The sequence below is a fragment of the Patagioenas fasciata genome, chromosome 3 (assembly GCF_037038585.1).
Source record: "Patagioenas fasciata isolate bPatFas1 chromosome 3, bPatFas1.hap1, whole genome shotgun sequence".
Lineage (NCBI taxonomy): Eukaryota > Metazoa > Chordata > Aves > Columbiformes > Columbidae > Patagioenas > Patagioenas fasciata.
The window spans coordinates 47744880-47816968 of record NC_092522.1 but is presented as its reverse complement, the minus strand read 5'-3'; the positions used below and the strand labels follow the sequence as shown (position 1 = coordinate 47816968).

The 72089-nt window shown below is 40.8% G+C and overlaps 1 protein-coding gene and 2 long non-coding RNA genes across 6 annotated transcripts in view; 1 reads left to right on the top strand and 2 right to left on the bottom strand.

Moving 5' to 3' along the window:
• Positions 1-3893, bottom strand: part of LOC139827719 (uncharacterized) — a 6122-nt gene extending 2229 nt beyond the window's left edge. The window contains exons 1-3 of the long non-coding RNA XR_011738637.1: positions 3665-3893; positions 2414-2544; positions 1-1398 (exon numbers count right to left, since the gene is read on the bottom strand). The exon at positions 1-1398 is cut by the window's left edge and continues 2229 nt beyond it. This is a non-coding gene — a long non-coding RNA (uncharacterized lncRNA). The remainder of the gene's footprint in view (positions 1399-2413; positions 2545-3664) is intronic.
• A 20669-nt stretch (positions 3894-24562) lies between these two features.
• On the bottom strand, positions 24563-36745 carry LOC139827562 (uncharacterized). Of its 4 annotated transcripts, XR_011738315.1 has the most exons (7): positions 36658-36745; positions 32381-33731; positions 31423-31525; positions 30692-30739; positions 27436-27595; positions 25788-25906; positions 24563-25474 (listed from the first exon to the last, which is right to left on the bottom strand). It is a non-coding gene; the product is annotated as an uncharacterized lncRNA (long non-coding RNA). The 4 variants fall into 4 exon arrangements; XR_011738313.1 differs by having other exon boundaries at positions 31423-33731; XR_011738316.1 differs by having other exon boundaries at positions 31423-33731; positions 36649-36727.
• Positions 36447-70764, top strand: KCNK1 (potassium two pore domain channel subfamily K member 1). The gene is made up of 3 exons (XM_065834641.2): positions 36447-36913; positions 64471-64866; positions 67764-70764. The coding sequence occupies exons 1-3, from the start codon at positions 36559-36561 to the stop codon at positions 68021-68023; spliced, it is 1011 nt and encodes a 336-aa protein (XP_065690713.1). The 5' UTR covers positions 36447-36558; the 3' UTR covers positions 68024-70764.
• Positions 70765-72089: the final 1325 nt, after the last annotated feature.

Below are 72089 nucleotides of genomic sequence, written 5' to 3'. Positions count from 1 at the left end.
GGAAAAGGGTTTCAGACCCTCCCCAAGAGTCAGGCAAGTGCCCTTTCTTCCACAGACCTTAACTGTCCCACTTGACTGGCTGTGAAGGAGCTGAGAGCACCTTTTGCTGAGATTTCACTGTCAGCACTGGGCTTCATAGAGAGCGGTGATACACCTCAGTCCTCTTTTTGGAGGAAGAAAGTGGAAGAAACCGGTTCATGACAGCTGCTGTTCCCTTACCCTGGGCTTCATCACTGGCAAGCCAATACGCAGGAGGCAGTGGTGTGTGTGTTACCCTGAGCTCCTCCAGCAGCTACTCACAAGGGTTAAGATGTGATGTGGTCATCTATCCCACCAATCAAGAGCCAGGGCTCCACCTCATGACAGACAGAGGTTTGGTGGCACAGTCTATGTTTCATGACTCCTACTACACTCCTCTCAGCTGGACCCCTTTCACCTCTCACAAAAAAGGACTTTTATTTCTCATGCAACTTATTTAACTGCAACAAAGAGATTTAATATAGGATGAGCCATTGCAGGACTTAGAGCTATATCCAGAGCTCATTCAGCCTTTACTCTTGAATGTCCTTCAGTGCAAGGTGCCTCAATCATTTTAATCCTGGAGCTGCCTGTGCTCCTCAGAATTTTTTTTTCTGTTCATCTCTGCACTTCATGATTATTTAGATGTGAATAAAGATGAAAACTGCATGGATAGCAAGAGTCACCTACTGTAATCTGGTGATTCTCTTTGGTACAAGAAACTTTTTCCCTGCAAGATCTTTTCCGACAAAGGATCTATTGATTGTGACCTTGATATCTGACTTGTACTAGAGGAATGAACTTCTTTCTAGATCACATTCTCTGCATCATTTGGGACTTTTTTTCATACTGTCTACCATGCCATGCACCTTGGATTCCCTTTGAGAAGGGAGACCCTTTTCAGATCTTCAGAAGTTTCATTTCAGTTTGAAAACACACAATAATTTGCATTTAAAAAAGAAAATATGAAGTATTTATAGAGCTTCAAATATCTCAGGGGAACGCCTTCCTTTGATGCTGAGATTCAAAAAGAGGTCACTGCCATGTGTTCCCCCAAGCATATCAGTTCATAAAAGCTGATTTCTGATTTCGAAAGGGCTTGAGTTCCCAAATGTGTTTATGTGTATTCTAAAAACAGGATTTCAGACAGCAGATGCGAAAGTTTCAGAGGCAAGCAGGGATTATTACAGCTTCAAGACATAAGAAAGAGTGTACGGGGGGTAAAGATGGATAGGATGCCTTCAATTAAAATGAATGCAAATAATAAGTGCTGATTTTGTAGTGGGAGTTGAACATGTAGCACCAAGTGCTGTCACAAACCCAACAGGGAATGGGATAGAGCCATCCTGCTGTCTTCATCACTGTGTCCCTGGTCCACACCTGCATTCAGACAGGAGAGAGCAGTAAGGGATGTTACCGTGCGATAGTATGGGGCTGGGGAGAGGGACAAGTGTGTAACAAGAACTGTAGTATTGCTAAATCTGTCCTTTGAGCCTCCTAGGTGCCACCATAGGAACATTCCAGTGATCCACACTCCTACAACCACCACTCAACTTTTCATATGCTGGGAAACCCTGTCCAAGGCTTCAGAAGTCTTGTCTCCAGGGACAGGACACAAGACACAGCATGTCTGCTCTCCCATTTTGTAGCAAGAAAGATGATGAATTAATTCCAAAAGTAGGACTGAAGTTAGTATTCCTCCAGTCAGATTTTATTCTTCCAACTTTATTTGCCCTAGATCTCCATTCCCCAACAGGTATATGGAAATAAGGGGAAAAATATGCCATCTATGTGCCCATGGAATTATTTTCATCAAAGCACAGTTTCATTAGAAATTATTGGTTCATTGGTCTGCCCAGGCTTTGTTCAAAACAGGCTCATGATGACTCATGACCAGGGATGTTTAAATTTGCACTTCAAAGGCATGAGAAGCAGATCCAGTGTTCAGAGCAACCTTCAACCCATGCTGTGGCACTAGGACATCACTTTGCTGACTTGAAACACTTTTCACAAATACAACTGGGCAAATGCCATACAATTAAGTGGGGGTTGGGGTGGTGTTTGTTTGTTTGTTTTTTAATGGGCTAATGGCTAGGAAGGGACAGGGCACATATATTAAAAGAAAAGGGAAAGGTGAAGAGGACAAGTGATCAGGAGAGACTCTAGTTTCTCCTTTTCCCCCATTCATTTTCCCACCACCTGTGCCATGTGTGGCTCGATGGAGATGACCTGTGTTTACATCCTGATGATGCAAGGCCAATTAGACACACACTTCTGTGATTAGAAAAGTATCACAAAAAAGTAAAAAGAAAAAAGTCTTAGCCAAGCATGAACATGAGTTTAAAATGGCAGCGTCCCACTGCCTGCTTCTAATGTACTGGAGGTTCAAACAGACCTGCTCTCTCACTGGTCACTTGTTGCAGATGTCCTCGTGCAGGAAAACTCTTGATTTCAGCTCCCAGCTGGTTCCCAGCCAGGACATGTGCATGTTTGTAGGGCAGAGAGGCTCCAAAGGTCACCAGCTGCCTTTAAAAAATTTAGACATTAATTCAGTAAATCCCCACCAAAGCATACTTGAGAGATGTCTCTTGGCTTTACATTATTTTATTGTATTTAATATTCTGTTAATTTGACAGATGCTTTATTTAGAGTTTTAACAGGTCTTCTGCTGCAGTAAAAATCAACTCTGCTTCTGGATCTGATTGCCTGTTTTAGTGCTGTCTTGTGGAAAACTATCTCACGTCATTTAATGGTTTAATTTGCTGAAGACTTTCAAACAAATTAATTTAACAAGCACTCACTGGCACTGAATATACATATATATGTTTAAAAACTTTCCAGTAGAAATGTATGAGAGAAAGGCCAGGGAGATTGATGCAGTAAGATCTAGGAATGAATAAGCAATAAGGGACAATATTTAGGGTCTGGAAGTTGGAAAGATGGGTGTGATCTTAGTGGAGAAGAAAAAGAAGGTCAGGGAAAGAGAGAGAAGAAGGTACTGATGGGAAGCTGTAGCTTTCTCTCCTCCAAACCTAGACTGATGTCATTTAAGTCCCAGCTGACTTTTGTGGCTCCAAACCACAGGATTTCTTTCTTACTTGCTCGGGGCCCCAGCCATGGGCTGGTTTGACCAATATGTAATTCATAGTGCTGCCTGGATACCCTGCAGCCTTTTAATCTTATCTCCTTTTAGCTTCTCCGTATCCGTTTTGACATCAGCTACTTTTGTACAATTGCAACTGAACAGAAGCAGGAGCTCTTTAGACTACTGTGGAAATCCACAAGATCCATCAAAAAGTCTTATTCAAACATAAAGAGAACCAATTTCTGTTCAGTGAGATCTGACACTGGACTTCAATAATACTGTAATTGAGTCTGCGGCACCAGCTTCTGTCCTTCACTTCTTTCTGTTCCTTCATTTTTACTGTCCTTCATACATCCTTCAAGTATATTTTCTCTTTGATTTCCCAGACTCTTTATTTCTTTTCTTCCCTTTTCCACACATAAGAACCCTTCTTTTTGCTGTTTCTCTTATGCCTGACAGTCTTTCTCTTTCCTTTTTTCCCCCTATGTTCTTTCTAACTTTTATCATTTTTTGCCAACACCTTTGTGTTTCCTTCTCTCCCTCCCTCCTTCCTTTACTCACCACTCCTGAGGCTCAGCTGTGGCCATCGGTGGCTCTACAGTAGATGCCTGGGTGTCTTACAGCCTTGCAGGAAAGGGACCTGTTCTTGTGCTCCCCCCAGCCCAGCCTGGGTGCAGAAAACCCTCATGTTCCAATCTCTCCCCATTGCTTCTCCCTGGGGAAAGCTGAGCAGAGGCTGGGTCAGGTGCCCCTGGGAGCCCCTTCCAGCCTGAGCAACACTCGCGTAAAGAAACCCTCATTGCTTTGTCCTTGGATGCAGGGCACAGCAGCAATTTGCCGTAATGTGAAGCTGCAACTAGGGCATGTGGGCGACCAGAGCTCACACTGATACCGAGACTTTAGTGACTCGATTTCAGTGCTAAAGGCTGCTGTGGGATGTTGCGTCTGCTTGTGGATACCATTGTGCATTTGGGGAGGGGATCTGTATTGGAAGGGCTGATGTAAAACTTTTTTCTCCTGCAGTCAAGATCAAGTATCTCGGAACAAGGAACATTTCTTGCCTAAGGGCCTTGACTGTGTCCTGCTAATAACAATATTCCCTGCATAGATTTTAACATAATTTTTTTTCTTGTTCATTTAAAATTGGTATTTGAAAGTTTCCTTTAAATGCATTTAGACATTTCCCTGGATGATCAATTATCTCCATTCATGTAACATTCTCATGCATAAGCATTCCTTATGATAGCAATAAATGAAATTCAGTAATAAACTCTCATAAATTTATTAAGGTCCCACAGCCACAGATCACCATTGTCAGTTCATATAATGCTTCCCTAGTTACTTAAAAGCTATATGACATGCCATTACATTTATAATCCCACTTAATATTAGTCCGCTTAACAACCTCTCAAACATTTGGAACTGAATTTACAGTCTCTCATCAGTGCCTTTCTGAGGTTTATTGCAACACTTCCTCTCTAAATGTTTTTGTGGTCTGAGAAAGGATTATTCTCACTGAAGTGTCATAAGCTTCACTGAGCAACTGACTTATCTCCTCTTTATGTCTCTCTCTTTTTTCATCCCAGCTCACACCCTCCTAATTTCTTCTGTATTCCACTCTAAGCTAACTCGTCTCTATGCAGATGACAGCCTTAGTCCTGGTTATAAATCTTCAATGCAAATAGCCCTAGATCCTGCATGCAATAACTTCTGGGAATGTCATTTCTTTGGTAGTATTAGCTGCTGTTATCTTGTAGAATAAACTTTACATTCCTGCTTTCCAAAGAGTATTCCTAAAGGCACACAGCAGACTGAATCTATGCCATTCAATGTCTCCTCTTCTACAAGACTATTTCCTTCCATTTCTTCTCAGTATCTCTCCCTGACTTACACTCAGGTGGGTCAGGCATGTTGATGACTTTCCAGAGTAAAATATATGACTAGTTTTCACCTAGTGTTGCTGGCTAAGTAAAGTTCAGATAGGCTTTGCTATTAGAAAAGCCTCTGGAGCATACAACCTACAGTGAACTGAAACTACTGGTTTGTGCTGTCACCCTCTGATTTAGATCAGAGTGCTTCTGAACTTGCCAGGTGAGGCGTGACACAGGTTTTACCCTTTTGTCACGCTTTCTGTAGCCAGCTCATGCAGGAAATGTTTGACAAAGTTCCCCCTGTCTGAACGGTTTCCTAGGTAAGAACATTACTTCCCATGTTTCTGATGATTTTTCTCTTAGTAATGCAGTGTATCAGGATTATATTGTAACAGTAGCAATCCATTAACATTATAACAGTGTGCTTTTGGAAGAACTTCTGTCGAAAATCGTAAAGAACTTTGTATTTGCCAAGAGCCTGAATGCCAGGGGCCAAGAAAGATGAATTGAGGTAACTGCTGATCAGCTGATCGTGTATTCTTCTACTCATCCTGTCCCCAGCCTTTCCCCAGTGACACCACACTAGGCTGCAGGGGTACAGGCTTCCCACCTTCCCCGGACAGACCTCGCTGCTGGTTCAGCCCCACAGCCAGGGTTCAGTCCCACAGCCAGAGCTCAGCCTTTCTTGGACTGCTGCCATTTGAGACCTGACTTTTCCTGTTATGTAGCCAGCGCTGACTTTGTTATGAAATAAGGCTTTACTGATGAAACGCTCCAGCTTTCGTGGAAATGCAGGAGCACATTGTACATGATGTACAGGCTGGAAAACAACTCCTGCCCAGCAGGCTGGTGAGTGATCGATACCAGCCAGAGCTTTCTGCAGCTCTGCTTGGCAAGGGGCAGCCAGAAAGCCTCAAAAATCACCAGCATAAAGCCTTTTCCACTAACAGTATTAAGATCAAAACATGGCTTGCGATTCCTATAGCTGTGCAGAATTTTAATTAGGGCTTTGTGGCAGGGCCGGGGCTGGGGGAGAGGTTCTCTTTCACTTGATGCCGTAGACTCCAAGATATTTTTTTCATATTCCTTGACAAAATGAAATAGTGCCTCAACAAGTCAAAACAAAAGGGAAAGAACATCCTTTTCAGCAGAAGAAAACTAGCCTGATGATTAATCTCTGCCACTGGCGCAGTTACTCAGGTGCAGAGACAGACAGCTGCCTCCAGGTGCTGGTACATGGCCACCCAGCTGAGGGCTGCCAGGCTTTAAGCTGGTGTTGCCCCCCCAGCTGTTGACAGCTGCCCTTCTACCGAAGGTTACTGTCTGCTACAAGGGAACAGGCAAAGGGGAAATAAATGCCTCTCAGTTGGTTCAGTAAAAAATCTGTCTGTTCAGCTAAAAATGTCAATGAATGAGTGCTCGTCTGAGACTTCAAGCTCTGCACTCTGTCACAGAGGAGGTTTGGGGCTATGCCTTGCTCTCCCAGTCCTGCTGTGTGGGCGATGCTCTCTGGCAGAGAAGTCACGCATACAGCTGAGGTTGGGATCATGCCAAGTCTTCGCAACCTGGTCTGGAGAGCAGTCCTGCAACCTCACCTGTCGTGTTCACTCTTGTGAGATGCTTCTGTTCCTACCTGGCTTGGGCCAGCTGGAGCTTCTCCCAGTAAGCAAATGGCAGAAGGTGGGCAGAGGTAGCACAGCCTGGCTCTCTGATGTCTGGTTTTTTGAGGGAGGTGGGGGCTAATTTGAATTGCCACTCAAGAAGGTTGCACCATCTGCAACATATTTATTGATAGAATTACACTGAATTGAAAGGTAGACCTTTTCTGTACAGATAAGCTGTGGCATTAGTGATTTTGCAGTTTCCTGAAACCCCCTTGCACACTTTCCTCACATAGATTTATATACAATTGTGATCTTTTTGTTTTGTGTCTGTGGATGTTACAGGAGGGATTTTTTTTTTTTTTTTTGCCTTGGTATTATTATGCTGAGCCTTTGAACAGCTGAGTTGCTTGGAAATTCATATTTTCCCAGAAGAACCATTTGGCTTGTCTGCTGATGGCAGAGAGTGCAATTGGCACATTTACAAAAGAGGAAGCTTATTTTACCAGCAGCAACCATGTCTTTCATTCAACCTGGAACAGCAGACAGGAAACCAAGGGACTGTTCAAGAAGCAATTCCAGGCAAATTACGATCTAAAATGAGCTTTGAAAGAACTGTGATGGAAAGCAACTATATTATTTCTTTGAGTTTTTCTGTTGCCATTTTTACCCTTTTTGTTGTTGTTGGTTGGTTGGTTTCTTTGTTGTTGTTTTTAAAGAGAATACTAGATTGAAACCAGCTTTCATTCAGGAAGAAACTATATTGATTCAGTTCATGTCTTTCAGCCTTTTCTCTTCTCGGATTTGTCAGCACCTGAAAGGACACTTACTGTCACTTCAGTGAGGTGATGTGTCCCATATTTGAAGTTTGCACCATTTCAACTCCTCAGTGATTTCCATGGCTTAGAAGTATTCATTTTTTTTCTTAAAGTATTATATCTGAAATAGACTTTTATTTTGTCCAGAGAGATTCTTTTGTTCCCTTAATGAAACAAATTTTATTTTAATGTCAGATCATCTTCCTGATTCTCTCGCAACTTTATTTCTGCTGAATGGAAGGCTGTGCCCTGTGGGTTCAACTATTGGGAGCGAAAAAGTCTCAGGCAAGAGAAGGTACAAAGCAGTAACACTGTCTGAACTAGTAACTACTCCTACATTTATACAGTCCTAAAATTACATTCGACCTTTTGAAGGCAACTGCGAGGCTGATGTGTCCCCTGGTAAAAATGAGTTTGATAGCCCTGGTCTAAACAGTCCCTCCTTCTTCCCAGTTGCTGTTATTTGAGAAGAAAAGCAAATGTGTTACATATGCTGAATGCTGTGCCTTTGTGTATGTGCCTTTTCCAGTTTAAAATATGCCAAAAGTTGGAGAAGCAGAAAACTGTACAAGAGTTTGAAAAGTAAGGACTGAGATAGTGCCCCCAGTGTCTGGCGTTATTCTCCACCAAGAGATCAATTCTACAGTTTGTCTTTACAATCTTTTATTATAATAAAAGTCCTGAGGAAGCTGAGAGGGGATGTTCTTCTCCATGTGACAGTGCTGGATGAAGCCTCACAACCCATGCTGCTCATGTCAGGAAGATGCTGTTGTGGTGACCTTCCTGTTGCAGTGGCTTCTTGAACGCATGTCCTGGTGCAGTGGCTTTGCCGGGCAGAAGTAGGCCAGGCCCCAGATGGACTGTCCCAGGGCCATGGATTGGGCACCCTGGTACTCAGCTCAGGGTAGTTGCACTGCTGTGGGCATGGTGGACCCATATGGTTGCTCCTCAGAATCTCGGGGATCTCAGCACCTCTCACAGCTTTTCTGTTACTGTATCACTCATTATACCAATGCCTGAAATAATTCGATGGCAGCATAGTGAAGACCATCATTAAAATATGAAAGCAACTATACTGGATAAGCCCAAAGCATCCTGCTGCCTGCTGTGACCAGTAACAGGTCCTTATGGAAGAGCATAAAAGGCAGGACAAATGCAAAGTGGTACCTTCCCAGCTACTGATTTTTTTAGGGGTTTCCTGAGCCAGAGGTTGCATCCAGTCACGTTCCCTCAGCACTGGAACACATTCAGGGTTACATGAATTTGTCTGATCGCTCTTTTAATTCATTTGTATATTTGGCCTCTATAACTTCCATGAGTAGTTAGTTTCACAGTTTAGTTAGGTGATACGAGAAAAGGTATTTCTTTCTGTTTGTTTTAAACCTGCTGCCTGTTAATTGGGGTGCCTTCTAATTCTTGTAGTGGGTGGAAGATTGAGTAATTGTTCCCTGTTTACTTCAGTTATTATAATAAACCTCCATTATCTCTGTTCTCAGCTGTCTTTTCTTTTCAGCTGAAGAGTCCAAGTCTAATTAGTTTGTCCTCATTTCAGCAAGACTGAAATCCAGCTCAAAATAATTGCCAAGTGCAATCCTAGCACACTTGTCCAATCATACCTACAAATCTTTGGAGGGTATTGTGCTACTTATAAAACCAATGGACATCTTTATAAGACCTACTATGAATGCAGAAAACATGTACAGGGTACTCAGAGCATAAGGACAAAGCAATAAATATGTAATACCTTTTCACGTAATGTCACTTTTGATCAATCACTATGTGAAAATGAATATTCTGGTAAAAGATTGGGTGCTTTTGTGTATGTAGGAAACTCACATTTGGCACAGAAATGCCTGAGAAGGTGTCAAATAAAATATGCTTCAATTCTGATTTCTGCAGAAGGGGAAAAATTAAGAGAGACAGGCCTTTAATTGGCAAAGTTCAACAATGGAAATTCCATGGCGGTCTGTTGTTTTCTGACATGTTTAAATCCAGCTGCCAAGGAATGGATTGGGTCACCATACATCAAGAGCTAAGATGCTTTGGAAGGCATTTGTAAGTACCTGAATATAATTTGAAGCTGTCAAGATTACATAAAATCATATTAGTAAATGAACCATGGATAGTAGAATTAATGGTTTAGATATGCTTCATTTGAACTAGATGAATATCAAAATCCAACCTGGTTTTAGCTAAATTACAAGGAAGAGTGTTCCATCCTTTCATTATATTCTTTGCCATGTTACAGTATGTGTTCTGTGCACACTTTTAATGTTCACATCCACTACAGTATGTAAAAAAGAGGCAGGCATAACTTACTGTATATATGTATACGCACTTTGAAATCAATTTATAAGCAAAATTAAGAATGAGATTGTACTGTGCTAACTACAAAGGGGCTCTGCTGGCACGAAGCTACAAATCTGCTGAAATATTTATATAGATTTCAATTAAAGTGGGGTTATTTTACATTTCACATGTAACCGTGGCACTGCAAGGTACTATATATTCAAAATAATCTTAGCAGCCACAACACCTCTTTGATCAATATTATGTATAAAATTCTGTGCAAATACTGATTAGTGTCTGAACTTCTGTTCAGAAGCCACTTTTCCATCTGACAGGAGTTGTCTCCCACTTCCCATACACACAAACTGTGTTTTTGTTTGCCGGGTGGCTGTCGGGGAGCCAGGAGTTTTGGTTGCTCCGGGATCTCACAGGGTAGTTCCTCTTTGGCCTCCCAGGATCCCGGTCCACCCCAGTGGGGGCTGTTCCTTTCCGGTTTGTAGAATATTTGGAAATACTGGGGGACTGTTTGGAACTGGAAGAAAAGCAGATTTTGAAACACCTAAATCTTCTGTGAAATAAAATTTTCTCTATGCAGCTCTAATTACGAGGCAGATTTCAATGAGCATTTTATGACGTGCAGAAATGTAATAACCTTTATAAACCAGAGATTTAAATTTTGTGATGAGTCCCAGAGTTTCAGAAGACTTTTAGACTTAGAACATCAGTGTTGTCAGGGCTGTTTGAGGGGGATGGATGGAAGTTCCTGGATGGGTATGTGATATCTTTAAAAGAAAAACAAACAAATGAAAAACACACAACAAACTAAACAATCAGCTACATAAATAAAAACAAGAGGTGAAGACAGCCAAAATAAGCAAAAATGGAAGGGGTGCTGTGTATAAACCGTGATGACTAATGAACGCTTCAGATCTCGCAGCTTTATGTATGGTAGAGTAGGACATGAAAAAGCAGTCAGACACCCCAAGAATGATGTTGTGCTGGCTTTGTCCTTGCTTCTCATGGGCCTCCCATGCACAGGTAGCAACCAGGTAGCAGGGAGCAGGGTGGTCCACGTGTGAGTGCCCTGAGAGGTGCTTAGTCCTGACCACCTGGAGTAGGCAGACATCTTTCAGGCAGTTTCTCCACGCTAGAGACAACACTTGGTGGACTTAAACTTGGCACTTCTGGATTAAAAAACAAAACAAAACAATGGGTCATACTGCCGTGACTTATTTCCTCTTAATTGTCTTGCACAAATTAAGTGCAGATTCATTCAACTGAGTGTGAATTATCTACTAGCTATTCAGCAACACTCGGAAAAGTCTTGCTACAGCCAGCACCTTTTAAACTGCCTAGTATTTTCCACAGTATGAAGGTTATTTGTCCAGTGACTGCCACCTGCCGCCGCCTAATCCTTCTTTTAAACTAATTACAAACCAGCTATTAATACACTCAAGGAACCTGGTATAATTCTTTCCTAGATCTTTAACAGATGTTATGCTACTTAGTTATGGAAAATTGATTCTCAAACTCCTGAAACTGAAATAAAAATCGATAGTGCAGCAAAACCAATCATCCAAATGTTCATCCAGCAACAAACTGAAAACGAACTCAGACTTTGGGGTAGAGTCGCATATCACTGGCTTCTTATTTGCTTTTCTAAAAGCAGCGTAAAGTCCTCAGGTAGGAAGGTAGGAACCTTCTTGTTCTGGAATTGGGGTATATTTCAAGGCACACATTGGAGGAAATCTAAATCCTGTTTTCCGTCACCCCTAGGTTTCAGAAGGCTGGCGCAGAGGGCATTAGTTCTCCATGAGGCTAATCTCTTGAGTAACCCCCAGCTGAACACAAAAGCTGCCTCTTGCAGGTAGCTGAAAACAAAAATCCTGAATTTTCTGAAGCATGAGGCTACTGATGAATGACACATGAAGGCATATAGAAATGTGTTGGTCTTGAGCTTTCATCTGCTTGTCCCTTATGAGTGCAAAATGGAGATGCAGTGCAGCTCAGGAGAAACGAGTTTTACAGACGCTGGGCATGGGTATAAGTGATTACCTGGGCTGGGTGTTAGCAGGAAGCAGATACTGATGTGGAAGCAATTTCTTAACTCCTTTCCTTTCTACTCACCTGGGTATCAAGGAGCAAATTGGGATACATCAGTGGCCTACCCCAAGCCCTACGAAAATATCTTCCGTCTTGTACGTGCTGCATTATGGAGCTGGTGACCTGCTCCTTTTTTGTTTTGTTTTGTTTTTCATGTTCGGAACATCACAGGTTTGTTGCATGCTGTAACTACTGAGTAAAGCAATAATGGAGGAAAGAATCAAAGCCAAAGTGTAGAAGTAAGAAATGTATCTGTCAGGGAGTACAGCCTTAATCTCCAGCAGGTTGTGCTTGCATTGACATTTGTCAACACAAAGTTTATGTTCTTACGTGATTCCTGGTTGTTTTCATTTTATGTGTCTGTACTGAGACATTGTTTTCCCTGCAGCAGTGTGCCCTGGGTAGTCTGATCCTCTGATGAGGAGCAGAACCAGAGGTGGTGGGGCTTTGCCAATAGAGCAACAGAAGTGCTGGGGTAGCAGGATTGTTGTTAGCAGCTGCTCATAATGCAGCAGACCAGCTCTCAGAAATGCCTGCTGAGTGCCAGGCCCTGAGAAAGCCACTTCTAACATAACCTGAAGCAAGCAACAAGGTTTATTTTTTTACTCTGTGGCTCTTGTAATTGCAGATGATTCTGTAATCTTGGAATTCAGATATCCTCTTTATTAAAAAACACCATGACTATTCACCAAGTATACACAAAGGTGTAGAAATGGTGACGTGGAACACAAAGTGCCAGAAAACATAGCTTTTGTATAGTGACCCTCTTGTGTGTTAATGATCATGAACTTCCATGCATTGAAAAAGAGGTTTTCCTTGTTGTGCTTGAGGTAGATCTAGCTCAAGGAGAAAAATAACATCTATCGATTCACTTATCTGGTAAGTAATAGATTTTCTGGGTGATCTGCCCAAAGGCAAAAAGAAGAAATGAATGTCATTTATTGCATGCTAGAGATGCAACGCAGAGACAATAGATCCAGGAGACATTCTGTGTGTCTATTTCTCGTTTCTCACAGCTACACATGCATTAGTAGTTTAAAATTCAAGCTTTAATGAACTGCATTTGCAGTATATAACCTTTAATTCAATTATCCACTAATTAGACCTTCCATTAAAATATGATCACAATCTTAGGAACTCACACAAATTTTAAAAAAGCAAAATGTTTCACTTTATATTATTTGAAACAAGTGTCACAGGACAGAGTCAGTTGTATCTTAATATGAGATGCCAAAAACCCACTGTGATTTATCCACAGATGTGACGGGGAAGGCAGCGTCACATCCATTTTAAAGGATCAGTGTAAAGATTTCTCTGATCTGGTCCATGTCACAGTCACTGTACACCAGTGCTCCTCCACCGAGCTCGTGACCCTGCTCCCACAGAAGGGGTTTTCTGGTTCATGCAGACCACACTAATGAGCGGGTCAGTTCTCTGACCCATCACTCAAGTGAACTGAGGCATCCATTGCCCTGGAGCTGAACTTCTGCTTCCCTTCCTTACAGTACACTGAGAGGCTAAAGGTCCTCCATGAGTAGGTGGGACTCCTCTACAGGCAGAAATCATCTCTACACAGCCTTGAACCTGACAGGGCAGAAGCTGCGGGGGCTGCAGCCTTTCTGCTGCCAGTGTTTGCAGTGGTGGTCGCTGCAGGCCGTGTTGCAGGGAGGCACCGTGCAGCTGTTCGGCCTCTCCTCCCCTGCCTTCCCATCCCAGGCCAGCTTTCCCTGCACCCAGGTCAGCAAAGACCCATCTTCAGAGGAGGTAACTGGGTCTGGTCCATCCATTTTTCAAGTGACCTTCCTATGGTAATGGTTCCATTCACATAAAGCTGCTGCTTGTGCTCGAAATGTATAAGCTGAAGAAGTGTATTTCTCTGCAGCAAGCTCTGGCTGAGAATTTACTTTCTTCCTTTGCAGATCCCCCTTGGATCTACTCCATTTCCTCCTGCTCAATGAACAATTAAGAACCGAAATGGGAATGTGATCATTCAACCCAATACTGAGGCCTCTCTGGATGGGCACTTTGTTTCTCTCGTATCTGTTGTAATGGCAAGTCCCCACATCGATTCCCCTGGTGCGTTGCTGTACTGCGCAGCTGACAAAGCCATTACCCTTCTCAGGGAATAGCTATGTGGTGTGCAGCTGTTGAAGGCCTGAAAAGACAAAAAGCTGTTACTTTTGAAACAAGAAAAAAAAAAGAATGAGAAAGCAATCTTTGGAAGCTGCAGTAGTTTTCTCAAGGACAGCTGTAAATGGCACTTACTGCATACAAATAGAAGCCAGAGATGATGACAAGAAAGCAACAAATAAACAAGTCAATAACAATGCCAACAAATAAAAGTGTTCTGCTGCCAAGAAAATACTTTATTTCTCATTAGCATAATTATTGCTTAGAGTTTCAAATCCAAATGCCATGAACAATTTAAAAGTTATGTTATACTTAAATATTTTGTCATTTTTTTGGCAAGAAGGTAGGCTTAGGGAGAGCAGAGCATGAATGCCATCACTCTCTTGTTCTATAAAGTATTTCACTCATTTGAGGAATTACCCTCTTGCATTGCCAGGCTGGTGGCAGCTCCAAATCTGATAGAAACCAACACAACATCCCTGTCATAGAAGGACTTGTGCCAAGTTGTAGTAGCAGAAGTTTTGAGTTTTATAAGATGTTGAAAAGAGAACCAAGGGTTTTCACCAGAGAGAAATTAATACGGAACTTTTCACTCCCGTGGAAAGGTTGAGAGAGGCACAGAGCTAAGATCTGGCTAAGGAAAATTCCTTAGACTGTTTTTCATGGATATTGCTTCATTTTCTTCTTTCCCCAAACCTTGCAGTGTATATACATACACACAGCCTAGGGACCCAGATGGACTGTGGGCAGAAGCCTGGCGTCAGCTCAGAAGGAAGTGAAAGAGTGAGCAGTTAGGACTCCCTCAAGCCAGGGAAACGAGAGAGGACTGCATTTCACAGTCTTCCCAGCCTTGAGGCACTGTTTTTACGTATGTATAAAATTATCACATATCCCTCCAAATATAACCTTAGATTTAGGCAGTGAAAATTCTGCTTGAGGACAGTAATTTTTACTTAGCCTGATCCATTGCCTTTATCTATCAAAACAGGTACTGTTTTTTTGAGAATCAATTACATTCTCAGTCTTTTACTGATCGGTATATTTCTGCCTAAATACTGCACTTTCTGCCTTTAAGGAAGGTCCACATAATTTCCAACATAAACTTAAGGGAACTTTGCTGGTAGCTCCCCTGGGATTAAAGTTCTGAAGTTGAGCAAGTAATGTATTATGGATCCACCTTCTGAGAAGTCACATCAATTAAAAACAAGGTATGCTGGAGGAAAGGGCTCTGGCAGTGACTCACTATCCAAAGGACCTTTCAGAGTCAAGTCTACCTGTGTTTTATTGCAGGGGCTGCTGTGGCATTACCTTTAAAAATCAATTCTTACACATGACAAATGCTTTCAGCTTAAAGAGCTATGGTAGGCATCAAATTGCTGCTGTGGCTTTTGTTGAGTCTATTGATAGCTGGTGGCTATAATTAGCAGAGCCCTTTATGCAACTATCATGTCCCTGAGAGAAATCAATGCCATAGCATTGTTTTACCTTCATTTCCTTTCCTAGGCTGCTGTAAATTGAAATGCAAATCCAGACAACAGCGGCAGGCTTTGAACCATATTTTATAGAGGTTCTCTAATGTTTTACGATGTTTCAGCTGTAGTACAAGATGGTAGGGAATGAAGATGTGTGCTCATGCAATTGCCCTGAGAGACTTTAGCACTGGAAATCTTTGACAGATTAGACAAACGTTTATAAGGTATGACACAGTATCATGTATCCATTTGGTTGGTCTAGAAGCCCTCAAGAGGTCCCTGTTTTTCTTATTTTGCAATGATTCTGTCCATGTGGGATGATCCTGTTATCTGCGGTAAACCAGAACTTAATTGTGCTCCTCTGTGGACTCCTTTACATCTAATGAAGTGGATGGTGCTTACAGTTCTTTCAGAAAACATTCAGAACATTCTTCTCCACATATTTTTCTGTTGCTGTAAATCTCAAAGGACCAGAATACTTTTGAGACCTGCAAAGATTTGGTTGAAATTGCCTGTTTAGTACAATAGTTATTAAAAAAGGACTGACACACCTACATGCAAGCAAGCCCAGAGGGCGATCTAACAAGCCTTATCACACCATGAAATCAGGTTGAAATACAGAGCTGATGCAGCAACCTTATCTGGCAATTTAACAAATGACCACTCTGCAGGTGAAACAGGAAGAAGTATATAAGGTTTTAATTATACTGAATAAGGAGTGGATTTTTTAGTGCACTGAAGCAATGATTTTGTGATAATCAGGTAATGCAAATCCATGAGAAGCCCTTCTTAACATTTTCTCGTTTATTTTTTGTCACTGGATTAGGGTAAAGGAACCTGAGTGTACAAGTGTATCTGATTCCTTTATGCTAGGCACTATTGGTAAAACAACAAAGGATTGTGGTATGCACTAAGGGTTTATTAAGCAGGGTTAAAATAAGCCATGGATTTGTAGCAAGAATTTCATGTGGAATTTTATTTTTGTACGCTTTCAACATCACCTACACCTCAAGGAAGAATGAGTGCTGGTGGTGATAAACTCCTACATGAGTTCAGTGCTGAGGACTTCTACTCATAAATGGCTGAAGTCCTGGGGTTGTATCTGACCTGCTGTGTAACAACACAATTGGGTATCCACTCTAACATCTCTTGTCAGAAAATCACAGGAGAATGTACTGAGAAATGCTGATTACCTGTGGTGTTTCATAAATCTCTCTCTGACAGTGACAAGTTAGTGGGGTAAGTTGAGTGGGGAAGGTCTCTCAGTCTTGGAGGTTGTTGCAGATGATCATTAAAGAGTGGGTTTGATCCCTGAGAACATGGAGAGAGATTACATCGGGGAACAACATCCTCACTAGAGCAGAGTGTGACGCATTTTGCATCTTGTGGAAGAAGAAACTGTGCCTCTTTTCCCATATCTTCTGCTGACACAATAGGGAAAGCCGGTAAAGTCACAGGGATCACACTGAGACCAGGTCAGAGAAGCTAATGGAACATTGTTTGGGTCTGCCTAAGGAAGTAGAAGGTATTAAACCTTGTAATAACCAATGGATTGGTTAAACCTTGTATAAACTGACCAATGGATTCCAGTTTGTCTTTCTGCTGTGGCCCTTGCTTTTCCCAGCTGGCGCACTGCTTGTTTTCTCAGTGTGCATTTACAGTTTCATGCAAATTTATCCCCAGGGTTTCTGAACAAGAAAGGCATAGATGATCAGCTGGTGTTCATTGCAGAATTAAATTAAAATATTTTGATCAGCTATCTTTCATTTACCTACAGTAGGTCTTCCCTTCTGACCAAATGCCAAAATGCTGCCTGTAAAGTAACAAATGGGAAGTACATGGGAGTTCAAGGCTGCAAAAGGGCTAAGGAAAAAATCTGCCACTGGTGGCTGCCGCACAATTTTCCAGAGAGGCTAAAGCTCTTGAAACTGCTGCTCAACCTTCTCTTGCCTTCCTCTATGTGCATGCATTAACAAGAATCAACCAGAGGTGGCCACTGGGATTTGATGTTCCTAGCCTGATTCCAGCTAATTTAATGGGTAGGGTGGAGGCCTGTGGGAACAGGCCCTGGAAGCAGAAGTGGATAAAGATTATTTGCCCGTTCAGTGGCTTGGGGTCTTCTGTTGTCCCATCTTACCCACTGATGGCTTTTGCTGGTCACTGAGACGGAAGGTGATGTGGCTGTATGCCTGTTTCCAGATTGAACTGGGAGCTTAAGGTCTCTACCCCTACTCCAATTTAAAATCTTAAGGGGAACATGCTGCCTGCATGCTGCCCACACCCTGCCCTTTTCGGGGATGTTCCTGCAGAGCTGGAAGGCTGGACACTGCGGGGGGAACAGCAGCACCCAGCCAGCTCTGTCCCAGCTGGGTTGTTTAAGGAGGGGCAAGGGAGCAAAGAAAACACTTTCTTGTGTGTGTGTTGGTGTTTTTTTGGTTGTGTGTGGTGGTTTTGTTGTTTTGTTTGTTTGTTTTTAATGTTTGTTTTTAATTAGCAGTCTATAGGGAAGGAAACAAAACAAAACCAAAACCAAACAACCAACCAAACTGTACGCAAAATAGTTTTTCCCTTGCTTTATTAAACACCCTGGCGCCACCTGTTGGTAGCACATGGTGTACTAATGCTGGATACAAGATCCCAATAGCTGGGGTAAGTAGCATTTTAATATTTAATACGTGGTCTGCTTGTCAGAGCTGTTTTCTCTCTTTTCACACCAGTACACCAGGGTTTCCTTTATGCAAAGGCTGGAATGTTCCCTCCAGACTACCTTGCACTGCTTTCAGAGCCCAGGCGGCAGATGCAAATGATCAAGGATGCATAAATATTCAGCAGTGAGGGAAGAGGCAAGGCTAATATGCAATGGAAGGATGAACCACTGCTTTCTGGGTATTTTGCCTTCCCACTGGCTATTTTAGGAGATTGATCCTATTTTAGGATATTTTTGAGGTATACCAACTCTACAGTTCTCTGCTGGTTCCTGTTAACAAAACAGATTCTTGCTAGGGAGTATTTCTGATTAAAAGATTTAGGCACAAGGATGAAATCAAGGGGGAATCTCTTTTGACTTCCCAGTCTTTGGATGCATGAAAGATGTTTTCTTAGCTCTGGAGTCAGGAAAACCATATCTGTGCTTCATCCAACTTCTGAAGAAAAGAGGCTTCAGTCCCTTTGAAGTTTACCCCTCTGAGCTTAGTGCTGATACAAGCAGCTGAAGTGGCAGCTTTGCCCTTTGAAGATGTCTCGTTTCTGTCTCAGAGTTTCCTTCGTTTTTTTCCTTTCAAAGCTGATGGAGTTAAGGGAATACAGAATCAGTGTGAACTCAATATCAATAAGGTTCTAACATCCTGGTAAAAAGAACAGGGTAATAACCTGAGTGGAGCATCATCAGCAGCAGGTTTCATCACATCCATCTCTGATGGAAAACACTATTTCCCCTGGTCCCTTCATGGAGTGTTGCTGTGTGAAACAAAGGGGGACTTTCATACCACCTGCATGGAGGCACTAGTTCAGATGCCCAGGTGAATGGGTTGGGCCCCCTTAGAGACTACTGGGTCTTCATTTGTACTATTATCTTCTGGAGGTGATTCCTTCACCATGACTACAGAGGGATGAGTCTAGTAACTTAGCACTGCCACTAGGTACAAAAAACCAGATGTTGCAAACAGCCTACAGCACCCCACCAAATCCATTCAGATTCCCCAGTTCCTCTGGCTCCTCTGAGATATGTATTTCTGGATCCATTAAATCATAGATTTTATATTCTCTAATTACTCTTTCTATGTTCTTAATCAACAATTAATTATTCTGACTTCCTGAATATTCAAACTTCTTTTATTTTTAATACACTATAGACAGATGTAAAAAAAAAAAAAAACAAACCTCTCCCAGACGTTTTGAGTCATCATTAATTTCATTCATTTCTCATTTCTAATTGCCTTGTTATCTCTCTAGCTACATTCCCATTCCAGTATTTTAGATAAAAAAAGCCCAGACCAGCCTTCTGGTTTCTCCTAGCCCCTTTGGCTAACAATAACTTGTTCTGGGGTTTTAATTACATTTTTAATTAAGGCTGCTACAATCCCATTGGCTCTGAGCTTTTAATCATGCACAGTATTTTTTAGCATGCAGTGCAGTGCACACTGGTCAGCAGGGACAGCCTCTCACAGAGGTTGCGGGGACAGAGTGGAGCACATCACACTGTCTGCTTTAAGAACCTAGGCAGGGAATGAGATGTTAGTTAATTTCTTAGCTGTCTCACACGTCTGTGTTTAATTTATACACCTCGTCACTGTCTCAGCTCTCTGCCTGTAAAACACTCTCTCTCTCTCTCTCTCATCAGCTAGTTGCCCGATTTACCAAAAATACTCAGCTTCCTTGTGCCTTGGTTTAATCACCCTGCCAATAATCAGTGGGTTCTTTGGCATGTGCCCTCACACAGGCACCAAATAGTTCCCCCTGCCCCAGCACTGGCCCTTCTGGCATTTGCAGGGTGTCCAGATGGCTTCCTGTGTGACACAAACCCTCACCAGCTGCCTGTCCCCACCTGAAACCCTTATCTGAGGGTTATCTGTGTCACTGAGTCTGAGAGGGGACGGAGCAGTGTGGCTGGCTGTCCATACCCAAACCTTCCCCTTCCTCTACACGTGTTTGCGCATCCTTTGTGTGAGCCAGAATGGGAGCACATGCTGTCTCCTGCAAACAGAGAGAAAGCCTGTCCTGTCCCTTCTGGGCATTGTGGTGGTACCACCTCAAGCAGGGCAGTCACACATCACTAATGCCTAACTAGTCTAGAGGGCACCTGTTATAGGTGGGTTCAGTGATTCACTGTTGCTTCACTTTGTATGACTCATCTCTCTGACCCAGCATTAACAGCGGTTGTGTTTAAACAGTTGTAGGTGAACGCCCTTGACACTGCGGTCATTGAAAATGGCATTACTTCATTTCAAAGAGTGCAGAGATTTTAGCTTTCATATCCTTGCCAAATTCTTACTTGAGTATTTACTTTTGCATCTCAGAATGGTTTCTGTTATTTTTAATGGCAACTAGTTTCACTTCCTACCCTAAGCCTTATTGAGTTGTTCATACACTGTGTGTAGTGCAGCACAGAATGGAGCTTTTAGGTATCTGTATATTCAGAAAACATTTTGAGAAGAAAAGCCGGTGTGTAATGTTAAAATGTAAGAATATTTCTTTTTAGTAATTTATTCTTCAACTGTCCTGAGAGGTACTGGTGTATATAAAATGCTCTGATTTTCTTTGATGAAATATGAGCTGTAAGAACAGTCACTGCTTTTAAACACAAATTAATCTGCGGTGTCATAATTACTCTCGCTCCAGATTCAACAGATTTCACAATGCCTTAGAAAAGCATAACCAGTTATATGACTGAAGGGTAATTAGTTCAGTAAAAGCAAGATGGACTTATTGTAAAACAAGCTAATATACTTCATTTATTTCTGTTTCTTCAGGAAAATCTATTGAGGAAGAAATTAATTACCTAAATTTCTCATTGGCAGCCAGGAGCTGAGTCAACCACTGAGCCAGGGAGCTGGTATCAGAGAAGCTTTTCCTGTACTGAATGCCCTGACTGGCTCTGAAGAGCAACTGGTCACAAGTGGGAGCCCACAGGTTCTCCCTGCCCGATGGGAGCAATCCCAGTGATGAGAAATGGAGCAGCTGCATGGAATAATTAATAAATAACTTTCAAAAAGTTATTAGCATTTAAAAGTTAGTTTCCAGAGAAAACAGACCTGCTCTGATATGGCACCCAGCAAGGTTTATTCCTGTGAGTCTAGCTCTCAGAATATGTTTATCCAACAGAAGTGTCAGGGATTAGACAAATCCCAAATACCAACTTTTCAGTGGGTGTTATTATCCCCCAGAGCCATTCATATTCACAGGCACTCCCATGAAAAAAGGGACATTTTTCTCCATGCAAGAAATAATCACAGCCTAATGTTATATAAATAACTGTAATATCAGTTCTTTCTCTTTTCCTTAAGTACATACAAGATCAGATACAGTTTCAAAGCCCAAACACACTGACTTATTCCAGGTAGCAAAACACCAGGATATAAAACGTAAGTGAGGTTTATCCATTCATCACAGCTAGTTCTTACCAGCTTGTGTAGACAGCAAGCATTTTTTCATAACTTACACTACTGTGCTTCTTAAGAACTCACTGAAGCTACCACCAGGCTCCCTAGGTTCCTCACTGTGGGTCACTACTGAAGTACAACCCTTAAACTTTTCTTATCAAGCAAAAAAATAGAAAAGTAAGCGCTCTGGGAAAGGAGGAGGGTTATCTAATTATAGGCAAGCTACCCTTTCACCAGAAAATAAGCTTAGCTCTATGCTGAACCATGAATATGGCTCATATAGTCACTTTCATGTCTAAGCGACTGATATGCCAGGAGGTATCTGTAAAAGTGGGTGTTTCGTTGTCTGCCTGGGCTCTTTGAGGTGTCTGATCCACTCAAACGTGACCTCCTCCTGTTTGAAAATCTGGCTTGAAATGGGCTCTCCTCCAGAAGTTCTGTTTGACGTGCGTGGGTCGAGTTTGCAGACATGTCCCCATTTCACCTGTGGGATTTCTGCCCTGTACCCACAACTTCATAGCAGACCCATCCTGCCCAGTTCAGCATCTGTTTCCCCCAATCTTCAGAAGATTTCCAGTCCTTCTCCCCCACTATTTCTTGAAAGGCTAAAGAAAGAGAAGGGTCTCTGTGTTTGGTAATAAAGCCCATGTTAGATACTTTGAAAAGGAGTTCAAGAACTGACGGTTGCAAAGACTGATAGGTACTGCATAAAAACAGATGACAGGTAAGGAGAAAGCATCAGTTACAAAGGACTGTGGGGTTTTTCATAACGTTTATCACTAAATGTAGGAAACATTATTTATTAGCTTCCCTCCTCCTTCACTCTCATAAGTGACTATAATGCAAGAGATGTTTATAGTGTTTTGTCTTATCAGACTTGGTGCTGCAGAGCAGAAAGAGATGAGTTTAGCTGGTTGCACATGTCCTCGTAGTGCACTTGCGGGTCTTATCAGCACAGGCAATCATTGGAAATTTGGAAATCATTGCATTGCTTCTACACCCAAGTTTGACACCTAGATACATGTTCAGCAGAAATCACAAGTCAGTAGGAATCCCAAGTAGATTCTTGTGACGTTGTCCACTATGATAAATCCAGGTGACATACAAGTAACTTTAGTTGTAGTTGTAAGGAATATTTCTGCCTTCTGAGCTGCTGAGACAAATAGATGACAGCAGTATTTGTAAGTAAAATTTTGGCCCCCATAGCTTTGGGTGGTAATTGAGATATCCAGGGTTAGTGATAATTTTTAGAACTTCATCAAGCCACTTTTAGAAGCCTTTAATGTGTAATTATTTGCAGATTGCTGTGAGTGTTTCATTAATGTCATTAATTTGTTTATTAATCCTTGCGTTTCACAATATTCATACTTACTGATACATGCACACTAAAATTTTTCAGCTGTCTCCTTTCTACTTTTTCTTTATAATGAAGAGTTTGCATTCTGTTTTTTTCTTTTTTTCTTTGCATTACTTTTATCTTTGAAAGAGCATTTTAATATAACTGTTCAATACAGTAATATGTATTAGAAAATTATAACCCTTGCAGGTTTTTGAAGCACCCTGTGGAGTTTAAAGGAGAATTGCATCTTCTGTAGAACGTTACAAGAAGTCTCAAGAGTATCTCCAAAGGATATTCATAACAGTTCAGAGGTTTCAATAGTAATTTTCAGTAGAAGCTTTTGAATGTGCCTATAATTCTCTCATAACTTTAATAAGGCCTCTTGGGACAATCTTAGCTCACTCTATTTGTTGATAGAGTTGTTGTGCTCCATTCCTTCAAAGTTTATGGTCAGAAGGCTAGATCATTACATGCCCAAGACCCTTCCCTTTACATTATTTGGGCAATATTAATGGGCCTTAGCGTGAGCATATAGGCAAAAAAGGGAATTAGGTACTATCTAGTTGTGGTTGAGAAGACATACAGATGAGACTTTCAAAGGCAAGGGATGGAACCACTTCTTTTGTTCCAGTGGGTGTTGAGCCAGGCTGTTTCTGGAAGAAGTTGTTCCTTTTCAATTCGTTCACCTTTGAATAATCTCTGTAAACCTCTCTTGGTTGCTTCCTGTCCTTTGCATTTTCTTTGTTCATATATTTTTAAATAACCAGACAGACACACTATTATCGTTCAATTTATTCTTCAATATTTATTTTTCAGGCTGACATACGATTTGCTCCCATGGCTGTTGGCAGTGACAGATCTTTGGAGCCAGGAGTTCTGGATAAAAGAAATTGTGTTTCATTCAGTCACATTGTCTGGAAGTCAGAAGGGCCAGGCAGACCAGGTCACCTGAGCTACTTGTGCTGGAAATGAAGGCTCCAGTTACATGACAGTTTAGTGAAAGTCCATTGTATATGTCCTAATTAGATTTGAAATATCTGAACTCACCATTGTATGGTACAAAATGTGCTAAAATGGGAGAAGCTGCCTTACCTGCCTCATGTCAAAATGACAATGTTCTTTTCTTCTTTTTATGCCAGAGTTTGAAGTTAACAGTTTAATTAGGTTAAAGTTTCAAGTACAGTCAGAATTCATTTGGACTGAGGTGTGATTTTTACAGTTCATTCCTGGCTAACAAGAGAAACTATTGCTTCTGAAAACCAGATGTCTTGAAGGGAAAATATTTCCACTGTATTATATTTCAAAAGGTTTAAACACAAATCCAGCAGTGGCTGAATGTCTGAGAATGGCAGGGGGATGCAGCTCTGCCCTTCTCAGAGGCACCTACACCTAAAATGCAGGTGGGATAAGCCATGTGCCTTGGTCTTTTTTTACTCTGATCAATGCTGGCTAAAGACCTGACTTTGTGCATCTCTACTGCCCATTCCCTCCACTCCCTGGCACTGCTCAGAGACTGATTTGAAGGCCATATCCGAGCTAGTCAAATGTTAGAAGTAGGATGGAAGATGAGGGTGGAAGGATCTCAGAGGCTTCCCAGTGCTGTGGCTGTCACTACAGGAGCGCACATCACCAGGACACATGGCAGGGAGCCAAGGTGGCCAGAGGACACAACAGTTCCCTTGTGTCCCTCCCATCTCTCCAGCTATGCATCCTGTTGACACATTACTACCCAGAAGGCATTAAAGCACAGCAATGTTTTGATAACTAGATGAAATATCAATATGATGTCTTTTCTTTAGGAATAGCTTTTTACTATTCAGTTTATTTTGCAAAGAGACAAGCCTCAATTTGGAAACAGCAAGCGGGCAAGTGAAAAACTTAATCTTGTAAGTGATGGCATTATTGTGGTATTATAGATAATGAAAAAACCCAACAAATTCTGGTCAGCATCTTTTCTGGAAAAGGACAGACATATAAATATCTTTATTTTCAATAACCTTTTCTTTATTTGTATAGTAAGACCACAGAGTGAAAAAAAATATTACAATTGCTGAAATTCCACTACTTAAGTGGAATAAATAACATTTCATATATACGAGCATCAATTGTAAAACATGAAATACAGATATTTATATTAAAATTCTGTACTGTCCTTAGCTACAGATGAATCATTTTCCTCCCAAACTTACAGGATGCAGAGCAAAACAAACGATAACAATTTATGCTACTGGAATGAGAGGAAACTAGTAAAAAACTGTATCAACTATTAGATTACCTCTCATAGCTAATACAAAGACATACTGTCCTGAATGCATGCCGTGGGGTCGTAATTTTCATAAAATGAAGGCTATATTCTGAAACTATGTATGCTGTAAGGACTACAGTCTGCAGAAATGCTAAAATGCACTAAAAAGAGTAACATTTAAATCTAATTATAGACAGATTTTCATACACAGCAGACAATGTAATTTCCTCTGTACTTTAGTGAAGCTATATTTAAAATAGTTCTCTTGATTATTCTACTTTCATAACCAAAACCATTTCAGTAAAAAAATGCTGAGGTGAAAATTCAGTTTTCTGTGTTAACATCAAGCAGAAGAAATATGTCCTAGGAGGTTGATTTGAGGGCTGGAGGGGAGATCTTTTCCTGCTGCAAAACATTGTGCCATTTGTCAACAACTTAAGATAATACAGAAGTATTTGGGGAGTAAAGTCTCAAAAGTATATTGAACAATTGTATGTAGGATGCCGTGATGTATATTTTTCATAAATATTTAACACTTTAGGATAGTTACATCCAGCTTTTCTTTCAAGCTGAAATTCCCAGAAGACAGACAGGATTTATACGATCCTGTGGTAACAGCACATTTTGTTCCCCCGAAATAATGTCTGTCTATCACACAATATGAAAGGGAGTGTCTAAGCAGACAGAAGCCTGAGGCTAAAAATTTCAAAGTGCCTACCTTCAACTTTCTGAATTGGTGTTTAGGAAACTACCCAGAAGCCACTTGTCTTCCCCAAGGTACCAGGCTGGTACAGGTCCTTCTGTGTAAGGCTCCTTTGGGACTGTCGTCCCTTTTGCCTGGGGAAATAGTCACACATGGGCCACATGTCACCATACAGGAGGAGGCAGCATGCAAGCACATTTCCACATTACTTAGTGAACACAAATAAGAGTAATTGTCGCTGTGGCAATATCATAGAATCCTACAATCATAGAATGTCCTCAGTTGGAAGGGACCCACAAGGATCATCGACTCCAACTCTTGTCCCTGCACACAACCACCTCACGGTTCACACCATGTGTCTGGGGGCGTTGCCCAGTCTCTTCTTGAATACTGTGAGGCTTGGGGCCGTGACACCTCCCTGACGAGCCTGTTCCAGTGCTCCGCCACCCTCTGGGTGAAGAACCTTTACCTAATATCTAGCCTAAATCTCCCCTGGCACATCGTCCTGCCATTCCCTCGGGTTCTGTCATTGGTCACTAAAGAGAAGAGATCAGCACCTACCCTTCCTCCTCCCCGTGTGAGGAAGCTGTAGACTGTGATGAGGTCTCCTTTCAATCTCCTCTTCTCCAAGCTGAACAAACCAAGTGATTTAGCCGCTCCTCATACGGCCTCCTCTCCAAACCCTTCACCAACTTCATAGCTCTCTTCTCGACACTCTCCCAGCTTTAAATCTTTTTTATACTGTGGCACCCAGAACTGCACACAGTACTCCAGGAGAGGCCACACCACGCTCACCTCTTTCTGGAGGGAACGATAAGTTTTCCCTGCGGGGTGTGAGCCTTCCTTATTATATGGTCCATCTAAATCTACAATAAGTTTCTGGTCTTCCTTAGTATATTCTGGCTTACCTTCCAAAGAGACCTGCCCGTCATAGACTAGAGCAGTTTCTATTTTTACCTCTTGTTTAGCTGCTTGTTTTGCCTCTCTGTCCGCCAGCTCGTTCCCTTTTTCTAATTCCGAACTCACTTTCTGGTGTGCCTTAATAGGCATAATCGCCACTTTCTCAGGGAGTTGTGCTGCTTCCAGTAGTTTCAGTATTTCTTTTTCATGTTTGCTATGTTTAGCTTGAGAGTTCAAGAGTCCTCTTTCTTTCTAAATTGCTCTATGCGCATGCATGACCCTGAAAGCATACTTGGAGTCAGTATAGATGTTAACGATTTTACCTTGATATATCTGAGTACTATTAATTACAAATTTAATATTAATATTTTGATTGTTTTGTGTTGATGGGGAACCTGATGTTGACTTGAAGAGTAAACAGAGATCTGTCTAAAGCATAAAGCCTGTCAGGAAGTTTGTTCCCAAGCTGTACATGTACTGTCCCAAAATTAATTTAACAGCAATTCAGTTATAGTCAATTCTGCAGCCTGGTTTAAGATTTTATCATTAGTTATTTGCACTGAGGTAATGCTTAGGACTTAGTTAATGAAAAGACAGGGGGCATGTGTAAGAGAAGAGGACTTTAGGTGGGAGCAAGAACAGGGAGAGGCATCATTAGTTTAAACAAAGTGGGAGAGGTAGAGAAAATTATAATGCAACACAAAATCAAAATCCAAAGCTGGCAATGTTCAAAAGCATTGTAAACATTAATTCCCAGCCTCACCTTCTGAAAGCATTTTGTAGATCTGTCTTAAAATCAGGTGTGAGAGATCAGAAGTGAAACAGTGGCACTGTGAGAAATTTCTTTTTCCCTGGAAACTCAGTCTTTTATTCTTTATTCCTGGCATGGTTAAAGACTTGTTTGAAGGACAGCAGGCTGGATTCTAGGAAAGAGTGTTCAAGAGGCCAAATGATCTTCTAGCACATGTTGTATTTGCTTCTCATTTATGTCTCATGAGCCAGATGGAATAGGATCAGGTCACTGATACTTGTTTTGCCATAACAGCAAGAAAAACAGATTTTGATGGTGGTGGTGTGGTTTTTCTTGGTTTTTTTAATCACTTCATGCATTTGTGAAAGTACGGGAGAAAAAACCTGTCAGGTTTTTAACTGAGGTTTTTCTAGATAGACCTACATTTTAAGCTATTTCTTGAACCAGCTGTAGGCCAGACAGTTTTTATATTTCTTTCTCAGAACACATGCCCTCATGGACATCTGGTAAATGTTACAAAAGTGTACAGTGCACTCTGACAAGTCGATAGAATGATAATGCTATTGTATTCTATTAAAATTAATCAACCCAATAGCATAAAATTTCTTCAAATTAAAGTTTTCTTACTCCACAGAACTTTTTCTCTCGTCCTGTGGTGTTCTTTCTATCCAAGTGTATCTTTTCAGGGGAAAGTGTAGAATCTGTCCTTGCTGAAATTGTAATTATCTTAACCCTTAAAAGATCTCAAAACTCAAGATTTGCAAAGTCATCTTGGGTTGAGTGACAAAATTGTCCTTTTGTATTTCTGATAGGTTTGTTAGGTTGATTGAGAATCAGTAGGTGAAAATAGGACTCAAATTCAGTTCTGATTGATGAGTCAGATGACACAGTTGAGAAAAAGTAGGGCACTGCAGCTTGTGTTCCTTCTAAGTGGATAAAAATAAAGGATTAAATTTTCAAAAGATCCAGGTCACTGAAGTAGGCTTTGGTATTCTTTATAGCAGGTGCATGTGGCAATAGTACCCATGGGCTGTTCCAGGCATTGGTTCAGCGAGGCAACGAATTGCACTCATTAAAATTTAACTCTGCTGGGGCAGAAGGGTTGCCTAGAAAATGAACCTGTCCAAATAGCATGGCTAGGTAGGAGTACCACAGATTAGAATACTTTGTTTGTATTTCCTCATCTGTGAATAGTAACTCCTGCTTTACTTCACTGTAGTAATGTGAGCCTTTAGCGATGAGGAATAAACACCATGGCCGAGGGTTTCTGGTACCATGTGTTGCTTTGTTTTGCGCACACAGTGAGAAGTATCAGACCCCAGAGCTATCAGGACTGACCACTGGAAAAGACGGATTTGCTCTGCAGGAATGACACGAGAAGAGTGCCTGCTTCAACACTCACCCCCACCACGTGCTGGCTGTAAAGCGTGTGCCTAGGGAAGAGGGTTGCCTGGGTTCTCCATCCCGCTAGGACAGCTGTAGGAAAGCACTGGACCTTGTGCCAGCCTACAGATAAGCATTAATCTCCTTCAGGTTATAGGATCCATTCAGCAAAGGAAATATCTAAGATCAAACACAAGGGTTGTTTTCAAGTATAGCTGCGGATTTGGGTTAGAATGTGGTTTATATATTAGAGACTGGCAATGATCTGTAAGATGGATCTGTCTTTAGAATTCAAATTCTCTGGGAGTCTAGAGCTCTGAAAAGCCAAGTTGCTGTATATCCTAGCTATCCGCTATGGCTGCAACAGGAGAGATCCTTTCCCAGAGCTGCAACCTTACTTCCTCCAGAGCCCCTTACTTCTTGGGCTGTGTTTAGGCAGCATCTGGAAGTCATCCTAAGAATCTGCCTTGTGGCCCCTGTGTGATCAACACACAGGCAGTCACATCCAGCACCAAACTTCCCTACTTCGGTAAAGTAATTTGCCCTGGAGGCAGTATGTAGCTACTGCAAGGTCTCACATAGGCCAGGATGGTTGCAGGCATCCAGAAGTTCACCATTACAAACGACAACAGCTCCAGCCACCTGGGTCCAATTGCCCAATGCAGAGTAAAAGAGTAGCCAGTGTCAGGACCAGGCTCCAGCACCCCAACTTGAGTGGATGAAGAAGTCCAAGTGTGCACACTGTTCAGTCTGAACAAATTACCCAGGTCAGGGAGGCCTCGGCAAGCAGCGCTGTGTTGTGTACACATGCTGGGGCCCAGGAAAACAGACTCAAATGGAGCTGAAGCTGAAAGGTGTTTTGGCAAGTTAATGTGACCTTTCCACGAATGGGCGAAAGGTTGTGTTACTTGCCAGTAAAAATGTCACCACTGCTGGCTACAGGTTTATTTCTACCCATCCCGCTGTTTACACAAGTCCAACTCAGCATATTGCATAAAAAATTGATTATACAAGTACACAAACTCTAAGGCAATGCAGGCGGAATTAAAACAGGCAAAAGGATCTACCAATGTTCCCCAATGGCAGCACTAAACTAAGAGACTGGGACTGGGGTTCAATTAAACAAAAACCAGAAATCATGGAAATACAGTCTAACTACTGAAAAACATAATCACAAGTAAGCCATTTAGTGCATAACCTTTTCTGGGGCTGGGTGTTTTGAAAGTGACCCAGAGGAAGGTGGCGGGCTTTGCTGGTGCCATCACCTCCTGGGTGCCCAAGAACCAGCACAATGTTTCTGAAACAAAACCAAGATCAGTCCTGGAGGTGATAAGATCAGAAGGGAGGCTTGGACACCCACAGTTGTTTAAGTCCACCTCAGCTACTGCATTCTTTTATTTCCCTCCATAACCATCTGTAACACCAGGCTGCCGAGAAGGAGGAAGAAGTACTAAAAATTCTAGTAGAAGGAAGAGAAATCAAATATTTTGTGAACCCTTATTTTCAGTACAAAGCATTAAGTGCCTGGTTTTCCTCTTTTCAGCACCTCAACCAAGAGGTTTAAAAGACTGATTCTGTTGGCTGACTGCCACAGGACTTAATAGGGCAAGGTCAATTTATTTAAAATATTGAATTTTTATTTAATGTAATGCTATAATAAGGTCATGTTGACATCCTGAATTCTGAGCTATTACATTCCTTCAGTGCTAACACAATCCTACAAATCATGGGTAATTATGTTTCTACCATGATATGGCACAACTTAGAATATAACAGTGAAGAGTTTGAGGAAGCACACTATATAATTATATACAAACATATATGTATATATATCAATGTATGTATTTATGTACATATACGCAGCCTTCATCCCCAGTGGACCTACCTTCTTAGAGTGACCAATTTCCTCTTTGGATAATGCCACTGAGTAAACCTGATAGCAAGAACACATGAAATTACTTTTTCCATGACATAAAATGCTTATCTTACTAAAATTGTTATCTCTCAGTTATTCCGTGTGGACAAGAAGATCATTGGCCGAATACGAATACTTATTGCATCTCTAAGGAAAATTACATTTACGCTGAACAAGGCATGACTCACTCGAGAAATAAATTGTGCCTGACCATGCATATAAACTTTCTTCATTCTAACTGCTACTACTCCATGACGTAAACCTTCTCCTAAATATAGCCCCCAAACCAGGTACATTCATTCCTTTGCTCTCACAGATCAGTGCTCTTTGTGGACAGTGTTGCACCATTAAGCTAACAGCATAAAATGATTTTTTGAGGAAGCCACTAAATCTCCCCTTCCTCTCAAGCAGAATGCAGCCAGGCAGGATATTGGAAATGGCATGGACACAGACTTTGCTGACTCTTTTTCTTCCACAGCAATATTTCTACTGTCACCAGCTCACTTGGTGATAAATTTTAAAGACCTAAATATGTCTGTACTCTCCTATCACATCTCCATCCTCCTGCCACATGAAGACGGGAATGAATCCCAGATTAATTTTTCCTATAAAGTCAGGCTGTGTTGATTAAATTTTTATAAGATTCATGTTGTTTGACCCAAATCTAGATGATTCTCTTTAGCCAAAATAGAATACCTTACCCATGCAAACCAGAACACATGGTGACCCATCTGACCGCTTCTCACAAACTACGTTTGTGTTGGTGCCTCCTGAGGATGTGACTCTTTTAACTGCACCTCCTGCCTGCCCACAGGGACATGACATTCAGTCAGAGCCACTAGACAACCTTATATTAATTTTTGCAAAAGCCCATAAATTGTGTGTTCAGAAACAATTGTTCAGATATATTTTCTTCTACAACAGGAAATGTATTACGTTCCAGGCTTCATTTAACAGATACAGCAAGTTATGCAGGATTTTACTTCTCTATTTCATTAAAAAAAAATTCATGGGAACACATAAATGTGGCAGAATCCTTAATGAAAGTTAATTTAGATAATCTTTCTTCACATACACATAATTTAGGACAGATCAATCAGGCTTTAGACTTGCTATAACCACTGAATTTATACTCACACCAAATTTGAATAAAAACCCCGAAGGACAAATTGGTTCCCTATTGCTATTCAATATTCAGCTGTCAGGGTGACACAGCTTTGATAGTACTTCAAGTTCTCTGCACATAACTGTTTACAGGCTCCCACACTGTTCGTCCCACCATTCCTCACCACCAACAACTCCTTTGCTCAGTGTATGGCAAGGTTAGGCTATAGGTATGCCAGAGTAGAACAGGTTTGGCAGGACAAGTATTGCCTAGTTACTGATTTTATTTACACCGCTTTCCAGGACTTAAGGTTCTTCAGGATAATTATTTACACTTTTTTGAGAGGAAGGACATTTTCTTCTAAGACTGATGATTTTTTTTTGGTCATTTTGCCATAAGACTAGCTATTTTGAATAAAAAATACTTTTCAATCAACTTGAAACTCTGTGTACTTGAGTTACTTTCAGTTATTTCTTTTTGATGATGAAGATATTTTGTAGACTTTATATTAGTAACAGCACCAAATGTGGGTGCTTCCCTTTCCCCAGACTCACCCCCACTCAGGGCGTAGAGTTCAGTGACCAGAGCAGCAGAGCATCAAATCTCCTCTTTTCCATATGCCATTCAGCACATGCCAGTCTCTGGGAACTAGAGCATTATTGGGAACTATTCTTGCTTTTCACTAAAGCTAGTATTTTAATCTAATATAATTTACATTAACTGCACAAAAGACTAGAGCACAGTTGTCCCTCTCTCAGGTCACTGTCTGCTGCCAGGCTGTTATCCCCCTTCAACCTTGTCTTCCAGGGTTTGGAACACTTCAGCATTTCACTGGAAATGTGTGAGTAATAAATGATTTTTTTTAGTTAACCAAAAAACTCAGATAAAAATAGGCTGCCATTAACACAAAACCTCTTTATTTCAGTTTGACCTCTCCTAATGGAAAATGTGATTCACACAGCTTTGAGAGGGCCTTGCATTTCTTATGTCTGAGACAGGATTTTCTCAGCCTCTGGACAACACTAGAGAAGCTGCTAAGCAGGGATGTGGTGGGGGAGTTGCCCTGTCTGCCCGGGCAGCACAGTTAGAGAGACTACTAACTTTCTCTATGGTTTTCTGGCACCCCAGGACACAAACACAATCTCTACCTCAGTTCTATGTGTTAATTAGAGTGTCAGTCTTTTCTTCTACCTTTGTAGGCAGCCAGCTTGTACTTGCATTTTCTGTACCTCAGAGGAGAGTTTGGTGCAACAGGGAGCACCAGTAGCTACCAATAGTGAGTTTCTTCTCCCCACTAGCAGCTGGAATTCTTTGGCAGCAAGGAGCCCAGTCATCATGGAGCGCAGCTACTGAATGAGCGATGTGATAATGTGGTATGCTTTATTAACTGGATTCATGTTTTATTAGGAGGGATGAGCACAGCAGAATGAAACTTCTGCTGGAAAAAGACTGTTCTTGTTACAGCCTGCTTCAGAATTTCAGTCACTCCTTGTGGAAGCATGTTGTGACTTTCTGTTACACAGTATGTAACACTTAATTGAGTACACTGAGTCCGTCAGTGGCTTGATACTTGACTAGCAAAACAATGTGAAAATGGACACAGCATACTCTAGAAGGAAACTGGAATGACACAATTGCGTTGACGTGTAATATTGTCATGGTAAATATGATAACTTGAAGTCAGAAAACTGAACATCATGACACCACTCTGCACATCTATCTCAATGAATTCTGTAATTAAATTATCAGGTATATTAAGGGCTTTGAGTTAAAACACGAACATAAACGGTGGTAGCTAAAACTCAAACTGTGCAGACATTTGCTTTGGAAACAAGAAAGTAAATGCTTTGGTGACACAGCTGTGGTGCTCTGCTGTTGTTCCCCCCAGCCGATGCCTCCGAAAACCTGTGGGGAAAAAACAAGTTATAAGAGTGGTGTGGGTTCTGTTCAGCAGAGTCCTCCTTTTCTCTCTAACCCAGCAAACCTCCAAGTGTGAGAGACTGCTAAAAATGGAGAATGAGTGTCTCATAAAAATGGAAAACTGAAGGAGGCCAGTAAATAAAACTGTTCAGCTACCCAGCCACAGTTTCCTATCACCACTGAAAGAGAGGTGTATTCTTAAGCAAACATTTTCAAACCTTTAAACAAATATTTGGCTTGAGGGTTGGGAAAATATTGTTTTCTAGTGAAGACATGCCCATGTGTTAACACAAATGCAACTGTACCTACTTGCCATAAATTAAATCGTATTACAAAACCTATTGTACCCGGCAAACCAAGTACACTTGATCAAAATGGAGCCCAGTATGTCACATATATTGTTTTAAATGGTTTTTTTATTATAGATGGAGATATTCAGTCATTTGGAATTTGAGGGGATGAGTGATTAAGTAATTGGATGGAGTTAGCCAAGCATACTAAATCGGTCAATGAGGTTCCTCAACCTCTTTTTCTGTAACAATGCTTAAATGCATGCTGTCTTAGTGCAATGCAATGAAACATTTGTTTGGAATATTCCCTTCAAAAGCTTGTCTGCATTATGTTATTTCAGACAGTACCCATTATTAATTACCATTGCTATTGATTGAATCATCTTTTTCCTACATAGCACTGGTTTACAGCAAAAACATACATTTTAAAGATATACTGATGCTGATGGAAGGTGCTGAAGTGGTGGTGTAAGGACATGACATCTCCGCCTTTGTCTGTCCTTCTGTCAATTAACTTCTGGATATATAGCATAGATTTTCTTCAGTTGCTCATTCCAAACCCCTCCCCTAATTTAACTGTGCTGCACCTCCACTCAGTGCTACAATTTATACATATGAAGAAGGCACTTTGGAACCATTTACCTCACAACAGTTTAGGACTCCAGCCATGGAGGTAAAGTTTATCATCTGACCAAAATGCTCAAGTGCCCATGGTGCTCCTTCCCCAGTTGTATGGTCGAATGTGCATGCAAAAGCTGCACATGCACACACAACAAACATACATTTGTAGGCCAGAACACATGTGCAGTCCTGGCACAGCATCAAAAGTCTGCTTGCTAGGCCTGTCAGGTACATACCTATCACATCCCCCAAGTGTGACACTTCACCATGCATTCAAGCAGCTGCTTTCTGCATGCAGGAACACATGCAGATTTTGATCATCCAACAAGAGAGAGGGGGGAGTTAAGCCTCTGGCACAACTCAGCTGTAACTGGCAGAGCGAAACTGGTTCTGTGTTCTGCCAGGCCAGATTCATCCCACAGCCCAGTGTAGCTTTTGTATAAAAGGAATTGTTGACACATCATTTTACATTTCTATAATGAAAAATTGTTTTGTGCCTTTTGTTTTTCTATTCTTTTTCCATTTTAGTCCTTACAGCTTAGAGGGGCACCCCATGGATTAAGATATATTGCCAGATTCAATATACTTTGAACTCACTGGCTCAGCCCCAGTAAGTTTCTGTTTTACAAGCTACTACTCTGTTTCTGTGACTGTACAAGTTGCCATCAGCTGAGACATGAGAGGGAAGTGGCAGAGCCCTGCTGGATGTGACTAGGGAATCTCCTCTCTCATTTTACAGAAGCTGCCTTTAGTCACCTTAAGGAACATTCTGAGAATCTACAGTGTTCACTGCTCCTTTTCATGTGGTGGGGAACCTCCTGGCAGGTTAACTGTGTCACTGCTGACCAGAGTTAGAGACGGACAAAGAAAGACAAGTTTTAAGCGAAACTTGAGAAGATTGCAGGTTTGGACCACACAGAGTGCTGGCTTCATTGTGGACACCGCTCTGGACACTAGCCAGGTGCTTTGTCCCATTAAAAAGCGAGTATCGTCAGGAGCACAGCACAGAAGTAAAGACTCATTTAGCTTAGATGTGGGTCCTGGAGGTCACCTGGTTCAAACTGCACACCCGCTAGCGCCGTTTTGAAGTTATGTCCCAGTGGACCTGAGGGGGGACAGTAAGGCCAGCCCATCAGGGTTCTCCCTTGAACACGTCAGGTTAGTGAACCGAAATTCAGACTCCTGCTTCACACTGCTCCGTTTCCAGCGTTACTTTCGTCTGCTTTGCCCAGTTACTTTTGAAATGCGAAAGAAAAAATAAAAAAATAAAAAAATAAAAAAAAGAAACAAAAAAACCCCCAACAAACTCCTGCCCCCCCAACCCAAAAAACAAAACCACCACACACGAACGTAAAAGATAAAACACAAAGAAAAACAAAACAGTCGGAGGAATGGCTGTTTGGGGGGGTTTCTCACTCGGGCCGGGGGGGGCAGCAAGGCGAGGGAATCTGCAGACACTTTTGTGTGAGATGGGGGAAGACATCTCTGCGAAGCGTCCGGCCGCACGCCGCCCCGCCACAGAGAAGGGGGGGGCTCTCGGCGGGCAGCACCGAACGTCAGCTGGGGCCCCTTGTTCTGCCGCGCGTTACTGGGTGACAAGGAACAGAAAGAGAAAGGGAGAAGCCGGCGCTTGAGCCGGCGGCGGAGGCGTGAGGAGGCGGCGGGGCCGGGCGGCTGGCGGCGTCAGGCCCGTCCCTCAGCCGCGGTACCTGCGCCGCGCGTCCACGTGAGCGCCACATCACCGCCGCTCCGCGCCTCCAAAGTCAGCGGCCACAGAGAGGGCAGGCGCCGGTCGCATCCCCCGCTGCCCAAACCCTGCTGCCCAAACCCCGCTCCCCCAACCCCGCTCCCCCTCGGCGGCCCGGCCCGGCCCGGGGCTCAGCCGGCCCCGGCTCGGGAAGATGCTGCAGTCGCTGGCGGGCAGCTCCTGCGTGCGGCTGGTGGAGCAGCACCGCTCGGCGTGGTGTTTCGCCCTGCTGGTGCTGGGTTACCTGCTCTACCTGGTGTTCGGCGCCGTGGTATTCTCCTCGGTGGAGCTGCCCTACGAGGACCTGCTGCGCCAGGAGCTGGGCAAGCTGAAGCAGCGCTTCCTGGAGGAGCACGCCTGCTTATCGGAGCAGCAGCTGGAGCAGTTCTTGATGCGGGTGCTGGAGGCCAGCAACTACGGCGTCTCGGTGCTCAGCAACGCCTCGGGAAACTGGAACTGGGACTTCACCTCCTCTCTTTTCTTCGCCAGCACTGTCCTCTCCACCACGGGTAAGGGAACCGCGGTCCAGGAGGCCTTCCGGGGAGGCCCGGGTGGTTGAGGGGTTGATGTGGGGGCGGCCGGACTTGGGGACGGGGCCTGCCGTCCCCCCCCTCACGGCCAGGGCCGAAGGGCTGGTGCGGGGCCGGGCGGCCCCGCACCAGCCCCTCGGTCCTGGCCGTGAGGGGGGGGACGGCGGCGGTTGTGCTCCGGAGTAATTTGAAAATGTTGGTGCGTTTGAAAATCCATCTCTTTCTACGAACTTTTAAATGCTTTTAGGTATTGTCTTAAGCTTTTTTTGGGTCTCCTTTGCGTTCTTTCAGGCTGAATGGGGGTGGAGGGAACGCACTGCTAATCTGGGTATAATAGCGAAGTTAAATTTCAGTTTCATGTATTACCGTCAATTTCGGTTTAACGTTTGCACGTGAAAGACTAAAAGAATAATGCTTACTTGCTTCCAAATAGCAATTTTAACTGGTATTTTGAAAAGCTCGAGGAAGCATTCCTTTGGCCATAGTTTTTATAAGGACTTATCTTTACAGCACTTGCTTTTCACATAAGATTGTGGTGGGCAGCCTGCTGGTAAAGGATGGGTGCAGGCATTTGTGCTGAAAAGCTGGGCTGTGGTGATCTGAATGTGCCTCACTGAAATGAATGACAAAAGGTTTCCCGAATAAGAAAAGCTTTGAAAGAATCGCCCTAAAATTAGTCCAACTAGAGGGCTTTGAGTCTTGGCAGTGCATTGAGACTACTATAAAAGATGCAATGCTTTGTGCCTTTTTTTTTTTTTCTTCCTTAAAAGAGCATTCTTTCTATTAAGGGAAATATAATCAGTTGATGTCAATAATGACACTTAATAATTTACTTGATCTTATTTTGGTGCTTCCTGACTGATTTCAAACAGACAATGCTCGTCCTAAAAGTAGTTATCATTGAGTATACAGATCAGGTTGTCTGCTTGTTAAAAGGAGGATGGTGTTTTGAAAAAGTAAAATAGGGTTATGGATGTCCTGGTATCACCTCTCCCCCTCATCTTAATAACTAGAGTTGTAAGAAGAAAGTGGCATGCTTGTGACAATTAGGAGCTTTCAGTGAATAAATTTCTAAACTTTCATCAATGTATAGTAATAATATTGGTGAGAAAGGTGTGAAAAGCATGGAATTATGATAGTACTTCAGCACTTAGATTTTTTCTTTTTTTTTTTTTTTTTCTTTCAGTAAAACAATAAAGCACTTTGAACTTAAGGTGCTGAACTGACCTTACGATTCCTGTTTCCATTCCTAATTAATTATATTTTGTGGTACCGTAAAATGTATATTATTTTGTTCAAGAGCTATTTTTTTATTAAAGTTATTTTTCTATACAATAATGTCTCACATTTTCAAAAAAAAGAGGATGTAAAAAAAGGTCTTGCTTTTCTCTTTGTTTTTTATCCAGTGTCATGTATGTAACTTCATTTTATTGGCCCGACAAAAATCTAATCCACAATCCCTGCAGTTTATTATTTTTGAATCTGGCAATATTGATTTCATGTATGAATCAATTAAAAAAAAAAGTTCACCATTGGCAAGTGGGGATGGAACTGTGTTGGTAACACTTTAACACTGCCTGCTCAGACATAGGTACAGGATGTTTGGGTTTGGTGGTACAGTTCCGGCAGAGATATCTCTTTGCCACTGCACATCTGCTTAGGGGCAGGGTGTAACCTGGCCCTGCATGTTTAGCTGATTTGATCATAGAGGCCCTGCAAGGAAAGTACTAAAAACACAAGTACTATTGTCCAAATTGAAAACATTTTAGAAAACTCCACTTAAATGGCATACACTTAAAAAGCACAGAGGTCTGAAACATGTGTTATCATTACTTCTGTGAATTTCAGAAACTGAAGTTTATCTAGTCATCAGGCATGTAATAGACAAGGCATCAGATGGTGGTATGTTCTTCTACGTCCAATAGGCCTTTGGGTTGGGCTCCTTTTAACAAAATCCATCTGTTTCTTGGTTTATGCAGTGCCTTTTAGTTTTACTTGTCTCCTTTTTAATATAAATAAGAAGTTGTACACGTAGAAAAGTATAAATCCAGACTAGTATACTATGTCCAACACTTACTCAAGTTCTTCTCAGAGCACAAAGGTTTCTGGTGAGGTACATAATTTTTCCCCTAATTTACTCTGCAACTGTGCAAGAAATCTTTCAAGTCTTTTGAAATGATCATGGAAATGAAAGACAAGCAAGAAGCTGAACCTATGCCCAGTCATCTCAAACAGCTGTTTGGAAGCGTTTGAACATTCAGAAAATGCTGTATTGTTACAAACTGTATACCTGAAACTCCTTCTCTTTGCTGAGTACAGCAAGGACAAAAGCAGGAAAGAGAACCCTGGTACTGTTGGTACCAGTTGAGGGTTGTTTCTGTGAAATGAAATTGCAGGGAGTTCTTGGGTGTACCTTATGTTCAGCTGACTAATTTGTCATTCATCATGTAAATAAATGCACACCTGCCCCTTGTGCAGAGGACAAGGCTTATTTCACAGTCTTTTTGTTTTCTATATAAAGCACATAGGAAAAGTATTTAATTTTAGCATCCCTAACTTCACTTCTTGTTCCCTCCCATCCTTATTATATTCTTTGGCATCTTACCAACTAGAGAAAGTCTTTGAAGAAAATGATAAAGCCAGTTAAGAATTTGGAAATATTCTTAAATGGAGTTTGCAGAATAAACACAGGCAAATTGTTGTTGAAGGCAATTTATATTGCTGCACATACAGACTGTCACAGGACTGTTACAAGCTTCCTGAAGGACGGGCAAATGAAGGGTAGTGACAGGGACTGGGGATGAGGCTTCAGCAGATTATGGCAGTGACTGGATGCAGGTTTCTTTTCTAACAACTTTATTCCTCCCTGTGCAATTTAAGCAGTCATGCAGATTGTCATATGAGCAGTGTATAAGGGGAAGCATTTGGTCATTAATCATTGACAACGTAATCACTAAGAATATACAATTGTGTGCATTTAAATAGCATCTGTATTGGTAACTCTGTAATTATGACCTTACACACATCTGTGGTCATTGCTTATCTCAGTGCTAGATGTTGTGAATGATCTTGCTGAAGCAGTTTTTTCTGGTTGGCTATGTTTTGGGGCCATCTGTATGTGATTTGTTTCTGACAATAAAAAAATGAAGTAGTTTTTGTGGTTGCTCTCTCAGGTAGTGTGTTTCACTGTTCTTGGCATACTTTTAGGCTATAAGATCTTATCCCATATTGGTGCAATATGGGAATACTGCACTACATGAGTTGTAAGCAGAATGAATTAAAAAAAGAAGAAATTTACATTGGTTGTGTTGCAAGATACAAAGGGTAAAGTGGCTTCTGTTTGTTGAAGGAAAGGAGGTGCCAATTTAGGAACTTAGGGCCTGTATTTTTAAGTTTATTTTTGGAATGGGTCTTCTCAGTGTGAGGATATCCCATGGCCTTTTATGCAAAAGGATCATAAGTCTTATTCTGACTCTTCAGCTGTATTTTTTTGCCTCCATCACAAACATGACTGTAGGTTTCTTTTAACACTTGGATACCAGAGGGATGCTGAGAAACAGCTGCTTCGGATCCTTCTCAGTCATGACAGAGTTAACAAGATACACATTACAAGGAAGCTAGTGTAGCCTTGTCCTGATCTTGGGATTTGCAAAGGAAGAGTGAGGAGAAGTTGCATCTTTTATGATGGCAATGCACATTTTTAATTTTTTGGTTGAGGTCAAGCGGGACTCCTAACTGAGTCACAGGAGTCAAGAGAGTAAGAGAAGGGAGGAGAGGGCTGATAGTGTTCAACTGCTTCTGAAACCCATGGTGTGGTTATCTGCAAGCTGGTTAGTGAGTATCAGCATCTTCTCCAGAACTTAGCCTGTACCTGTTTCAGTGTTGATGCTGAGGTTGCAAGGATGTGTTGTGATGCTGTGTTGCAAGGAATGACACCCAAGATCCATGATGTACTGAATTAGTGTTTCTCCTTGCTGTATTCTGAAGAGAATAAGGAACATCTATGCAGCCATTGTAGCTAAAAGCTGACAGCGGCTGTTACCTTGAAACTGCTTGGTTGAAGGACTAGTAAAGGAACAATATGGCTTTCAGGGGAAGTTTTGCGTTCAAGTTATATAGGTTATATGGATCTTACTGGCAAGCCCAATGAGGAGTAAATGTGTATATAATTTGATTCATAAGGATGTTCTCTGTTAGGTGTAATTGTCATAAGCATTGCTACTGATGATTTGCAAGAGAGACTAAACTCTGCCTTCATGAAGGTTAACAGGCTGGGAGATTGTGCTGGAGTTGGTGGATGTACTGCAAAAGAAGGTGCAGTCCATATGAAAGCCATGGAGAGAGAAACATGTCAGTCTCCATCATTTTCTGCAAGTTCTTCTGTCAAGAAGTGGTCTTTCTAGCTTTTCTTCCTCCTCACGGGAACAGGCCCCACATCCAGTGCATATTTAGTGTGCAGTACAGATGTTAACAAACCTGTGGAAGATAAAGGAATGCTGTGAAAGCATCGTGATGTCTTTGTTATGCTCCAGTCTGAGATTCATATGTTCTTACAATAGAGCCTTGGGGTGGAAGAAGCTACTTGGGTCTTGCACACCTTATGGAAGAATGTGAATTTAACTTTATTAGAAAGAGGATAGTTCACAAAGGCTTTAAGAAAAGCAGAATTTTTTGTCCCATACTTGAATTTAATGTAAACCGCATATTTTATTTTGCTGGCAGGAGAATATGCAGCTTGTGTCCATGAGGATGTCTGTATTAGCTCATTGGTCGACACCAAATAAATATATTTCATAATTCATACCTAATGTATGTCTAGAGATCTGTCGTAAGATTCCCTGTTGCCCCTTGTATGAAAATGTACAAACTTTGTGATGGTTTAAACTTGGATCAGTCTCACTAGTAGCCACCTTTGACTCCAGCAGAAAACTAAGCTTCGTTGTGCTATAACACTCACGGATCATTTAAATACGTGTGACAAATTGCACCTATTCATCAGGGTGGGGATGCCGAACTTTGGGAAGGAACTTTGTTTCTCTTTCCAGAGTTGGTTGTTACTTAGCAACCACATCCACTGGAAAAGGTAATTTGCTGGGGATGATCTAGGAGACAGAGTGAGATTGTGTGGCGCTCTGCAACAGAGTGGCTCTTATACTGGACTGCTTCTAAGAAAAGAGGTAGGTTGAGAAAGATGCCAGAGGAGAAGGATTACAATCAATAGATCAACTGTTTGGGCACTGACTTAGCACGTGAAAAACCACATTTTTTTTCCCTGCTTTGCTTGGAGGGATTTGAACCTGCGCCCAAGGAGAGTAGTTGAATGCTACAGGGTGTTCTGGGACAGGTTAGTCATAGCTGCTGTCCTCTTCAAGATAGATCAATAGACTGTCCTGGAACCAGGCGTCCCACCTCTCTGATTAAGTTGTATAAACACCAAGTGAAAGAGTCATTCTATCTGCCTGTGTGTCTGCTTTCTTCTCAGGGAAAGTTCCTGTATTTTATACACTTTAGAACAGCTCCAGACTTGCTGCTGTCATATTCTAGTCTGGCCTCAGGGTTAAAATGCTGTCTCCTGGGATGTGGGAGGTTTCAGTTGAGTTCTGTTTAATGCCGTTCTCAAGATAAGGATTTGACCTGAGGTTTTGTAGCTGTACTGAGGAGGAGGAAGAGGCAGAAAGACTACCATGAATTTTAAGACAAAAAAAGAAGGGCCTTAAGTTAAAAACAAACAAACAAACCAACAACAAAAAAACCCAAACCAAGCAAAAACCACCCCCCCAAAAAAAGCCAACCAAACAAACCAACCAAAACCAAACCAAAACCTAAAAAAAAACCTGCCAAAAACACAAACCAGAGATCTTTTGTATTAATATTTCCAAAAATACCTGTATTTGTCCAAAATTAATGCTAATGAACTTTTGGGGAAATGTACTAGGCTCTGTGCTTCAAGACAGAAGCCACTCTTTAGTTACCAGAGATGAAAGTCACAGCTGACAGACTGGGCACATTATCTCTTGCGTGTCCAGGACAAAGGGACAAAGTTCTTGTTTTCTCTGCTGAAGCAGGTGGTAGCAGAGAGGAAACCTGGTTCTGTCCTGTCCTGTGTTCCCAGGCAGGGTGGCAGTTCCTGGTTTCTTATGTAAGCACAGTAATCAGCTGTGCCAAACTCCTGCTTGTGCTTTCTGAAACAAAGGTGGCACGAGTAGCTCTAATCCAATGTTTATGGTTAACAGGCCAATGAGTAGTAAAAACCATGTCCTGGCAGAAATCAGAGAAGCCATGGAGTAGCATGACTGAATTATTGTTTGGAGCAGTGCTGGCTGCTGACAGTTGGAGCATCTCTTGCATGCATTCTCCAAACTGCTGTGTCCTGCTGGTTTACCTGCTTTGCTAAATTCCCAGTGATGAGGAGCCAGCCCAGCAGCTCTCCAGAGCTGAGGGACTGCAACTGCTGCCTCTGTAGTCCTTCTGTGTTAGTTCTAGGGTCATTCTTTCTCTGCTGAAATACACACAGACAAAACAAAACATTGCAAAACCAGTCCATTTAACTTAGTATGATAGACAGAGTGTAACTGGGCTCAGGGCTTGGTTAATGGTATTCTGCCCTAGGCTTATTAACTAATATTTGTAAATGTTAACTTTGCTGTTTCCCTTTTTTTCCTAATTTAGCAATGTTAAAATTACTTGCTGTTTGTCATAGACAGATTACATGTCCTCCTGTTACTCTGTTATTATTTCTAATTACTACTTGGGCTTTATTTTGTTTTGCGATATTTACATCTGTATTGAAAGGAAGAGAGTAATCTCTCAAAAGCCTTTTGTAAAGCTGGAATTTTTATTACCCTTCTACTGACATCTCCAAATCAAATCCTAAGCTCAAAGTTATGTATACTTTCAGAGCAAAACTTCTAAAACTTATCAATCAAATCCTGCGGTTACTGACCATTGCTGAGTAGGAATATTCTCTTTTATGTAAATGTAATTTAGAAGTCTTGTTTCACTTTCAAATGTGTAGTTTCTCCTGTTTATTTGTTTAGCTGTCTTTTGTTCTTTATTTCACTTTGGCCCACCGCGTCATTGTTTTAATAGTCTATGGTTTTTTTGGATAGAAGAACATCATAATCTATGGAGAAGTGTCTACTTTAGCCACAGGTCCAGGGTAATTATAAAGTAGGCAACAAACTGCTAAACCATTTGAAGACCAGGATATTTCTTGGCATGTGCAGAAGTGGAATTCTAGCAATTTGAGAAAAATGAGTATACCTACAAGAGTTTTGATGCCTTCAGGATTAAAAAATAGCAATAAAAAGTTTCTTGGGAATTAGCTACCTAAATTCCTGCTGTCTTTCTGCATCTGACCTCAGCTGCTTGAAGGTTATGGTATTTGTACAAAATCCGACTGAAGTCCTAGAGTAGTTACTGATGATGACTCAGAAGACCTTAAGAGACATGTGTCCATTTGCTTTTTTAAGTGAAGAACCTAGCTGAAACCATAAACAGATTGTGCTTCTTATGCGTACAAAACAGTGATGTGGTTAAGACAAGGACTGAAAGGAATGAATGAAGCAAAGCTTTTCAAGAGGTTGTGCTTTAGACAAGTGTCAGAGTGACTTTTGCAAGAGCATACAGATTTTCTCTCCCCTGGAAAGAAAAATATAGACATTCAACTCTTAAAACAGAGTATGAAACTTCCTTGCAGGAAAAGCACATATGCGTAGAAGTGGTACACCAGCTGTCACCAGATCCCAAACATTTACTAACTGATGCTTCCTGGGCATTACCCTAGTCTGTACTCTAAACTGATTCTGTACCATACCTTCTGAAGCTGTTTAAGCTATCACAGTATCTTTGAGGAACTGGGGGAATGGAGATGCTGAAGCAAGGAGGTTGCTTAGGCAGCTGAGAGAGGCAGATGGGTTGGGAAACAGGTTTTGCCAGTCGAACAGGCCAACCCAGTAGTTTGCTGAGTATTGCTCTGCTTGTGTGTGAGAAAGTGAGGCTGTGCCCTCTGACAAATGGGTATACCATTTACCAGCAGAAACTTTAACAGAAGTTTTCCATCTTTCTCCTGAAAATGGTGAGTCCAGACTGTTGTAATGCTAACAGGGAGTAAAAGCTTTCTGCATCTTTTTACTGACCTCTACTACAAAGTGAAAACTTCTGGAGTAACCAGAATTTCTATGCAGAATGTTTTCAAGCATAATTTAATACCTTTGCAAATGCAGCTTTTGAGAGAACTGGTACCATGAGTATGGGGTTTCGTCATGTGTTTTGCTCCTCATGCATTTCATGTTCCACACACTGAATGTATTTTCTGAAGACATTAAAAATAACTCCAGAAGCTGAAATGAGAACGCTAAAATGTACCTCTGAATTTCATCCTGCATGTAGTGTCTGAGTACCTCCTTCAGCTTTCAATTATTTAAAGACTGTTAAAATTGAATCAACTAAATGACCTTAAATTCTTTAACAGTAGCTGCTTCACAAATGGTTTCTAAGAGTAGAAATATGAGCTGGTTTAAGGGTGTGGGAAATCAACCAGAATTAGATATTGAAATGATAGGGTTAAAACATAAATTGTACCATTCTTTACTGTCGCAGTTGAGACAGGCAAAGGACACAGACCAAGTTCTTAAGTACAAACAGCAGTCTCCATTTATTGCCACGAACACCTTTTTATATAGTCTTTACCAGCTCAAGTGTCTTTTTGCTATTGGTTACAAGTTGCAGTAGGAACATCTCATTGGCTAATTTTGCTATCATCCATGATGGCAGCACTGGCATGTTTTTACCTTAAAGCCTGAACTGAATTGTCTCTTATGTGACACTTGACCTTTTACTTTCTCTGTCCTTTTAAACCTTCATGGCACACTCTGAACACATATTTTGCTTGGACGAGCTTTTAAAATGTGATTGGCAGTCTTAGACATTGAAACGGGTGATACTAGTGCCAAAGTCCAGAGGCAAGCTAGAGTAAGTATCCTCCTTTGTCTAGAAGTTTGAAATGGGTTTGTTATTCCAGAGGCACCAAATGCAAAGGCAAAGCAAAAGGCAAAAGATTCCAATTTCACCTCCTCACCCATAGGCTGAGATCATACTATACATCAGGGGTGCCAAACTCATTTTAATTGGTGGCCACAGCAGCCTTGCAGTTGCCTTCAAAGGGCTGAATGTAATTTTAGAACTGTATAAATGTAAGTACTCCTGGGTATATATCCCTGCAGTACATGGTTTTAAAGACAGCCATAGTGGAAAAAAAACTTGTGTTCAGAGATCTATGTGCTGTGCAAGAATGGCATAGACCTTTTCCTTTGAAGCCTACAGCCTAAAGGAAATGAGAAAACCCTAAAGCGAAACAGCAAACTTCCATCTCTTTTAGGGTTTTGGAAGCTCTAGGCTGTATGATTTACTAATGGGCAATTAAATTTTAAACACTTCACAGCATGTCTTGTTACTTACTTTCATGGCTATATATTTATTTAGTGTTGGAATGCTGGCTCAGCAGTATAGCAGAAATGTCTAGGGCTCAAAAATGTGTCATTGTGTTTCTATTTGAAAAAAAGGCCTAGCTACTGTAAACTGTAAGTGATACACAGAAATGAATGCAAAATGTTTTAAATCATTTGAATGGTATGAAGCGCTCTTGTGTGAGGGTAAGAGATCAAATAATTTACCTATGTGCATTTGCACGTCTGTTGAGAAGTCCAGGCTGCCAACCTGGCTTCTGGATCACTGCTGCATCTCCAGTTGGACATGCAAAGATCTGTGAACACTACATGATGTTGCACTGCATGAATCAACAATCTATGCTGATGAGAAAAGAGCATATCTAAGGGCAAACTCCTGCCGTAGTTCATTATTTGAGTTATTATGCTTTTACATCCTATCTATAGTACAAAGCTAAATCTTTAATCTCCAGTCATATCTTTTAGTGCAGCTATTTGTACTAAGTGAAGCCAGCTGAATGTTCAGGTCATGCTTTCTGGGGGTAATTGCCACCTGACCAAGTTTCATGTGCTGCTTTGAGGAAAATGTCATTTACACTAGAAGTTATTATTAGCCATGAATCTCAACCAAAGCAAAAGACAGAAACTCTCTCCACATCTAAAGCAGAAGTTTGAGATCCAGGTTTTAGCCTTGCATTATACCTTGTCCTCAGATGCCATGAGGGAGATGGCAATTATTTCTGAACCACCTTTTATCAGTAGATCCTGAAGCATGTACTTCTTTACTGATAAGAGCCCTTTTATTGTGTTCTGCATTTTGCAAGATTAGAATGATATTTCTGTATGTATTTTGCAAAAGGATGAACTAAGACAAAAACAGTTGTGAAAGGTCATGTAGGAGACATTAGTATGGCTGAGAATAGCAGCTTGTGAATTATGTTTTGCAGCTCTCTGCTCCTGCTGCTAGGCTGTGTTCCTGTACAGTAGGCTGATTTCTCATCCTGTGGATGCACTTCAGCATGCTTTCACTTTCTTGCATTGCATATTCTTTTATTTTTTCCTTTAGTAATAGCTTTTCTGCTCAATAGTATTAGAGGAAATTGCAGCTACTTGAATAGGGATTTACAGAAGCCATATTGAAGCGTGCAATACACATTTCTGTATCTTTCCTTCAGTGGAGGCTCCAGAAATATTGCCGCTCCCTTCTAAGAAATTGCTTGATTGTGTACTCTGTGTAGAAAACAAACTAAACTTGAGTTAGTGCAGCCCACATAATTTACCAAATGCGTGGGTAGTCTTTGTGGGAAGAAGGCAGTGTTTGCCCTGCTATAGCATGCTGATTGGCTTTCCCTATATCTAGTAAAATGTTTGCTCAGGTTGATGGAAAATCGACATGGGCTGAGCCTACCTAACAGCTCTGTCAGCGGAAGGAAGATGTCTTGGACTTCTGATTCCAACCTTGTGGTCCAACCTTATTCCCTGCGCTAGGGCTGTTGCCTACTGCACACAATAGTAAGCCAATTCAGGTTTTCAGACTAGAAGAAAAGTTTCACTTTCTGCTGGATTAATTTGCTCTGAGTTATTGCAGTCAGGTAAGCTAAAACCAATGCAAGAGGGGGTAGACCCACAAAGAGAAAAGGATCTTCTTTCTCAGCAGCAACTCTGGGATTAGATTAGGCATTTACGTAACAACTTGGTGAAAGCACTGAAAGAATCTAAAATGCATGGCCAAATCAACAACAGATGCAAGAAAGGAGCTGGGAGCTGGCAACCTAAGAACATGTTTCCTGCAATGATAATGTATCTGACAGTTGCTAGCTGCCCCTTGTAGAGGAGGATTATTTCAAGCAACATTAAAATGACAGCTAGGACAGCTGAAAGAACTTAACAGGACTACCCTTTGTTAATACAGATGCTACCACTAAGATATTTCTTTCCGGTATACCTGAGGTACACATGTGTCAAGGGGAACTTTATTTTTAGGCACTGGGTAAGTAGTGTTAGGTGATAAATTGCATAATCTTTGAAACCAGTAAGGAAGTGACACAGTCATACTGTTGTGTTTAGTTTCTGTAACTAGTTTACAAATTATGATAATTGACAATTAGAAGAAATGGAATGTGTGCATAGGGTCAGATACTTAAAAATAAATTCCTCCTTTGAAAAGGTGTGTTAACTATCAATTTACACGTTGCTGGCCCAGGCTCTTCAGTGCTAGGCCTTTATTTTGGAATTACCAACCATTTTACATTCCATCTCCCTTTATATTGAGGTCTGAGAGACGCCACTGACAGCATCTCGCTTTCCTTAGTCACAGGTTGAATCTGTCCAGCTTTTTTCATGTTTGCCACAGTCTGAAAATGCAAACACTGACGGGAAGGTGCTGATCATGGGAAACCTTAGTATGATTCAGTCTTCAGCCTGGATGATTGCTAAGTGTTTCTGATATGTGTGCTACCTTAACATAATGGGATTTAAGCAAACGGAACTCATACGTTGGTCAGTATTGACGGTCTTTGGCTGACATGATGTGTCCAGAACTGTGACTGGGCACTTGGACATTTTTGGTGAACCATCCTACTGATTAAATGTTGCCCACTTTCATTATATGCAGGACTATCTTATTCTGTCCTTGAGAAGTAAGAATGATATATTTTTCACTAGGAAAATCATCCTATAGTTTTAAGAATTCTGGAAACATCTAATATCCACCAAGAGACATTCCTCTAACAAACTGAAGAGATGTTCACAGTTTTAAAATAAATTGCCATTGATCTAACCAGACAATATAGTGTTTGAATACCACACAGCATTTAAGTTGCTCTGTCTGTATCTTTACATTTCTGGGTAAACATCTTTTATCTGTATTTTGCCTTTCTAAATGCTACATCAATATTTCTCAATAACCCCTTCTAGATAGTGAAAACCATCTACATGATTCTCTTGCGAACAGAAATAGTATGTGCAACTACGATGCTCTTCCTTTATTAATAGAACATGCAGTTGTGATTATCCTGAGTATCCTGATACCAGTGTAACTAATCCCATTTATGGTCCCCACAATTAGTGTTTGCTATGTGGCATGTCCTAAACATACAAATGATTCAATAGGACTAGTGTGTCTGTAAAATTCACTTGAGGTTCAGTAAGCTAGTTCTCACAACAGCTGAATTATTTCCCCATTGGGCCTTGCAAATTAATGTTCTATTTTGAGCACAAAACTGAGTATATTCAGATGGCAGACTATCATCAAGCATATGTAGGACACTGATTTAGAGTTTAGAATAACCCATTTGATCTGAGAAGTATCTCACTTTTGCCTTTGTGTAAATATGGCCTCTTAATTATGATTAAGTTAGAAATAAATATTCCAGATGTAAAAATGGAGACTGATGCACCTCAGTTCTGTGTGTTTTTCTTAGTTGCTTTAGCAATTTTTATTATTTGTGTTAAATTGATTTGCTTCTATGTTGCTTTATGTGCTGTTGAATTCTTTTTGTTTCTGAGAAACAGCTATTAAAACAAAAGACAGAGGTAGAATTTCTTTGCATGGAATGCATTATGATGTCTGATTGATTTACATATGAGATACCGAAGTATCTTACAAAGACAGGTAGGGACTGTGTGTCTTCCTCAGCCAGCCAAGGGAGCTGATGCTAGTAATTTCCCCAAGTTCCACATGTTAAACCGGTAACATGATTAGAAGTATAAATTCCTATTCCCCTGCTGTATCTAGTAGATAACAAATTCTTCCATGTGAGGTTGCGTTTTAATGAAAAGAGGCTGCTTAACAGATTTGATTTTAACTCCACAGCATGAAATGGCCTAGTTTTTTAATGTTGTGTGATAATTCCTTACTGCCCGCAATACCAGTTTCATTCACTGTTTTCATGCTCTGTTCTTTCTGATGGTGCAATAAAGCAATTTTTGTTTCAGAAGCGGAGGTGGGAAGCATACTAATTTGCAGCTGGTTGTTTCTTTTTATTCCCAGATGGTAGGAAGAACAACTGTAACTCATTTCAGTGCAAGAAATGATAAATTAGACTAGATAGGTATTCTTTACTAATTGAACACATGATTAAAGCACTGCAATAAGTGCCACTGCAACACATTCAAAGCTTTTGACACACCCCAAGCTGCATTTGAGATGGTAACAGATGCAAATTACCAATTTTTAGAAACCTCTTCCTAGTAAACTGCACCAGACTTCAAGCGAAGTACCATGCTGCACAGGTGCTGGGCTCAGCAGTGGCAGCTGGCACGTCCCTGTGGTGCACTGTGGATAAACAAGGTCCTTCAAGTGGTGAGAGGCTGAAGTAATTCATAGAACTTTAAAACCTGTTACAGGAAAATTAGAAGACGTGGGGAGAGAAAAAGTTGCGGCATGAAATGAAGCCGTGGTTCCAGACTTTTTCTGGAAGGAAAAAGCTCCACCTCTACCAGTCTCTTCAGCTTCACTGCTAATTAGATGCTAAATACATCTTACCTGTTAAATGAACTTTTCCATAGGTGCAGGCTACCATATCTAAAGATGAAATCTGAAAGCGTTACTGTTATGTAAGATGTATTATCTCTATGCTGCAGTCAAGCTGGAAGTCTCATCTTGCTTTTTACCAAATTAACAAGAAAAATGAGAAGATCACTATCATGGCCAAACTGTGGACTAAATCTAGTTAATAATGTGAATTTTCTCTTTCCTAATCTCGCTGCCAAATAATTTTCCATGTTAAGATTTTTTTTTTTCCTACATTGAATATTTAAGGATGTGAATCCCAGAAATAACTGTAGAAAGGCTGGTACCCCACCCCTTTCAATAGCTTGAAGTTGATGTTGAAGTTCTGAAGAAGGTTGTTAATGACTGGTTTCACTGATTGCACATTGATCTTGGTGATCAGTGGCTTCAAAAATCTGTTATTGTGGGAATGCTGCTGCACATGAGTTGCTAAACATCACGGTGCAAAAACCCTTAAGACCTGCTCAAAACCCAGTCTTGTTTTCTAACATTTCAGAGGACTACAAGTAAAGCTTTCCTAATAAAGCTCATTAATATTTATCTTTTTTCAAATTTAAGTTTGAGACTTAGAGTTTGTTCTATCAGGAAACATTCATAATAAAGCAGTCTGTTGGTGGGACCCCTACTTTGATACAGATTTTTGACTATCTGTTGCCTCATGGGCAGGTAAACCAATAAAAGAATAATTGGAATTTTCCTGACGGAATTCTTGGAGCAGCCCTCAGAAAGTCTCACCTTGCTTTTGACCTGTTGGTTGGATTTTATTTAGCAGGCTTTTATAATTTTTTTTTTTTTTTCCTCCATTGAAAAATGAATCTGGGATTACAGGGAAAATAACTGTTGAAACAAGATACGTGTTTCTTTACATTGCTAAATCTTCACTAGAAGCAGGTCTAATGATGTGATGCTTGTGTTTTGGGTAGGTGTTTCCAGAGATATGCTGTTATTGAGAGGTCTGGGGATGAGGGGGAAATCCCAACACCAAATGAATCCTGGTTTGATTGTAGTTTAAGCCTTATAGGGTCTTAAATCCAGGATAATACTGTAAGGAACGAAAGTCTAATATAGATTTAAGGTTGTGAGGGGTTTTTTTGTTTTGTGTTGGTTGGTTGGCTGGGTTTTTGTTTGTGTTTTTCTTTTGTTTGTTTGTTTTAAAAATACTGTTAACTTCAAAAACAACAACAAAAACCCCAAACAGCAAACCCAGAAATGCATGTGTATCTCTTGGCTATCATCCGTGATAGAAATAAAGCCTGAATGCTTTGCCACAGGTGTTTAGCAGATCTCCGTGTGCTGAACGCACTTACGTATTTTAGTCTTGCTTTGAGCACAATGTGAATCTGTGCAGTCATGGAGGATAATATGTGCCTCGCCTGGAGTACTGACACCCTTGTCTCACACATGGTAGGTCCCTTGTTGGTGTCAAACAATGGGTGCTTTTGTAGACTGTGTGGGAAGGGCCTAAGAGTTCCCTTAGGTTGATAGTGTCTGCTTTGCTCATACATAATGTAGCCAGGTGGGATTAGTAAGATCCAGTGTCAGGCCTTGGCAGGAAAGAATGCTATCATTTTCCACTTAAAGTTATCTTTTGAGTTGTGTTTCTCTCCGATACTTTTATTGAAAAGAGGTAATATTGCACCAAACACTAGCTAATAATCGTCTCGGATGTGGAAGGGACATATTAATTTCTGTACCTACTTTTTTGTCTGCACTCGATCCCTGTGCAGTGGATTCCATCTACTGCTGTGCTGATCTAGCACAATGCGTCCTTCTGTTGTGTGGTATCTGCACTGAGCACTTCTATACAACTCCCCCATATGGATCTTAACTGCTGCTACGGGAATGACTTCATCACTGCCATCACTGTTATAAGGTTGTAATGTTTTTCACTTCATTATATAGAAACTATGGGTAAATACTGGCTAAATCAGCAGTTGTCTAAGTGGTCAACATGTTACTGCTTGCTAGCCATTCAGTATGCCCAGCAGGTTATAGTAGTCTTTGCATCTGGTGTGAATTGTCTTGTATGGTGGTGTTCATATTATTGATTGATGATGGCAATTCAGAAACTATAAGTGAAAGTCTTTCCTAGAAAACATCTGGAGTCCGTCAGAAATGTGGAAGCCCACTTCACAGTTCTGGTTAATACTTGTAGAGCAATTTTGGAGTGTGCAGAGTAGATTTCTTTTTGATTGAACAACCTGAAGCACACACTCCTGGAGAGCAGTGAAGCAGACCTCAGCTGTTACTGGGCATCTAGTCTTTGTGAACAGAGTAGAGCAAATCTGAAGTAAACCCTGGCTTCCCTAAATATAATGATGAATTTAGGTCCATATTACCACATATTCCACTCTCCAGACCCACATTTACTGTGCTGTAATAATACTAATGTAAACAAGGTGACTTTTGTGTGTGTGTATGTTTTGTTGTTTTTGGTTGTGTGTTTTTTTTTTTTTTTCCCTGTTGCTATACTTACATTCTAGTAGCCAAAATAATTGGTTATGGGCAGGAATTAGCAGATACTTCATCCTTTAAGTAATATGATCAAATGTTGCTTTTTTTCATTACATTCAGATGAGACTTTTAGAGTAAGATCTCAGCTCCTGTTGCAACCACTTTCATGTTTTAAAGGACAAGTTTTGCTGACAAGCCCAACAACAGAAAACCATTTTCTTCATCATGACATCTTGTAATTTCTCCTTCTGTCTCTGAGACGTGAACAGTATAAAAGAATGATGACAACTTTAAAAATGGAAAATTACCATCTATAAATATGTAATTTCCATGGATCCACCTGCACTGACTACAGCTTTTCTCTTGCTGATTGAAATGACAACAGGATACTTGTACTGCTTTATGTTTTGTCACTCAAATTTGATTGGAAAACGTTTTTAACATGCATTTTTATATTACTGTTTGTGGCTCACAAGGGCAGCTAACTCACAGGTGGAGCAGGGCAAAGCTATTTTTATCAGTCTTCAAGAACGTGGCTTTTTCCTGGTTTGAAAAGCCATGTCTGTATTTTCATCTCTACATGAGAGAAAATATTTATAATAATTCATAAGAAAGTATGTCAGAATTTGAAGAAAGAAACAAAAGGTTATTTGTGCTTTATTAACGTTTATCCTGAATATTCAAAGTGACAACAGTTCCTCATGCTGCATAATTGGTACAGAAAAAAATGGAATTGGAAAGAAATGCCAATATTCCCACCTCCTATATCTCACATTTAGATATAAAGGTGCACACCAACCTTAATATTGTACAGGGTACAGAAACTTCTCCTCATACAGACAATTCTCCAGCATCGGCAGCTAGGTTGGAACAAAGGCAACAACTGTCTTAATGCATTTCCTAGCTGGAAAGAAAATGAATATTCCTTGGAGATCATAGAAATGGGTTAATGGTAAACATGAATAATGTAAGGATTTCTGTGCCATAATTTTGGAATTATAAAGTTTTTTTGGAACATGGGAGTTTGCAGGACTGCTAAGCTGCAGAAGGGGACAGCATGTGTTGCTCTAGAAAATTTTAAGTGCACTTAAAATAGCAAAAAAAGATACAGGAGTTCTTGTTACAAACAAACAGTACCGTAGTTTTCCTATAGTGAAGATAATAAATAGGTACATAATGTATGTATTTATTCTGATCTTGATGGTTAAGCTCATTTGAAAAGACATAAAGTGCTTTCAGTTTTCCTTGCATAAATTACAGTGAAAGGAATGCCAGCAACACACCCCGGTGGCAAAGAGGGCTAATGATATCTTGGGCTGCATTAGGAGTGTTGCCAGCAGGTTGAGAGAGCTGATCCTTCCCCCCTACTCAGTACTGGTGAGGCCACGTCTGGAGTGCTGGGCCCAGTTCTGGGCTCCCCTGTACAAAAAAAGATATGGAACTACTGGAGCGAGTACAGTGAAGGGCCACAAAGATGTTGAAGGGACTGGAGCATCTGTCCTGTGAGTGATGGGAGAGACTGGGACTGCTCAGCCTGGAGGAGAGAAGGGTCAGGGGAAGCTCATGAGTGTATGTAAATACCTAAACAGGTAGGTCAAGTAGTGATGATGGCATATGGATGCTGTTGTGTTGCACAGTGCCCAGTACCATCTCGTTCTTTTCTACCTTTCTGTTTGTGTCCGCTGGTTGCCTCATATTTTTATATGTTTTGAGGGCAAGGAAATATTTTTATTCTGTTTTGGTAATACAATAAATATACAATAACTGAAAAGCGTATCAACGGTAGTGACATTTATTGTGGGATATGTGAAATAATTTCATACCAGTTTTAGTTTAGCTTTAAATATTTATTTATTCTTAATGCTTATTAAATTTATTTTAAAATGTTATTACTGATTTTTTAAGTGTATTTCTATATGGGTAGTTATTTGTTTTATCTATATAGAAATCATTTTCCACCGTAAGGTGTGTGTAGGTGTGCTGGTCAGTCAGAGCTTTTGCAGTCCCTTCATGCGGGACTCCCAGAGAACACATAGAGTTCGGATTGGGCTTACTGCAGCAAAGGGGGATAACTTTTCAGAGGGCTAAGAACATACTTAGTAGGAAATGGAAATCATTACCCTTTCTGCTCCTTGCATAAGATCTTGGGTATGTTTATTTATTTGTTTTTAACATTTGCCACACTTTCTCAATGTGGATGTATTACATCTGAATATGTAGCTATATCACGCTGGTTATTTAGGCTGACCCAGATCATATTCGTCAGAACAGGAACTGAACATCAGTGTTTTGCCAGACACTGACACGAATCCTTTGGCAGTTTTAAACAATAGCAAATATAAGACCATAAAGCAAGCTGTTTATCTCAATGTATTCAGATAAACAGTGTGGAAGTATCCCTCATCCTCATTCAGACATTTTCCCCAGTTCCATTTCTCAGCGTCCCCTTTTTCCAGGATCTCTGGATGCAGTTTCCAGCATGGTTTCTTTGGGCAGGTGAAATGTTGCTTCCTGTGTGGGAAAAGATGTGGCAGACTTTGTATGCTTTGCAAGATATAAATGTTCTGACATACAGCTGTTCTGGAAGAAATTGTTTTGAAACTGCATTTGAACACAGAAGCCAATATATCCATGCCACTGGCTTGATTTCTTGGGTTTGGATTTTGCTGACAGCCAACCAGACTACTCATACAACTTTATTATAAAACTATGTTCAAAGCCATTTCAGCCTTTCTTGGTGCAGCAGGTGACATTGTGAGCCTATTATATGAACTGGTTCTTTCTGAGGCAACTCCAAACCCAGCTGGCAGGACAGTTCACAGTCTTTGGCTTCGATAACTGGTGGCGGCAAAGGACAGTCTCAGAAGCAACTGACACAGTGTACTGTTAGTAGATACATGCAAATCAGTGTGGTGGACTTGTCATTTTGGAGAAGATCAAATGCTCATGGTTAATTTAATTGTTTAAATCTGAATTTACTGCTTCCATTCTAGTAAGGTTTGAGGGATATATTATTATTGAAGGGAGCTGGAATAGCACCATATCTCCTCAACTAGAAGTTTAAATCACCCTTGCTGATCTTGTGTGATGAGGAACCTAATGAGTGTTTTCTTTGGTCGCAAAACTGGTTTAAGAGGTTTCTGCCACACCCTTCATCACCTCCCTAATTATGCCAATGAAACTCCTGAGGACTTCACTGTAAGCTTTGATTAGTGAAATGAACTGGGTTTCGAACTATTATCTTCCCCACTTTCCTCCCTTTTTTTTTTTTTTAAACCCAGATAATTTCGTCAACTCATTTTACAGCACCTTTTCTTCATCTCTCCTCCAATGTACCCAAAACCAGTTCCATTAGTTCACCTGAGGAGGCAACAAAACACAACATCCAAGTGGATTTCTTCTGCTTAAAAGTGCCCATCGTAGTGGCATTTTTTCATCCTCCTTTCTGCCACGTAGGGTAGCTTATCTCAACCTGGCTAGAAATCAAAGTTCTCAAGTTTGTATAACAAAACTGTTGGGAACTTTTAATTTTTACCTCTTTTTAACATATAACTCTGTTTTAATGTCTTGTTTTAATGATACTGCTCTGTCCCAAACCTCTAGGAGTTCTGAAAAATCTTTTCACAGTAGCACAATGCTACTGTTTTGCGTATTTTTAGCTATGGACAAGTTTTCATGTCTGTTTACAGTCCTTTAAATTTTCTGTCTGTATTGCAGGGAAGAAAGCCTTATGTTCAATGGTGTACTAAAAGGCAGGTTAACTACCTGCCTATCAGCCATCTTTAAAACTGGTCCTTCCCAGTGCACACCCGGTAGAAGTAGAAAAAGCAAAATACATTTTCTGAAAGAATTTGATTCTGAGCAGATACCTTGGTGCGTGTAGATATGCTGTGTAATACAGCATGTCTTTTTCAAATTTCTTTCGTTCTGGATGGTAGGTGACAATTGCCTGCAAATTTATGACCCAGTCAGCTGTTGTACTTTACATAAACTTCCCAATCAGCTACTTCAATCATAATGTTGGTTTGAACTCTGTAGGGCATGTTTCTGATCACTGTGGTTCCTGCTATGCTTTTTCTTGCAATAGAAAAAATGCTCGAGACTTAGGATCTCTCTTGCCTCATGGATCTATCATCACCTGACGTTTCCTTTTTATCATGGAAGATAATAGACCAGTTATGAAAAAGGATATATTCCACTATTAAACACAGTGGAAAATGTCAAAGGTTTATAAAAGTAACAGTGTAGAAATTATGTAAATATTATCATTGACCTTCTTCATCATCATATTCTGGTGAGTCATTTTATGCTTGGAAGGAATGAAAGATTTTTGTATAACTTTAATACATAGCACATGATTCACTTCATCTATTGGGACATTTTGAGATGATGAGCAGACATAAAGGGCTGACTTATCTTCAGGGACCTGACTTAAATCAGCAAAGAGATGAGCTCACCTGTCATGTTGTGCCACCACGTTGGGGTTGGGTATTATGACTCTGCCATTGGAATGGGTGTGTCGGGGAGGACACTGGTTGTGCTGAACATAGCCCGCTCCCAGCCCTGAGAAGCTCAGTGGTGGTGTAACAGATCACCTGTGGCTAAGGGGACATGAGGTAGCAGTGGCTTGACAAAGCCAGAGGTAGGAAAGAGGAAGAAGAGCACCTGGCAGAAGACGACAGATGGCACAAAACCACTGACTGTTTAAGTCATGAAGGGAGGGGAGTGAACTTTAATGCTGTGGACAGTGGTCCCTATTCATGAGAGCAGCTCATGAGAACAATCATGGACAACTGATGCCTGGGGGTGTACCAGAGGGGCAAGAGAAAGAGCCAGTGTTGCAGCCACCATGCACACCTTCCAGGCTTCATCACCATAGCCTGGGAGAGGCTTTTTGGGTGAAACTTTCCCAAGGGCTGTGGCACCTCCGTTTGCCTGTTGGTTGCCTCATCTGATGTCAGATCCATTTATGACATTTCAACATGAGCTCTTCAGGGCAACCTCTGGCAAATTCTGTGTGGAAGTCCAGGCTGGGGTATCACAACACAGAATTGCGACACCTCTGCACTCTGGCACTAAATGCTCAATTCAGGGTCTGGAAAGACCTGTAAAGTGATGACTGTTTCTTAACAGATAGAACACCAATTAGTGAGCTACAGGGGGGACTGAACTATGAAGAGACAAAACAGCTTAGGTTGGTCCAAGCAATATCTGAGAAGGATGAGAGTAGAAAACACCCAGTCCCAACAGATGCCAAGCTAACACAAGAGCAGTGTGACATGCTTATACACAATGCTGGGTTTGACGTGGGCTGTTACGAGTTGGACATTCTTGTAAGCTATCAAGAGAGTCTGGTAAACCAAGTCTGATGGTATTTAAAAGTAGAGGTAGAAAATTCATCTTACCCGTAATATGATGATCAATGCTGCATATTTCTCTACAAAGTGATCTAACAGGAACAATTAGACACAGGTAAGACAGAAGAGAAAATAAAAGAAGAACTTACAAGAGGGTTACAAACCACTGAAAAGTATAGAAAAGTCATGACCAAGACTTTTTAGAAAGATATAAGAGCAGAAGACTTAACTTGAAAGACAGCAAATGGAAGAGTATTTTATTGAACACATAATTGACCTCACTCACAGTACCAAGATCAATGTAAAAGATGTAAGCATTTTAAATTATTTTTTTCATAAGCATTTTGGCGACTATGATGACATTCAAAATTACATCAGAACAGATAAAGACATCTTGAATATTTATATAATCTTATAGCAGTAGAAGTCCTCCAAGTCATAAAACAATAAATGACTTTGAAGGAAAAAAGTCCCATGTGAATAGAACTGAAAGCCAACTGTCTGCATCTTGTGGGGTTTTGCTTTTTTGTATAATCTCAATCAAATATGATCTGTCTCAAGACACCAAGCTAGATGGAGCATTGATCTTATTTAATTTGGCAAATCCTGCTGGTCTTGCACACATTTTTTTTCTGTGAGCTTTTTTTAAGGAATTATACCTCTAAGTGCCTAATAGACAATAGAAGAGATTGTATGTAATATCCTTTTATCATTGGTGTCACTTTGTATCTGAGTGTGGGCAGGTTATCTGAGGGCTTGGGTTTTCAAAGGTCAGTGCTTTTAAAGAGGCAATTGTTATCGCATATTTACTTTATACATATGGAAATACAGCATTCAGTAAATCTTGGCTGTCTTCATAATCAGTAACACAGGTATCAGACATGGTACATGGACAATTTAATTCTAGTCACCCATAGCAAGTCTCCTTGATAGAATACAGAAATGTCTTTGTAAGTAGTCTCATATTTGTGAGCATCTTTTTTCATAACAAAAAGAATACCTTAGGATAGCAATTGAAATGCTTCTGAACATGCTAGTTTCCACTGAAGAAGGCAACTTGGCATATGTTTTGTTATTTATTATTTATGTTGAACTGGCATGTGGTAGGCGCTTTATGGAGGGCTTATAGAAGGGAATTTCCCTGAAGAAGTTACAGTACAAAGAAAGCTACACACAGGTGCAGCAGCAGAGATGGAAGGCAATAGAACGCAAGTGTCTGAAAGCAGACTCGGAGTTATCTCCTGCCTCGGATCTGTAATTGCCTCTCTTTAAATGTATGGCTGTGTTGGGTTTTTTTAATGACTTTTGTACAGCAATGACTAAGATTATAGGCATTGTTAGGAAAAGTCACATAAGCAATTTCATACTGCAAAAAAATATGGATCTTTTTCCTCCTCACTTGCCGTAGCCTCATTGTGACTGTTTTAGCTCAAGCTTTTCAATGCGATTATTCCCAGGCAGTGACTCTGTATCCTGTGTAGCAAGCAGACATTGATCACTCACCCGTTGCTTTTCACACAGTATCACAGTATCACAGTATGTTTGGGATTGGAAGGGACCTCAAAAGATCATCTAGTCCAATCCCCCTGCTGGAGCAGGAACGCCTAGGTGAGGTCGCACAGGAATGTGTCCAGGCGGGCTTTGAATGTCTCCAGGGAAGGAGACTCCACAACCTCCCTGGGCAGCCTGTTCCAGTGCTCTGTTACCCTCACTGAGAAGAAGTTCTTTCTCAAATTTAAGTGGAACCTCTTGTGTTCCAGCTTGATCCCATTGCCCCTTGTCCTATCATTGTTTGCCACTGAGAAGAGCCTGACTCCATCCTCATGGCACTCACCCTTTATATATTTATAAACATTAATAAGGTCACCCCTCAGTCTCCTCTTCTCCAAACTAAAGAGCCCCAGCTCCCTCAGCCTTTCTTCATAAGGGAGATGCTCCACTCCCTTAATCATCTTTGTTGCCCTACGCTGGACCCTCTCCAGCAGTTCCCTGTCCTTCTTGAACTGAGGGGCCCAGAACTGGACACAATATTCCAGATGGGGTCTCACCAGGGTGGAGTAGAGGGGAAGGAGGACCTCTCTCGATCTACTGACCACCCCCCTTGTAATACACCCAAGGATGCCATTAGCCTTCCTGGCCACAAGGGCACAGTGCTGGCTCATGGTCATCCTGTTGTCCACCAGGACCCCCAGGTCCCTTTCCCCTACACTGCTCTCTAATAGGTCATGCCCCAACCTATACTGGAACTTGGGATTGTTTTGGAAGATGACATCTTCTTACTGCTGCTGGCTGAGTGGACGATATATTCTCTCCTCAATATGAAACTACTGCTCTGCAGTATTATAGTTCCTGTAATTGTTAGTAGCTGAGGAGCAGATACACAGTCCCCTCAGCTGTTCCTTGAGCAACGTTTAAACCTCAGCAGAAGGGCAGAGCAGACCTTAGAAGGTAGCATGTGGTTTGGGCATCTCAACTAATTCTGTGAATTGGGAAAATGTCCAAGGGGTTAACCAGGCAGGCTAGTCTGAGCACCTGGTTTAATATAACCTTGTTGCAAACTTTGCTGTAGTAAAGTCTTTCTCATTCTACACTTCCCTCTGAGTCTGGGTGCACACTGTGTAGCACCTGGAAGGATAATGTCTATCCTTCAGAAGGAATTATTAGAGAAGTATTGGAGAGGTAACAGAACCCCTCCTCACCAAGAAATGAGCTGATTGCTGCCTGGGTCCCCACTGAAGCCAGAATTAAATCATCATCAGCCTGCTCTGTGCATAATGAACTGACAGAAGTGTTAGGGGTTGGTTGTTTGTTTCTTTTGATTGGTTTTTGGTGGTGTGTTTGGTGGGGTTTTTTTGTTTGTTGTTTGTTTTAATATATGTATGATACAGATGTTTGGGTTCAAATTAATGAAAGCATAGATTCATTGAACAGTGCAAATGTGTTAAATTTAGGATCGTACAGCTTACAAGGAACTTTCTAGACCTGCAAGCTCAATTCCTGCTGGTCACGTATAACCTCATGGTATTGCAGCATCCATAAAATTACCACTCTTCATCAGGCTCTGTATTAAACATAGCTGGGTTCTTTGCCCAGTACTGAAAGTGGATGGCTGCTCCAAAACGCGTCTCTGAAGCTTAAAAACCTTTTTCTCATTTCTGGACTAAATTTATTCATGCTACATCAAAGCTATTTGTTTGTGTGGCAATATTATTCTTCATCTAAAGCATTTCTTTTCCCTTGGTAGTACTTGTATGCTGATGCGTTAACAGGCAGATAATATATCATTTTTCAGCCTCTATTCAGCTGTACCAAGGAAGCCAACCACTTTTATCTTCTCATAAAATAATTTCTATTCCCCTGATGGTTTCAGTAACCTTTCTCTGCTCTTCTTCCAGTGTGAATTAATTGTTTCAGTGGAGATCTACAGAATGAAGTGAATTAGTCCAGATGAGGTCTGATCTGCATCTTAAATAACACGCCTTTAGTTGTGCTTTATTGAAGACACCGTGATGTTGTGGAGCATTGCAGTTGCCTTTTTTTGTGTTTTTGTCACATGGATCAGTTTTAGATATCACATGATCTGCTCAAAACACACATCTTTCTTTTCTTCGAAACTTACAGCTGATTGGCTGTCCTGAAAAGCTTTCAGGAAAACTAACCAACCGGGGCTGGATGTGAGATAGGGAAAAGACAGAAAACAGAGAAGGAGAAAATGGTTAGTTCTTGAAGTAGGGGAGTGTCACAAAGGTTGTTCCTTGGAGGCCTGTGTTGGGGCTTGTGCTGTTCAACATATTCATAAATGACCTGCAAGGGGGAGGAAACAAAACTTAATAAAGACACAAAATTATTTAAGTCAGTAAGGGTGATGGAAGATCTGCAGGGCAACTGGGCAATAAGATGGCACTTGAAAATGAGTGTGGATAACATGTTAAGTGATGCACACAGCAAAACCAGCCATAGTTTCACATACAAAGTGATGGTATCTGCACTGGTCAATCCCCAGGTACCTCTGAGGTGCAAGATCCTGGGGTTCTGATAGACAGGGCCAAGAAAGTGTCAGCCCAGTGGCAGTCACAAATGCCAATCAAATGTCCAGCATTATTAGGGATGCAGTAGAACACAAAGTGGGAAACCTTCCCTGCAGCTTCATGAGTCTGATTCAGCTGTGTCTGGTGTGCTCTGTGCAGTTCTGGTTCTCTTATCTCAAAACAGATAAAGCAAATAGAAGGTGAGCAAGAAAAAAAGGCATTAATTAATATGATTTTCTGAGGTTCGAAAGACTGAGATTGGGTAAATTATTCATAATATCATTAAAATTCAAATACAACTGAAGTTTCCTGTCAAGTGAGCTAACACAGAGAAACTACATCTAATGAATTTCTTCTCTACGACTTTGTTGTAATGATAAGACATTTTGCCTATCTTTTGTTTTCTGGAAGTGTTTCTATGCATTTTAAATAAAATGAACTTTTCCTTTTCTTACTCCGCTGGTGCTTCTACTGTTAAATTCATAAATGTAGAATATAAAACCTGAAAGGGCTTGCAGAGCAGCTGGTTTCATGGGAAAGCAGGTATGGGATTCCTAGAACCCCTTGGAGCATGTCTGGCCAGTCCAGTGCTGCACTGAGCAGACTGGGCGAGTGCAGAGTGAGCCCAGTTCAGGGATCAGAAGCAGCATGACACTGTATGCACTGGTTTCTGCCTGGGATCATCAAGGTAGCTAGTTGCAGTACCTCTGGAAAGTGCCTTGCTGTACAGCACTAATGTAACCCAAATGAGCTGGCATATGTGGGGCTGCAGAATTACTAGGGCCTGTCTGCTCTTGCTTGGTTTAATATTGGTGTAAAGACTGCCCAAACGAGATTTCAATATATTTCCTCTTCCTTACTGCAATGAAAACAAGATACTCCTTTTTTTTTTTTTTTTTTGTAGTTGGCAAACACAAGAAAGCATTCCAGGTTTATGCTGGATTTACTGTTCTTTTCTGTGCCTATGATTTACATTTACAACAAGGCTGTCTGGCAGAGTATGCTTTGGCAGCGTAGTTGCTTGCGCTGGGTACAAGTGGAACTGCACACATTTGTGAAATTGAGATTGCTGGCCATGATCAGCCTGTACAACAGTGAATACATTCCTGCACTCCGAGCATATCAGCATTGATACTTCCAGTATGTAAATGACCAGGCAAAAATCCAGCCACAGTGAGTAGATCCCAGGATTTGCTGTGAAAATATTTGTTCTGCTTTTAGTTTTCTTTTGATTATCAACTAAACACCTTCCGGAAGCACAGAAGTATATAGTGTGGAATGCTGATTAGAATACTTCTATGTAATTTAAATGATTTTCACAAAAGGTCTTGGTGCTTTACTATGAAGTAGATCTAGGAATATTTTTCTGAAGTATGGATTATTCCATTTGACAAGGTGAGTGAAAGAATTTATATCACTCTGTAGAATTAAACAAAAAGGTTAGCAGGAAAACCCAGAATAAAGCAGAGATTTCCTGGCATAAGTTCCCACTTCTTTCTCCAAAATAAGCGTTTATACAATTATGTTCATGATTTTGAAATATTGCTTATTGATAGTTCTTAGGCTTTGTTTGCCTGCTTAAAACAGACCTTTAGGCAGCATTTGTCAAGAACAGTAGAATTCAGAATTAGCAATATTGAAGCAGATTTTTTTTTTCCTCACACAATATAGCCAAAATCAAATTGCTACATGAGTTCCCAGCTTTAGCTCAACTTGTGTCTCCTCTGCTTTGTTCCAGGTTATGGACACACAGTGCCTTTATCTGATGGAGGAAAGGCCTTCTGCATCATCTACTCGGTCATTGGGATCCCCTTTACGCTGCTTTTCCTGACAGCAGTGGTACAGCGCATCATTGTATATGTCACCAGGCGGCCTGTACTGTATTTCCACATTCGCTGGGGCTTCTCCAAGCAGATTGTTGCAATTATCCATGCTATGCTCCTTGGGTTCATTACAGTCTCGTGCTTCTTCTTAATCCCTGCAGCAATATTTTCTGTTCTGGAAGATGACTGGAATTTTTTGGAATCTTTCTACTTTTGTTTCATTTCGCTGAGCACCATTGGCCTCGGAGACTATGTGCCAGGAGAAGGCTACAATCAAAAATTCCGAGAGCTGTATAAAATTGGAATTACATGTAAGTGTCAAACTAACCAGCTAAGTAAAAGGCATTTTGTATATTAAAAAAAAGTAATAATCAGACTTTCCCTCTCCATTCTGTGGATGCTGATCATTCTCTGAGCTGTCAGCTAGAAAACTGGGCATTGCAGGTAGTTGTGCAAAGAGAAAACCTTTAAATAAGGTCGGTCTACTTAGTTAAGAGCGAAAACAGCTAAAACCAGAATTCCATTGTGCCAAACCATAGCCACTTACTGTCTTATTAACAGTAGAAAAAAATACTCACATTACTGTAATGAAAATGGTTAAGAGCGTCTTAGGCTAAGATTTCAGTGCATCACAGAGCCAGGGGGATGATCCCTGTAACGTAAGGTCATCTTCTAAGGTGAGACGACAGGTGTACAGAGAGGAATCGAGGAGCAATGGGAAATGAGGCAGAACAGTGAAGTTTCTGACCTCTGTTGTAACAGAGGTAGTTGAAGCTGGCACTGGTACGTACCAGCTGTCAAAGAGAGACAAGTAGATTGAGATGATGGCAAAGCAAGACCATGAATGTTAAATCTAAAATAGTTTTGTTGTGTTTAACACAGAAGAGAGGCACAGTGATCAGTGATTCGATCAAAGTAGAGCTAAGAAAATTATCTTTGTGTTGGCACTCTGGGTGAATGTATACTGAGGGCAGTATTCTCCAGTGACAGTGTTTTGAAGTATCCCAGTTTCTGATACAGCTTCAAGTCTGTGCAGTCCTGGGTCATCAGACGCACTGGTTAAAAGATCTGAATGGCCAAACCAAACCTTTCCTGTCAGGCCCATTTCTTAGGCTGGTACATGTTTGTCTCTGCTCCTGTGCATGACCCAACAATCATAATGTAGGTGAGGTGTCCATTAACTTGGATTTGTGTTTTACCTGAAGAACGATTGGGCCTTGAATGTTCATTCCTTGAAGCAGCCAACAGAACATTTTATTTGTTTCTCCTGCCAGACCTGGTGTCATTGCAGGAGATTTCCCCCTCTACCCATTGTGTTTATCTTGCCAGTAGTAGCTTTTAATTATTACCCTGCAGAGTTGACCGGGGGAAGCCAAATGATGAAGTGAATGGAAAAAGTCATGCCTTGTAAAGGCCTCGTAAAACTTCTAGCCATTCTCAAACCTCAATATCAGAAGAAAACATAATGGCTCAGATTATCCTTTTTGAAACCTTACAACACTTAGGAAATAAATTACAGGAAATACTAAAAGGAAAAAGTAGCTTTTAGGCAGTGTTGTAACCTTATAATGTTTAATTTCAACACTTTTTAAGGTCCTAACTTTTAAATTATTCTTTTCCTTTCATGCGAACAATTCAAAGAGCCAAACAAGATGTATAGAATGTTTTCTTTTGCTGAACCTAATTTTCTTCTAGAAAAGTTTTGGAGTTCTACATAAGAAAATGTTTAATAAGTGCTACATGCTTTTCAAGAATTTTTAGGAGAACACAAGTCTTGTTCTAAATCAAATGATGATCAGTTGAACTGAATTTCAGAGATAATTACAAAATTCTCAGTGCAGATTTATAGATGCCTTTTAATTGGCATAGCTTTGTCACTTCTTCCTTGTATTGATGCGTAGCTCTGATTTGGTGTCATGAGATAAAGCTTAAAAGAAAATAATGAATTGTAGCTGTAGCGCTGATTTAGATCTGTAGTTGGTATTGCGGTATTGATTTAATGGTGCTCCTGGAAGGAAAAATAAATTGTTATTGCCAGTGAATAATCTGTAACTATAGGTGAAATATTTATGCCTTTAGGTAACAGAATAGTGACCATATGTATGTTATAATACTTAATCTGTGTTGATCTTTCAACACATGTAATGTTCAGCCTTTGGATGAGCATTTTGTACTAATAATTACACACTTAGCTTCTGCTTGATTTCCTCATTGAAATGATGAAATATTCAAATAGTCATGCTCCTCATTAAACTGTAATTAATGATCAGTGGCCGGGATGTAGTGAAACACCGAGATTAAAAAATGCTCATTTTAGCACCTTCCCTCAAATTCTAAATGCATGTATTTGGAGAGGAAAAAAAAACAAACCAAACAACAAAAAAACCCAGCACAGTGGACTGTTAACCATATGAAGCTTCATTTTCAAAAGTCTCTGTACATGAGCACTGACTATTCCCTTTAAAAATCAGGGTCAGTATACCACCAAAGTCATCAGTAATACCATTTAAGTAATACTTCCACGTTTGTATAACTTATGTATGTTAGTAAAACATGGCAAATAATCTGCAAAGTGTCACCAGATATAGCAACTTTGTCATGTTTTTTAAAATATCAGCAGTAATTTTACAGTAATTTTTCATTTTATTGGTTTTGTACACATTTCTAGTTGCTTTGTTTTTCCACTCATTTCAGAGTGTTGGAGATATTTTCATAATTTTAAAGAAAAGTAATTCAAAAGTTTTCATGAATTATAAGTGATTTGTACTGCTAAACTGGTACAAACAACAACTATAACTAGCTGCCATATTTTTACTTCTGTTATAACATGTTGGAATATTAAAGGAAAAATATTTTGAAGAGCTGTTACGAAGGTTTTAAGTAAGTAGAGGAGCATGCATGTGGTAAATTGTAGTATCCTGTTTCATGTAATGCCTTTACATATTTTTCTCTTGTACAATTGTAACAGAATTAAAGCCACTAGCATTACTTTTTTTGATTGTGTGGGGTCTTGTTGAGTGCAGAATAAAAAGGACAAAAAGGATTTGACAGTCCAAAGTGGGTTACAGAGCTCTGGAACTGGGTCATGCAGAAAATTAACATACTCTTCAGACATGACAGGGTGGGAAAAGTTACAGGGTTAAAACTGTTTCAGCCGCACTTAATTTGCTAATAATTGAAACACTGTTTTGTTTGGTTTTCTACCCAGGTTATCTGTTGCTGGGCCTTGTCGCAATGTTGGTGGTTCTCGAGACTTTCTGTGAACTCCACGAACTCAAAAAGTTTAGGAAGTTGTTTTATGTGAAGAAGGACAAGGAAGAGGACCAAGTGCATATAATGGAACATGACCAGCTCTCCTTCTCTTCTATCTCAGACCAAGCAGCCTCCATGAAGGACGATCAGAAGGCAAACGAGCCTTTTGTGACTTCCCAGTCCCCAACTTCCAATGACAGCTCTCTAAACAATTAATACAGGGGTATCCATACCATTATTTTGGTGCATTTACGCTACTTACTGTAAGAAATAGAATGCCTCATTTTTATTTTTTTTTTTCTGAAAATATAAAAGCTGGAAGACTGTGCTACTTTAGCAAGGATTCATCACTTCTGACATAGAAAAGACTTCTGGGAAAAATGCAGGAGCCACCCTGGGAATAGGGAAAAGATGTAGGATGTGGCTGGGAACATTAGGCCATTCTGCTTGAGGGAGAAGGAGTTAGGTGTACCGCTTTCAGAGGTGCCAAGAGAGAAAGGCTTTCACAAACAACTTCATCCAACATCTTTAGGAGAGTAGGCCTTCAGTGACATCCAACTCATTTGGTTGGATGTCCCATCTTGCAACTGGGTGGGATGGCAAATCTTGGGATGTGCACTTTTGATTGTCAGAAGTGTAATCAGATTTAATCCAAACACACCAAGTATCTGAGTCCAGAAAACATTTCTAGAGCAATATCTATAGATCTGCTGGGGTGGGGAGTATCTAGATCATCCCTCTATTACCCAGTAACTTGCAGGTGCAAATATTAAATCTAGGAATGAAAAAACAAGGCTCCAGTCCCTCTTTTGCCCATGCCATTTACATTCAAATTACCTAGTTCCTTAAGAGATCCTCCCCATCACAAGGAAAATGTTGTCCTGAAGAGAGTGTGCCTTGAGTCTTCCATGCTGTGTTTTTGGTGTTTTGGGGTTTTTTTTGTGTTTTTTGGTTTGTGGGTGGTTTTTTTTTGTTTTGTTTTATTTTGTTTGTTTTGTTTGTTTGTTTTTTGTTTGTTTGGTTGGTTTTTTAGGAAATACTTTTGTAAAATCTGAGAGGTAGCGAGACCAATTTTAAGTGCTGGGTGAGATGGGGTTTGTGAAAGGGAGACAGCTGCATTCTGGTCTGCTGAAATGGGTAGGAGTGGATTTTTAGCTGTGTGGAACAGAATGAAAAAGAGAACTGAAATTCAGCATATGCCATGATTGGCAGAGTTCTTATGGCATTCTCCTAGTAGGTGATTGAAATCTGTTTGTCAGAAGGACTCGGTGCTGTTTCCTCCACAGTCCAACCCAGTGTGTGCTCGTGCTCTCTGATGAGCTGATAGGTGAGTGGAGGAACAGAAACAGTGGCACCTTTGAATGCAGCCCCTTTGTCTTTTGCTTTTCTAACTAGTACTCAGAGCACTTTAGGGGAGAAGGGAATGTTTCAGGGCAAAACAATTTTTCAGTTTTTCATGTGGCAAGGGAAAAGGAAAAACGTCACATTTGGTTCAGATGGAACCGGAATTTTTTCCCCTTGGGAAAAGTCACAAAGTCAAGATCTTGCTCAACTTCTGAAGCTGGAACCTCTTTGGCTGTAACAGGAGAGGTGTTTTAGTCCAGCTACCAGTCACTGTGCTGAACGCAGGGGCCTCAGAGTGAATTTTGGTGGGCAGGAGATGAGATTTAAGTGGTTGTAGTACTCTCTCTTCTGGCCTTAAGAATCTATGATGTGGGAATCTGGACAATGTTTTGCGTTGAACAAAAGATCTGGAGCACAAATAGCCATATTAGGACAACCTCCCACATAGGAATAGTGTAGAGGAGAGCCTTTACCCTGCAGTGCAAGCATGCCAGATTGCCTGTAATTTGGCTTTTAGAGTTTAGAGCTGATTACTATTTTACTGTAAAAGAAAACGCAGTGTGTCTAGATTTAGCGCACGTGGAAAAAATACTTGAAAGTAAATAACCCAAAATATACTGTGTTTGAGCTTAATTATAGCTAGCATCAAACAGATTTTATATCTTTACTGGAAAAAAAGTTACTTTATGGTTAAATCAGCTGAAAGGCTTCAATTAAAATTTATATTTATAGAAAAACAGAGTGAAAGATTTTGGTTGTTTTGGGTTTTATAGATTAGGTGAGAGCATACTGTGTTTGCATGTTCCCAGAGAAGTGGCTATTTTTATACTGCCTAAGTTAATACAGTTCTACTTATAATGAATGTTAACCAATATATATGTACATATATACATAAAAATATTTATATACTGTACATATAAATCATCAGAATTTAGCAGACTTAAGAATGGCATTTTAGATTTTTTTTTTCCCTAGGCTTCTCTTTATACAGTGAATAATTCAAAACTGTAACATTTAAATGACACTGACCTAAAATTAAGAGTACTGTAAAACAAGAAACATTTATATTTTTTTTTTTAGTGGAATTTTATTGTTTTCAGTACCTTAAAGTTCAAGACTACTTTTAATTTCAGTGTAACATTAAGCTCTAAAGGATATGCACGGATGCTAAATAATATACAAAGCTAATTTTGCAGTGTGTCCACAATTGCAAAATGTAGACACATGAAAAGAAAGCACAGATTTCAAAGCAGAAGCGATGAACTAAACAGTATACTGTGATGTAGGTGAGTATTTGTTATTTTAAACTTAAATAAAAAGTCTGGCTTTTGCCTGCCTGCACTATGAAGTGGGGAGTATTTTCTTTAGTGGTGTGTGTGCATGCACATACTGTGCAAAAATTCTGTCTGCGTTTGTCAAGATTGTGCATCCTTTAGTTAGCCTTCCTCAGCTCAAGGAAGGGACCATTAATGCCAGACTATTACCTGACCTTGATATTAATTGTAGTTTAGTATTGTGTTGATTATTCCAATAGAAAAAAAGAATTCCAAAGTGTGTTTGGCTTTGTTTCAGATGCTGATTGATTATAGCAAATAAAAGAGAGTGGCATAACATTTATCTTGTCTTTATAACCTAACTACTCCAATACTTGAGGAAGCTTGAAAAAATGTCATTGCAGGATATTAGTAGCACAGATGAAAACAACTGCTTTCATTTCCTACAGCTTTTACATCTTCATGTGAAGCTAACACACAAGATCAGACTAGTTAAATCTGGAATCTAGATCAGGAGGAGAAAGTTTATCGTGCATGAGCCTTAGTATAAAGTGCATGTCTTTCACAGAGGCAAACTGTGAAGATGGTGCATGTAAAGCCAAATGGAGGGCGTGGATCATAAAGCAATGGTGCTGAAACAAAAATTCAAGAGGAAGTTAGAAATGTGAGTAAATGACTTGTATGCAGAAGAGAAGTGCCTGGGTCCTGTCCTCACTCTCCTGGATTCCAACTGATCCAGGCATACATCCCATTAATAGCTTTGTTCCTACGCTACAGCTGACATATGCCACCTTCTGTTTGTCTTTCAGTTGTTAAATATAAATGTGTTTTATTTTTATTTCAAGAGAAAGAATTGGCAGGCCATTGAGTGTGTTGGGGGGGGAAGAAAATGGAAGAACCCACATGAGTTTTGATCTTGGAGCTGAGCAACAGTCATGTTTGTCCCTTCACCAACATGTCCTCTTCCCTAAGAGTTTCTTCCAGAGGTTCACCAGTTGCACCTAGTGTGGGTGAACACAAGACTTGCTGAAGATTGAAATGGGTAATTTTGTGAGTAGGTAGCTTCAGAGATCTGTGTGGTTTGCAGCTTTAATGCCAGCACTACAAAATTTACCTAGTTGGGTGTTTCTGTCAGAGTAGTTGCCCAAGGGCAGAAGTTCTGGGTTACATTAAATGTTTGTTTAGCCCAGTATTTTGTCTCTGGAAATGGCCAAGAGAAGATGTATGTGAACTCGTGTAAGGAGGCAACAAGAATGTACCAACAGTTGCCCAGAATATTCTCCTAGCTTCCAGCAATGTGCAGCTCTGCATCTACGATCGTATCTAGGAGGTATGGAAAGTCACTGTAGGTGTGCTGTGTAGAAGACCTGCTACCCTGCTGTACATGCTCTCTCTTCCGGTTTGTAAGGGACTGTCCCACACAGGATCAAATGCAGATCACCTCTGACTTTCCCACAGAGCAGTTTCAAATTAAGTGCTTTGCAGTAGCCAGGTATGGTAGCACTAACACTGTGAATGCATAGGATGGTCTCATGAGAAAGGGAAGAAAAGCAGAGCAGGCCTTTTACACGTGGCTACTTGGCCATTGCTGTCCTCTGGGTGATAGGAGCCTACACAGAACCTCTTTGCTGATGTTATGTCTTGCAACTCCACATTACCATTTA

Coding starts and splice junctions, on each gene's coding strand:
- KCNK1 (XM_065834641.2), top strand. CDS start 36,559: ATGCTGCAGTCGCTGGCGGGCAGCTCCTGCGTGCGGCTGGTGGAGCAG. Junction 36,914..64,470: donor CACTGTCCTCTCCACCACGG/GTAAGGGAACCG, acceptor GCTTTGTTCCAG/GTTATGGACACACAGTGCCT. Junction 64,867..67,763: donor GTATAAAATTGGAATTACAT/GTAAGTGTCAAA, acceptor TTTTCTACCCAG/GTTATCTGTTGCTGGGCCTT.